This window comes from Lygodium microphyllum, chromosome 14 (genome assembly GCF_053477565.2).
Source record: "Lygodium microphyllum isolate KBCC chromosome 14, Lygodium_microphyllum_v1.1.10, whole genome shotgun sequence".
Lineage (NCBI taxonomy): Eukaryota > Viridiplantae > Streptophyta > Polypodiopsida > Schizaeales > Lygodiaceae > Lygodium > Lygodium microphyllum.
In genome coordinates, this window is record NC_141148.1 from 98,858,748 (window position 1) to 98,930,836 (window position 72,089).

The window sequence follows — 72,089 nt, forward strand, 5'->3', positions numbered from 1 at the left end:
AGATCCTCTCCACCTTCAGTATTAGTTTCACCATTTTTGTGCTCTTCATTGCTCTGATTCTTGTGCAAAATGATGTAGTAATCGACAAGATCCAATTTCAATCTTTCTCTCTCCTATTTCTCTCTCCTATTTGTTCCTTCTTCATATGACTATGTATGAGAGAGAGAGAGAGAGAGGAAGAGGGATGATTTGACAAATCAGTGATGGACAATGGCTTGGAAGTGTAACAGCAACTAGATCAAGTAATTTGGATGTGTTTCCCCTAGCGGATGCGAGACTTTGCTATTCTTTTCTAGAAACTTATAAGAAGCATTCAGCCATGGTTTATTCTCCAAGACATTGGCAACAGTAATGGGAGGCAATGACAGCAGGATTGGAGGCAGGGGTCATGCATCATCCGGGGAGTGGTAGCCGGAGGATTTATCTAGAGCACTTTGTAAGTTTTTCTTTTGTTCTTCTCACTTTCTTATTTGCAATATCACTTGTATTAACAATCTATTTCTAATAGTTGTATTGTGTTTTCTTTGCAACACTCCATTACAAGCTCCGATCCCACCAGCTTGGAGGCACAATATGCAGAGAGACATGGTCTCACTGCACTAATCGATAGACTATATGCATGCAACGGCCTCGTAAGTCAATCATCTTTCTTGTCCATAGTTCCTTTTTTTAAAAATTGCATTATGTATAGTGGATTGATGTGTAGTTGTTCATTTTGCAAAGTTCATTTGATGCTCCTTTGCATCAGGACAAGCTTTTTGAAGGCGAGGATCTGTAGCTCATGCTTGGATTCATGGAGCACACACCCTCTTCTTTTTTGGTCCTGTGATTTTTGTAGGCATCTTTCATGTACTATTATTTAGATGTACTTATCATCCTTTGTATCTCACCATAATTCCATGAGTTTCCATCAGCAATCTTGTACTTATTCTATGTATCAATCTTGTGGGTTCAAGTACATTTTGCACTCATCTTAACGACCATTGCGTACCTAACATGTAATTCATTTGTAGAATATTACACAGCACATGGTGCTATATGTGGCATGGTAGAATTTTTTTTCTCTATAACCATTGCTATTAGCATTGCAAATTTATTGCACGCGTCATTATTGGCATCGCATTCATTATATGTCACAAACTGTTGCTATATGTGTCAGTATTTGCATCACAAAAGCCACAAAAATAGAGGTAGAAATAGCAACACATATAGCGATGGTTTTGTAGAGATGTTGATATCGACACATATAGCAACGATGTGGGAAATTTTTTTTATAAACATTTGCATCGCTTTGAATGTCGGTATGAGGCATGTATCTTGTAGTGATAGTTGTATGACATGAATGCTGCCCCTAAGAGGCTCCTGATGCGCCCTCACTACCATCACCTCTCTTGCAACCTAATTTTGTCGCTTGATCTTACACGAGTTGGTTCCATGTCTGATACCTAAATCAAGTTAATTATTTCCATGAAATTGGCAAGATTACCAAAGTGTTCTAGCAACTCAAAACTAGAACATAAAATACAAGAACCAATAGATTTGATGAAAAACAAGAATTCATAATTAGCAACTTTAATAATTAGGAAAACAAAATACACAGTAAATATCAACCATGAATGACTAGCAAAAACATGACATTTTTATCTTGTATTTTTAGTTTCGATCATCTAATATCAAAAGATACAATTGCCTGAATTCAAGACAAATGCTTGTATTTCAAGTAAAGACATCATATGGCATATAAGGTCATTATTATATAGGTTGATGTCACATGACTACATACATACAAAGACTAAGGTATGAAATATCATTAAATATATGATGGAATTCAAGTCCTAACAACAATTGTTGGGAATCGTTAATAAGTGGTAATTTTCAAATCTTATTTAATAGGGACTAGTTGTTCAATGTCTGCCAAAGAGCATTGAAATAGATCCATTATTTTTTTATAGACATCGTCAATCTGGGACTCACTGGCAAGAAAGAGTGGAAAGGGCTAGATGGCCAATTAAGATCATTAGGAGGTATTCTCCTAAGTGTAATAGTCTAATATCTTTGAGAAAGAGAGATCTTGTTGAGTCAATAATATCCTAGTCAATTTGTTAAGGGGAGAAGGAAGCTCTAGCATTCCCCTTTCCTTGAAAATTCAATATACTTTGAGTGGGAGTGTAACCCCACTGATACAAATCCCTTAGGAAAAATCGATCATCATGATGATGGAACCCATTAGAATACTTGCAAGAATGCCAAATTTGCCAACCCTAGGTTTCCCTCTACCCATTTTTAATGGATTAGCAGAGGAAAATGTTGAACTCCACATTAGTGAGTTCCAAAACTTAATGTTCAATTGCCGAATTCAAGACAAATTCAAGACAAAGGACATCTCATGATGTTTTTCAATATGACTTTGAAAGGAAGAGATGCAATGTGGTATCATGGTTTGGAATCCAAGACCATAACCACGATTGATTTATTCTTTGCAGCCTTCCAAAGAGAGTTTGCCTTTGAGAGAGGTGGTCAGTATATTGGTTGCATGTTTTGAATGTGACACATCAAGATTCTCATGAGAATGGTCAAGTATATACCAAGAAATTGAAAGAGGTGTTTTACAAAATGCAAATACATTCCACCTATAGCCCAATTGTAGTACTTTTTACATACATTAGATTTCAATATCCAAGTGCAATTGAGTAGCATTTCTCTTGCTAATACAGACACTGCTATTACATGAGAAGAGGAGGTAGATTCTCGCTTACAAGTAGCCCATGCATCTAGAAAAAACCTACATTTGAGTTTAGGTCATGGAAATAATTTGGCACTGATCAATGGAAGTCAAAGTATGACTAGTACGCCTATGACCAATTTGAATGGAAGGGGAAGCATAATGTAGAATGTTCCCATATTGTTGTATCCTCTTAATGTTCTTATCCCAATGGCTAGCCAAATGGTTCCTGCTAAATAGTGAAAGCTAAATGATGAACTTTAATATCATGTAAATTAATTTGCGGTTGATTCCTAATCAGCACGGTGGTTAGGCCAACTAAATAGCAAGTGGATGATCATGGTTATGAGTCTAGTGTGTCAAATATTCTTAGTGAACTTAAGGACATGGTGAAGCATTATATTGATATGATAATGGAACAATATAAAAAAATATCCGTAGATATTAATTTCCTAAAGGAGTAGCAAAACTTGATAGGAATTCGACATCCTCAAGAGGATGGTCCATTAAGATTTAGCTGTAAGTGGTGTGGTGGTCAGCATTTTCCAAGAAACTACCCTAATGTCAAATGTGACATATGTGGGAAGTCTAGTCATCTATCTAGTGCTTGCTAGAGTAAGATTAGCTCTCCTTAGCAAGGGATTAAGCAACCAGGTCCAATTAATAATTGAGCACAAGGGAATTCTCGTCAGCCAAATGAGGGACCAAAACAAATATTGCAAAGAGGAAAAGCTATTGTAGAAGAGCTATCTAGTGGTAGTGGTATCAACCTTGTCAAAGCTGTGTTTGTCAACACCATTGAGGCATCCAATCTACTAGAAATTACAAGAGGGAAAAAGGTTAAAGAAGACATTAGAGATAATGTAAAACCTATTGAGCCAAGCACTAAATAGGAAGAATACTACATATCTCAAGAAGCTACTTGAGGATCCGATTTTAAATAGCAAAGCAGAGTTCACTCTTATGAGATCTTGGGAATCACTAAGATGAAATTTCATGAAGAGATCATTAACATCATAAAGTAGAGGAGATAGATTGTGCTGACTATTGAAGGACAAGGAATTTAGATAGAGGAGTTGTTTGATGAGAGTGGGAATGAATCACATGAGGAGAGTATTCTTATATGCTTAGATGTTATAAACGAAACATAGCCATTCCATTATAAGGAGAGTGTCACATCTATCTTGGTATCTCGTAGTCACTTTTCTAGGCCTCATTGAGCTCAAGCTACTATGGAGACTATGGTCAAATTTAGCAAGAAAACTACTCCATGCATTGCTTTGTTGGACCATGGATCTTGGATTAACGTGATTGTATGCAAGGTTTATGAGAGTGAGAGATGGCTAATGGATGTGGATCATAGTTGGTGCATCAAAGCATCCAATAACATAGTAGGAGATTTGTATGCTTCATGCCCAAATATTAGAGTAGCCATAGGAGATATGCAAGAGGATTTTCATTTCTTTATATAGGACACTTGTTCTTATGAAGTCATACTAGGACAACCCTTCATCATTATAGAGACGTGCATGGAGACTAAGGTGATGGATGATGGCTCTACCTATGCACAAGTCCTTAGTAGAGATGGGATGAGAGTAGTTCAATTTATGATAGTATGTGTCAATCATTCGAGAAATAGGGCCTCTTTGTGGGATGCTCCTTTACCAATGGTAGATATTGATTTTTGTTAGGTACACTATCCTATAGGATGACAAGGGTATGGTGTGGACTCAATTCTCACCTCCTAGTAGTGGTGTATTTGATTCTAATTTTGGTGGTTTTTATGCAGATTATTCAATCCCTTATCAAAGGGTTTGAGACATATCAAAGAATGTCGTGCAATACATGCAAAAGAGAAGAAAACTATTTAGAAAGATAGGTATTTTGGACAATGATGAGGATATAGATGGCTTGTTTGATGTCAAACATAGTTATAAAACTTGAGACCATGCTGAAAACTAAAGACTTGTATTATATTGGTGATGCCTTAGTGCATTCCTTGGAGATGTACTGTGTGATTGCTACATTTATGTAGTTAGAGGCTGAGGTAGCTCAGGTGAATGAGTATAGGGCTGCCTATGTTTAGTTCGTAGATTTGTGTGGGATGCATATGCAATTGGATGTGAGAGTAGGAGAACACACAGAGGCCATGATGTTCACTAAGTACAAGACTATGGAGAAGAAAGTTAAGATAGTTGCAGGTCCACCACCCTCAAATAGTGAGGATCAAATGACGAGGATTGCAGGGCTGCCAAGTTTGCAAGAGCCTAGATAGATCAGTCTCACAAGTTCTCATGAGAGACTTTAGCATAATTAAAAATTAGAAATTATGAGTTTTTTCTTCTTGCAAAGAGGCAATACTTTGTGGATATGTTGATAAATCATCGTAGGGCATTTGCTAATGCACATGAGGAGATTTGGTGTGTTGATCCAGAGGTAGTAACTCCAATGGTTATATTTATTATTCTCCATATTCCGTAGAATATTTGGCCCATTCCAATGCCAAAGGTACACCTATCAAAGTTCATAGAGTTATTTAATGAGAAGATTCAATATTGAGCCTCTATCTCTCAACACCTTCCCTCAATATAAGAATGGCATTGGACTATAAGATATGTTAATGCCCGCCCTCAAACAGGCTACAAGAGTGCTTATAGGTAGAGGATTTGTAGATTTAGAAAAGTCAATCATTAGGTGGGCTACGGCCTCCAATTCATTTTGCACTTTATTTTGTTAGGATATTTTTCCCAACAGTTGCTGGCAAGATATCCCTTTTTGTTGTAGAATGAGCATTTAGTGGATACAATATGAACCAAGAGTTTATCACGGGTTGTTGAAGTGAATGCTTGACTAGTGTTTCCTTCTTTTTTATTTATTTTCTCCTCATCTAAACAAGATTGGATGGTGTGTTCTAAGGATGGATTAGGGATATTTGTAAGAGTAGTTACAATGGTTGGAAATACCTTCTCTACAGCTCTTAAGAGAATTGCAATGGCATCTTCATCATGAATTGGAGCTTGAACCGAGCATAGTTGTGCCATGAGCCCCTTCATGTGAGAAATGAACTTAGCTAGGTCTTATCCTTGCTTATACTCTAGGCTAAAAAATTCAATCTAAAGGAAAATTTTAAAGTTTTTTCATGTAGCACCATAAAGCTTTTCAAGATTATCCAATTTCTCCTTAGCAGTGGAGAATTGGTCAATGTGATGGATTAGGGATTCATTTGGATGAAGCATGATTATGGTTTGGGCTCTTTCATCATCTTCTACATCAAGTGGGTTTGATGGATCAATAACCTTGGTCCCTTTGATGAAGGGCCAATAGACTTGTTCCATCATTTCTTCTATCACCTATATGGACTGACATATGCATGCTGAATGTATGGAGGATTGTGGAAAGCATTGGATGTTGCTGAATACTCAGATCTGGACCTGAAATAATTGCTTTGACAGTGCTTGGGCTGGTTATGAACAGTCATGTATTCCTTGACAGTGATTAATGAAGACAAGTTGTCTATGCCTACCCAAATGCTCATGTATTGAACCCATCACTTCAAAGTGAATGTATGACATGATTTGAAGACTTTTTGGAGTTGCTTAAAGCTTGTTATGTTGATTTTTGGCTGACTACAACCTGCAACCAAACTAGTTGACATTTGTACTTGCTAGTTATGCACTGCTTTGTGCTTCTATGCCTATGTATGGCTTGACACATGTACTAGCAGCCATCTGGGAAGTTTTGGGACATGTATGACATGTATGCATGTTGTTTTTGGACTTGAAATTGTTGCTGGTTATACACAATCTACAGTTTTCAAACTGCATCTTTGGTCCTTGGCAGTGAGGTTGCAGGAGTTTAAACTGAAGCAAATACATAGCATATATATTGACCGTTCTGTCAAGATTGTAGGAGAGAAGGAAGGAGTCTCGCTTGAAGCTTTCTTGCTTGCACAATGGGGGAAGACACACAAGGGTGGAGGCTGAAAATAGTTTTCCTCTTCTTAGTTGTGTAAGCCAAAAGAACTCTCATACAAAGAAATAGAAGAACCCTATATATGGGTCTCAAACCAAACTCAACTAACTAAGGTGGCATACTAACTGAGCCACGAACTAGAGTAGATAAGGATAGCTATCATGTAGCTATTATTCATGGGCGGTGTACCAACCGCGTCTGCAACTGACACGTCGGTGACATAAATACACAACGGTCACCCTGGTGTATCACGAGTGGAGCTCGATATCTCAACACTCCCCCTCGAGCTCAATCCCAATTCCTGCACACCAAGCAGGTCTCTGAACTTGCGCAGCTTCTCTGCGCCCAATGCCTTCGTGAATATGTCAGCTACCTGATCCTCTGTGCTGACATAAACTAGATCAATAAGACCTAGTAAAACCCTCTCTCGCACATAGTGATAATGCACCTCAATGTGCTTTGTTCTAGCATGATAGACTGGGTTATTTGCCAAGTGTATACTACTCATGTTGTCACAATAAATGACAACTGGCCCATCTGTAGACTGATGCATATCATAAAGTAGCTTATGCAACCAAGCTACCTCACATGCAGCCATTGCTGCACCCCTGTACTCAGCCTCTGTGCTCGACAAGGCAACTGTAGGCTGTTTCTTGCTGCTCCAAGTGACTGCAGCACTCCCAAAAGAGAACACATATCCACTGGTAGATCGTCTATCAGAAATACTACCAGCCCAATCAACATCAGTGTATCCATGCAACTGTATCTGAACCCCAGTCTCATAAAATAGTCCATACTGCAATGTGGACTTCACATACCTGAGTATGCGTCTAGCCGCATCCAAATGTGGTTTCCTTGGAGCCTGCATAAACTGACTTACCAATCCAACAGCATAGCTCAAATCTGGCCTGGTAATAGTCATATAAATCAAACTTCCTACTATGCGTCTGTACATAGTAGGGTCTTCTAGAAGCTCACCTGCATCTGTGCTCAGCTTCACATTCTGCTCCAAAGGAACTGAAATAGGCTTACAGCCTGTCATCCCATATTTGGACAGCATGTCCAATCCATACTGCCTCTGCAAGAGCTGTATCCCACTTGGTGATCTAATCACCTCAATGCCCAAGAAATATCGCAGCTCTCCCAAATCCTTCATCTCAAACTTCTGCTTCAATAGCATTTTCACATGAAGGATATCTTCATCACTGTCACCTGTCATAATCAAATCATCAACATAAATGACAAGTAGCATAATACCTTTCTCTGTTTTTCTCACATAAAGTGAGAAATCTGCCTTGGAAATCTAAAAGCCAATAGTGACAAGATACTGTCCTATCTTGTCAGACCATGCTCTAGGTCCTTGCTTCAAGCCATACAAGGCTTTCTTCAACCTGCAAACAAACTCAGGATGAACATCATGCACATAACCTGGTGGCTGCTCCATATAGACCTCTTCTTGCAAATCACCATGCAAGAAGGCATTCTTTACATCCATCTGATGTAAAGACCATCCCTTTGACGCAGCCATAGCAATGACTGCTCTTACGGTTGCCATCCTTGCAACCGGACTGAATGTTTCTTCATAGTCAATGCCATATGTTTGTGCATACCCCTTGACTACTAATCTTGCCTTGTATCTGTTCACAGAACCATCAGCATTGTGCTTCACCTTATAAACCCACTTACAGCCAATTGCATTCTTACCTTTAGGCAAAGGTACCAATTCCCATGTAGCATTTGCTTCCAAGGCATCCATTTCTTCATCCATGGCTTTCTCCCATTTTTCTTTTCCCATGGCTTGCTCAAAAGAAGTGGGTTCTGGTTCCTGTATCACATTGACCATATATGCATAGTGAATGGCTGTAAATCCATCATATTTCAGCCTATCCACAGGATACCTAACTCTGGTAGACCTGCGCAAAGTGGGTTCACTCCCAGGTGCTCTCAAAACATCTCTGGTCTTCCTTACTCCAGGTGTAACAATAGAAGGAATACCCAACTCATCATCAAAGCTCTGTTCTGAGCCACTGGATTCACCATCCACATAAGAGTGACCTGCATTCACATCTAACATGGGCTGATCAACCTTCTCTTTTCCTTTTCGTGATACCTGCATACCACTATCTGCATTACTTTGAGAAGATTCTCCTGATCTCAATCTGCCTGTCCATGGCGAAGAATGTGAACCACTACTAGAGAACGCTCCAGGTCCACTAATATTTTGTGACTGCTACTGTGAATTTTGTGCAGCATTACCATTTTGTGCATCTACATCATCAATCACATTTACTGGTTTATACCAGCTACTCATCTCATCAAAAACAACATCTCTGCTCACTGTAAACTTACGAGTAGAAGGGTTATAGCATCTATACCCTTTTTGCTGCAGAGAGTAACCAATAAAGATGCACTTCTCAGCTTTTGGATCCAACTTGGATCTCAACTCATCTGGCACATGTACATAGGCAATGCAACCAAAAATTTTCAAATGAGAAATATCTGGTTTCCTACCAGTATACCTCTCCTCTGGAGTCATTCCATGTATTGCTGCAGTGGGAGTCCTGTTCATTATGTAGACTGCTGTAGCAACTGCTTCAGCCCAATAAAAATCTGGCAGGTCTTTTTCATTGAGCATGGCACGAGACACCTCTCCAATATGTCTGTTTTTCCTTTCTGCAATTCCATTTTGCTGTGGTGTATGACTGCATGAATATTGCTGCTTTATGCCATGCTCCTGCAGGAACCTTGCAAACTCATTTGAGAGGTACTCTCCCCCTCCATCTGACCTTAGGCATTTTACTTGCAGACCTGTTTCTTTTTCAACCATAGCTTTAAGAGTTTTGAAATGCCCAAAAACTTCACTTTTCTTTTTCATAAAATACACCCAAACTTTTCTGCTATAGTCATCAATAAAACTGACAAAATAATGACAGCCTCCAAGAGATGCAGCTTTAGTAGTCCACACATCAGAGTGGATTAATTCCAATGGCTTCTTACTCTCTTGAACATGTCTAGGAAATGGTTTCCTTGCCTGTTTTCCAAACTGACAGGCTTCACATACCTTATGCATTTCTGCAACCTTGAATTTTGGCAATCCTGCAACAATATTTTGGGCCTGCATTGATTTAAGTCGTTGTACATTAACATGACCAATGCGTTTATGCCAGATATCAATATCTGCAACTACACCGGTCCCATGTGCAAACATTGCTGCACTCAATTCAGACATGTCTGCATCCAATGTAAACATTCTGCCCTTCTTCTTTCCTTTTGCTATCAAGCGACCTTTATTTTTCATATACTCAACAAAGCATCCATGAGGATTAAATCTGACCTGCAAGCCCTGTTCAACCATTTGACCAACAGAAACCAGATTCTTGGTGATATTCGGGACATGAAATACATCGGACAGGTATTTCTTTTTCCCATCCTGCATAGACAAGGGAATTTTTCCAATCTGCACAATAGGATGTGCAGTATCATCACCAGTCTCCACAAATCCTGGTTTTTCCATTTTCCTTGCATCCTCCATCCATTCTGCATGACCTGTCATGTGGTTTGATGCACCTGAGTCAACATACCATACATCATTGCTTTCTTCTGCACTTGTCACAGAATTGTTCATGTGCTGCACCATAAACAAGTGCTCATTTCTGTCATCACCCTGTCTACTAGAAGATGCATAATTCCCTTGTTGCAGTTTTCCATTCATGATGTCATTCTGCTTTTTATAGCAGTCTTTAGCCATATGACCCATTTTACCACAGTAGTAGCATTCAACATTACTGTTTGCATTTTGGCCTCTTTGCCATCCACCACGACCTCTTTGGCTCCCCCTACCTCTAGAGTTACCACGTCCTCCTCCATAGGACTGGTTTTCTTGAGTTTGCTGCATATTCTGATTTCTACCACGGCCTCCAAATCGGCCTCCTCTACCTCTGCCTCTACCTCTTCCAGCATTTGAGTAGAAGACAGCTTCTTTTGAAGTTCCTCCTGAAGAAGATGCACCACCATTTCTCTGCTCCTCAGAAATTAGAAGAGCAATCAACTCCTCAAAATCAGGAAATCTTTCACGAACTGAAATGGATGTCCGAAACTGCGCATAATCCTTTCCTAGACCATTCAAGGTCACAGAAACTAAATCATCATCTTCCACTGGCGACCCAATGGAAGCAAGTGCATCTGCAATCTTCTTCACCTTCATGTGGTAGTCATTGATGCTCATACTTTCTCTTTGCACATTATGCAACTCTTGCTTGAGCTGCATTTTCCTAGCTTGCGTATTTGTGCTATACATTTTTGACAAAGTATCCCATGCCTCCTTTGGCGTACTTGCATCCTGAATATGCACAATCATAGAGTCTAAAATACTGATAGACAGCCAGTACATAACTTTCCTGGCTCTCTCATGCCATGCTTTGAATGCCTGCATTTGTTGTTGATTGGGAACATCAGGAAGAACTGGTTCTTCTTCATTTCCTGCAACAAATTCCCAATATCCTTTTCCCATAAGGAAATTCGTCATTCTAAACTTCCATGCTTGGAAGTTGTTCTTGTCAAGCTTTTCAGTGACAATCTGTGAGAGAGAATCAGACGCCATTACGGAATACTGCAAAAAGTTTTGTCACTGCAAAGAACACAGCTTCAGCCTCACAAGGGCAAATCTGCAAAACTGGCAAAAGTGGTATTTGACCACACAGTCACTTCCTAGTGACGATTTTGCATAAACAGAAACCAAGGATGATTCTGTAACTCCCAATGTCTCTGCGCACAAGCATACGATGCAATTTCTGTGGTAACTTTTCACCGACCTGTAGAACAGTGGTCGCACAGCATAAAACAGGGCTTTTTCCTGAGTGCGTGCAGAAAACTTCCGCCTCCAAAACAGGCCCCGAAATGGCCTCAAATCAAAAAAACAGGGTCGCCCAGAGCTAAAGCTCTGTCCCGCAGCATATACTTCCCTCTTGCTTCAGCGCGAAGGGCGTCTCAACCTGAGACAATGCACTCCTGCAATTTCCGGCTGTGCTACCTGCAGAGATCTGCTCCCAAAACAGAAAATGAAAGCAACACTGCTCCTCTTACCAGAACACCGCGAGCTTGGCTTGCTTTCTTGAGCTCCTTACCACGAACAAGGCTCTGATACCATGTCAAGATTGTAGGAGAGAAGGAAGGAGTCTCGCTTGAAGCTTTCTTGCTTGCACAATGGGGGAAGACACACAAGGGTGGAGGCTGAAAACAGTTTTCCTCTTCTTAGTTGTGTAAGCCAAAAGAACTCTCATACAAAGAAATAGAAGAACCCTATATATGGGTCTCAAACCAAACTCAACTAACTAAGGTGGCATACTAACTGAGCCACGAACTAGAGTAGATAAGGATAGCTATCATGTAGCTATTATTCATGGGCGGTGTACCAACCGCGTCTGCAACTGACACGTCGGTGACATAAATACACAACGGTCACCCTGGTGTATCACGAGTGGAGCTCGATATCTCAACACGTTCTACCTACGGGTTAGACCATTTGTTTTGGGACATTTTTGAGTTATTAATGGGCTGAAATACCCTGGTTTTTTATTGCAATTAGTTGCAGAAAATTGTCATAAACTATTGTGGACTGAGTCATACTTATTGGTTTGCAGGTAGTTAAAAACAGTCTATTGCATCATGGCTAATGCACATGGGACTGATAATATCACTCAGATAGTTGGAGAGAAGTTAGACAACAAGAACTTTGCATTATGGAAATTCAGAATGAAGAAATTTTTAGTTGGCAGGGGTTATTGGGATCTATGTACAGGAGATGAGGCTGCTCCTGAATTGCCTGCAATGAATCCAACTAATGAACAGAAAAGAGCTCATAGGCTATGGAATGGGAGAGCATGCAAGGTGCTGCATTGGTTTTCTCTATGTATATCTGATGCTATGGTAATTCAAATCACTGGATGTGAGACTCCAAAGAAATGAAACAGCAATTCAACAACATGTCTAGGAATGGCAGGAGCATCCAGGTGTATACCACCGAGATTAAGACCATAGAGCTGATCAACTTGCTACCATTGGCTCAAGTGTATCAGAAGATGATATGATTGCTGTTGCCTTGAATGGATTAGGGAAAGAGTACAAAGCTTTTGACACATCCATTTCTATTAGAGAAGAGCCCCCTACCTGGGAGGAGCTAGTTGCCTTGTTGCTGCATGAGGAGGTCAAGCTTGGTTTGAATACAGGTTCTAGTGTATCTCAGAGTAGAGACACAGTGTTATACTCTAGCCAGCGTGGTAGAGGATTTAGAGGTCGTGTTTCATTTCGAGATCATGGTGACACTCGTAATGCTTATGGACAGCAGCAGCAGTAGGGTAATTGGGATGGTGTAAATACACAAGGCCAGCATGGATCTGGAGGGTTTAGAGGCAGGGGGAGATCACCCCGAGGTAGAGGTGGTGGATCTGGTTCATGGCAATCATCTGATCAGTCCAATAGGGACAAGCATTGCCATTATTGTGGCAAGTATGGGCACATTGCAAAGCAAGGAGATATGAAGGCAAAGGGTAGACAGCATGGGCACTATGCATCGTCGAGTGGTGCTCATGATGAGCAAGTTGATAGACTATTTGCCATACAGCATGTATCCAAAAATGCATTGAGACATAATAGAGATGATAGATGGTACATTGACTCTGGAGCGTCAAACCACATGACACTGCATGGAGAGTGGTTTGATGAGATGGTTGCAGGTACACATGGTCATGTATGTATGTACTGGGGATGACACCCAACATGACATAAAGCATAAAGGGATTGTTCCTCTCATGATGCCTGATGGCAAAAAGAAGGAGTATGGAAATGGCTACAAGCTAATTGCCAAGGGCAAAAGGGATGGCAGGATGTTTACTTTGGATGCAACCATTCTAGGACTTAAGGTAGCCATGTTTGCTCATGATGAGAGTGCCATTCGGGATGTAGAGATTTGGCACAAGCGGATTGGACATGTCAATGTACAAAAGCTGAAATCTATGCAGTAGAAGGAAGTAGTACTTGGATTACCTAAATTCAAGTATAATGACTTTGGTCATGTATGCCTTGCATGTCAGTTTGGGAAGCAGGCACGGTTTCCATTCATGAGACATGTAAAAAAATAGCACTAGGCCTTTACAGTTGGTGCACTCTGATGTCTGGGGTCCTTCACATAATGCTTCATTTGGAGGTGTACGGTATTATGTCTCATTTATCAATGATTTCAGCAGGTACACTTGGCTTTATATTTTGAAGCATAAAGATGACGTGTTTGATGCATTCAAAGATTTCAAGAAGCATGCAGAGAATGAGTTGGGCTGCTACATATCATGTTTGAGATCAGATAGAGGAGGTGAATATGTCTCTAATTACTTTGACAGGTATCTTGCTAAATATGGGATTAGAAGACAACTTACTTGCAGCTATACACCGCAGCAAAACGGTGTTGCAGAGAGAAAAAATAGGGTCCTGATGGAATCAACTAGAGCTATGCTGAATGAGAAATGTCTGCCAAATGGTTATTGTGCTGAAGTAGTGATGGCTGTTGTCTATGTACTGAATCGAACCCCTACAGCAGGGATTCATGATGTCACTCCATATGAGAGGCTGTATGGTCATAAACCTGATATTTCGCACTTGAAGGTATTTGGTAGCATTGCATATGTGCATATACCAGATGAAAAGCAGAAGAAATTGGATCCTAAGGCAGTGAAGAGTGTGTTCTGGGATATGCACAGGAACGGAAAGCTTATAAGTGTTATGTACCTTCTACGCATGAGACACTCATAAGCAGAGATGTAGTATTTGATGAGTTAGCATCCTGGTATGGGAATCCTGTTGTAGTGCCTACTAATGGCTCACCCAGTATGAGTCGTGCTGAAAATACTCCTACAGAGAGTACTTCCATGAGTAGTCAAACAGGTGATGTATCATCTACAGTGAGTCCTTGGATAAGATGGTTGTGTAGTCACACTACTGCATCCACTGACACGGATATGTCAACGAGGGGGAGAACAGATAAGGGAAAAGAAAAGGTTTTTGAAGATATAACAGGTCCACTCACTACAGGTTATGAGTCATCTAGCAGTGACAACTTAGACAGTGAATTGGGGATTCCGTCTATTATGACGCCAGGTGCTAATACACTTACACTGGATATTATGACGCCAGGTGCTAGGCAGAGTCATTATGTGCCGCCTCATGAGAGGCAAGCTCACAGTGAGCCACAACTCAAGAGATTAGAGAGGGTCAGACGACCTGTTGATAGATACACTTACACTGGATATTCAGCCCATCATTATGCTTATATGATGAAAGTAACAGGTTTTAGAGAACCAAGTAAGTTTGATGAGGTAGTTGGTTTGCAGATGAGGATTGGTGTGCTGCTATGGATGAGGAATATTCAGCTTTGGCTAAAAATGGCACATGGGATTTAGTACAGTTGCCTGAGGGCAAAACACCTATTGGCTGCAAGTGGGTGTATAACGTAAAATATAAATCAGATGGATCATTGGAAAGATACAAGGCCAGGCTGGTTGCAAAAGGGTATGCGCAACAGTATGGTCTTGATTATGAGGAGACTTTCAGCCTTGTAGCAAAGATGGCTACAGTTAGAACTGTGATTGCTTTGGCAGCAGCTAGAGGCTGGAAACTATGGCAGATGGACATAAAGAATGCCTTTCTGAATGGAGAGTTACAGGAAGAAGTTTATATGGAACAGCCTGAAGGCTATGTGCATCCAGAATTTCCAACACATGTATGCCAATTGAAAAAGGCATTATATGGGCTGAAATAGGCACCTAGAGCATGGAATGCTCGCATCAGCAGTTATTTGCAGCAACATGGTTTCCGATTGGGTGATGCTGATCATAGTTTGTTTGTGAAGAAGACAGATCGTGGCTATGTATTCCTAGTTGTCTATGTTGATGACTTGATCATTACAGGAGATGATGAAAGCAGGATTGTTGAGGTAAAGACATGTTTACACGCTGAGTTTAAGGTCAAGGACCTAGGAGAGCTGAAATATTTTTTGGGGATTGAGGTTGTCTCTACACCTCAAGGCATATGGCTGCTACAGAAGCAGTATGCTCAGGACATGTTATAGAAATATGGTATGGCTGATTGCAAGCCTATGGATACGCCTTTAGAGCAGAATGTCAAGCTGCATATTGATGTTGGGGCAGAGATTGAGAATGTTACCATGTACAGACAGATGGTAGGCAGCTTGATCTATCTCACAATCACTAGACCTGACTTGAGTTATGCTGTGGGGTTGATCAATCAGTTCATAAAGAAGCCTCGCAAACCACACTTGGATGCAGTCAGGAGAATTCTGAGATATGTAAAGAGTACCACAGATCATGGAATGTTTTATGCATATGGGAAACCCCTTGACTTGATGGGGTATACTGATGCTAACTGGGCTGGTTGCACTTATGACAGGAGGTCAACCAGTGGCTATGCATTTGGATTGGGTAGTAGCATGATCAGTTGGCAGAGTAAGAAACAACCTACAGTTGCACTGTCCAGTATGGAAGTAGAGTATCGTGGTGCAGCCTTAGTGGCCTGTGAAGCTATGTGGTTACAGAAGTTGCTGAATGACTTGGGAATACACTTGGATAGCAAAGTAAGGCTATACTGTGACAATTTAAGTAGTGTCATGTTAGCAAGCAATCCTGTTTATCATGCAAGATCAAAACACATTGAGGTCCACTACCATTTCATTAGGGAAATGGTTTTAGCATATCAAATTGACTTGGAGCATGTGAAGACTGAAGACCAGGTAGTAGATATCTTTGCCAAATCACTTGGTAAAGATAAGTTCATTCACTTTAGACAGCTACTTGGAGTGATGCAGATGATTTGAGTTTTTGGTTTGAGCTTGAGGGGGAGTGTTAGAAATCAAGCTCCACCCGTCAGTTTGTCTTGGTATGTAACCAACATCTGTGACAGTTAGCTGTCTCCATGTGACTACATTAAAAAAGTCGGGTTAGTAGTTAGTAAGTGACTTGACTAGAGTTAATCAGTCTAGTTTTACATTACATTGTATTGTGTGGTTGAGGGTTATGTTGCATAATGAAGAAAAGACATTGAGATCCTAGAGACTCACAGATATGGTGTTTCCTTGTCTCTCTCTCTCTCATCTTTGAACATTTTCTCTCTTCTAGCCGTCTTTGTCCGAGCCTACTTTCAATGCCAATCACCTCCTCCACCACCTTGATAGGTAACACTCCACGTAGGGTGGTGGGGAATTGGAAGTTGAGGTCGAAGGGGCTCCTGGCCATTTCTTGCCTCTCCCAGATTATGAGGTGAGAGTGGAAACTTGTTGGGGTGTCATGTGCACATGGTGGGATAGGTTCTTGGGGTGCCCTCACTCCCTTGGCATTCCATTTTCTCCTTGTCTCCTCCACCATTTGCTTCCTTCTTTCTCTTAGAGCTACCTTTCTTTCTGCGGAGGTGTCTACGTGTTGTTTCTCTTTAGGCCCCGGGGAAGGAGGCCGTGGGACAAGCTTGTCTTCATGTGGTCCCATTTCAAACTTCATGTCCACCTCCCTTTCTTGGCTTGGCTCTTGCTGCCCCTTTTCTAGGAACCCGAGTGTCTCTACTTCCTGTGATGTTAGGCACGCCAATAGGAGATAATGGCATTGTTCTTCCAAGCTTGGGCCAACTCCACTAGGTTGTGGCGGCATCTGTAGTCCACCAGCCTTCAGTGCCCTATGAGCCATTCCCAGTTTCTTTTTCATTGCCTCCATGGACTCTCCCTCCTCTGCCTGGGTGACGTCCAATAGGGTTTCTAGGAAGGCGCATTGCTGGGTATGGAAGCTCACTTGGGCAGCCTCCACTCTACTTTCGGCAAGTATCTTTTCTTTTTCGGCTTGATTGAGGCGATGTGCCAAGGCTTTGACCCTTTTTTCATTCTAATTGGCCCATTAGTCTGCCCTCTTGTTCATGTCTTTGAGCCTTTTCCCTTGCCTCTGGGCTAGCACTGTCAGCCTTTGTTCTTGGTTTTCCATTTCTGCCCTTAGCTTTTGTTTCTCTTCCTATGCCGAGATAGCCTCTTGGGTGAGTCTCTCCACCTCTGTTTCATACCTGTGAGCTCTTTCCTCCCTCAGCTCCTCCAGCTCTTTTGTGGCTTTAGTGAGTTTCTCCATTTGAGCTTGCAGGCTTTCATAGAGTGCCACAATCTCTTCATTGTGCTGCCATAGGCATTGTATGGCCTCATTTTCTCCGTTCAAGAGCACCTGCCATTCACCTTCTGTCTCTTCCTTAGCTTGTAGCTACTCTTTCAACTCATTGACTTCCCTTTGGGGCCATGGCCATTTGGTGTATTCTCTCAAGCAAGAATTCCACCATGGCCTCCTTTTCTACTTCAAACTCTGCCACTGCGGTTCTCTTCTCCTCGGCTCTCTCTAGTTGAGAGAGGCACTCTTTGACGTACTCATTGTATTCTTTGGGCAATCTCTCTGTTGTGGGGACGCAGGTTGAAGAGCGTGTCACCTTTTGCTTCTTAGGGTCTCGCCTCAACTCGATATTTGCCACAACCAGTCTTTTGGTCCCTACCAGGGGCATTCCTTCTCGTGTTCCTTGACCCATTTCCTTATTTACAAAGTATTAGATCCAATCCATCAGGTTGCTAGTGTCAACATGGGTGGTAGAACTAGGAGTGGAGATGGCGGTAGTGGTGGAAGTGGGTGTTAGGAGGGTAGGGATGGGGGTGATTGGAGCCTTGCCCTTGCCTTCTTGCAATGTAGGTGGCATGAACTCAGGCACATAGGCACTTGAGCTTGGCCCTTTGTTTCTGATGGGACTTGCGGGTTTTGGCTCATCATACCTAGACTGCTGCTCAATGGACCTACGCGTGGCAAGGGCCATGTCTTCCTCCTCTTTTTTCCTCAACTCCTCCTCCTCCTCTTTCTGATTTTTATTTCTCTCCTCCTCCGCCCATTTGGACTCCCTATGGGCCCTTTGCAAGTTCACCCTTTCTTGTTTCCTCCTCTTGCTGTTCTTTTGTAGTTTTCTTCTTTGTCTTCCTAGCCTCTCCTTAGCTAGTTTGCTCTTCTTGTTCCTTGCCCTCTTCTTCTTCACTCAACGTCCTTTTCCTGTACTATGCCCCACCTGTTCCTAGAGGGGTGGTGACCTGCTTGTTGTTTCGTCCACTCCTCGTTCTTCCTGAACTTGTCCTTGGGCTTCCTTGATGATCCTGGTGAGGACCCCATTGAATCCAATGGTTGCAGCCTTTGAAGATGAAGCTTTCCTTGTAGATTTGGTGGTGGGAGATTCTCCTCCAACGGGTTGCCCTCTCATTGCCAAGGCTTTTGCTAAGGTCTCAATGGTCTTTCTCACAAACCCATTGAGGTTGACCTCATCTAGTGACCTTGTTGCAACTCTCTCTACTAGTAGGGGGACGTTGATGCAGCTCATTATGGAGTTGCATATTTGGCTAGAAAATAGTACATGCACCATCTTGGCTTGGAGTTGGATTTCGGGATTAGGAATATCCGCCAAGCTTATGCCGTCATTGGTGTGGAATTTTACCTTGTCCATCCCTAGTAAGACATATATGTCTCTTTTTGGCTTCCTTTCTACTTTGTTCGCCAAGCCCAATGCCTTTTCCACCAGCTTGAGGGTCAATTCAATATGCACTTGGTGATTTTCCTCTCCCTCTTGCACAGTTATGGTGCCGCGGTTTCTGTGGAAAGTCCTCAGGAACTCTACAGAGTGGAAGTAGTCCACCCCCTGGCTCACCGCTTCCATGTATTTCTACAGATTGCATTGCTCGATGATCTATCTTATCGCCCATTTTTCAATGGCCACATCATCTAGGTTGAAGATATGCCGGAATTTGAATTGATTAAAGGCTCGTGTTTCCATCGAAAGTCCATATTTTGCTTGTTCTTCCTTTGAAAAAGACAGTTTTCTAGCCTTTTCTTGGCCTGCCATGATGGATGCATGTCATAAAGCCATATTCACCATTAGTGTTTTTTAGAACAGTTACAAGCAACGAGAAACGACTACATACTTTCTGAACTAAAATGTTTGAGTGTAGCAGTGGACTTTTTCCTCCCAATGGTCTATTTTTTTCACTTTTATTGATATTTTCCTCAACCACAAGTTGTTTCATCCTACTCTTGCAATGTGTGCTTTTCCTTTATTGTTCTCCTCATGTGTTTAGTTTGATTCACCTTACTCTTTCCCCCTTGAATTGAGAAGAATCCTTCCTAGGATTAAAGGGTTAGAGGATGAAGGGTTGTTCAGCACATAATGTGAGTGCTTTACCTTCGCATGAGCCAGGCATAGAAATTCAAATTATACTCGAGGTTAGCATAGCTATCCATGTTGAAAGGGCAGATGCCTACATGTGTGATATAAGTGAGAATGTCAAGCAAGAGAGTCCATTTGACTAGCGACATGCAACTCTTCCTCAGTGATGATATGATCTAAATATAGATGTCCCTCAATGTGTTCTTCTAGGGGTCAATTATGAATAGAAGTTAACAGCCTATAGGAAGTTGGAGCGACATAGGTTGGGTCGTATTCAAATGCCTTGATTGCGTGCCATTGTTCAACATTGGTCATTATTTGGTATCCCGCTTGCTCCCATTGCGATTGTAGAGCATACCATTTCCACAAGAAGGAGTCATGGTCAGTAAGTTATTTCAAGTCTGTGATTTCTTGATTTGTGGCCGGGGTTGTATTCTTGTTATATGACATAATGAGACGTTGCTTGATAGCTTGCTCTTGGGATATTTCAATTGCAATTAATTCATGAGCTGCTTCGAAAGCTTTGACGAATACAAATTTCGATCTTCCTAAGAGCAAGGGAGTGTCTGTACTTCTGTTTCTATAAGCTCTTCCAAGAGGCCTAAGTCCATTCGTTCATAGCTTTTAGCCAAGGTCATGAAAGTAGCGTCCAAGCGTCAGAGGCAAGCAACCAAGTCGTCCCCCATATTTTTAGCTAAGTTTGCAGCCAAAGTAAGAATTGATCGTCGCTCTCATAAGAGGGTCGAAGGCCAAGGGGTGGTTGAGGCTTGGCAAGGCTAGATAATTTAGTTGGTAATGGTCGATGTGTGGTTGGCTTTTTGGGTTGGAGCTGGGTTTCCCGTTTGATGGTTTTGGCTGTGGTTGCAGTTGTCGTGCCACTAGATGCATCATGTGCGCTAGAACTGGGAATTTTGTTAGTAGTAGTTGGAAATTGTGGGTGATGGATTGGTCCAGGCCTTGCGGAGCTAGGCTTGGGAGGTTCTATGGGCTTAGCGACCTGATTCACTGGCGGTTTGAATGTTCTTGGCATGATGTAGAGCTTGAGGGTGGCGCTTGCATAGGGCCTTTGGTCACTTTGGCTTTAGGGAACAAAATCTAGGTGTTACCCTCATAGTAGCCTTGCGCCCACAATAAGGTCTTAGGGACCCATCATCACGGCTAATCATGCATCGATGTTTATGGTTCTGTCTTGGCCTCCTAGGTTTTGAGTGCAAATTTTTAGTCTTGTGAGGCCGTGGATTTCTATTCCCAGTGGCACTCCCTATTTTGGTACCCATTGGAATCGGGGTTCATGGGTTTCAATGGCAGTTCTAGTGGGTTTTTGGCCTCAAGGCTAGATAGGTTGTGACAAGTCACAACCCCTCTCTTGAAACTTGGTGCTGGTTTTCTCTATCAATGGCTTTGTGGACTTGGAAAGAGTCACTCCACCCTTGCTGAATGCTGTGACTATGCGAAAGTTACCTACAGCAAGGTGGGTGCATTGCGACTTGTAGTGGACATTGCAATGAGCTTGCTTCTTGAAAGTTCATCCTAACAGAGATTCTCTGCCTGCAGCCTTAATGTTGGGAAACACATAGAAAATTATCGGCATGCTGTTAGACTCGATAGAAACTGCAAACTTACACTTTCGCAGAAGTTTATAGGGTTAGCCTCCATAAGGGGTGAGACTAGCATTAGTAGGCTGCAATGACGGTTTGCTAATTTGGGTCGAATGGTCATGGATTAAGATATTAAAGTCAACTCCCTCATCAATCAATGCGTTGATGGTGTACGTGTGCTTAGTAGTGACCAACATTTTGAGGTAGGCTAGTGGTACTGCTTCTTCATCCTCACCATCTATTTCAGTGATAGTGGCTACTTATATGTGGACAAGAGGTGCTAGCATTGGGGGCTCATGCAAGGGGTGTGCAAGAGGAAAGTACTTCTTTATGCGACTGCCATTGAAGAAGCCTATGCCTTCACCCTCTAGGGTTTCAAGTTCTATCTTGCCAATTTGATTGATGGTCTAAACCTTAAAAGGTCCTAGCCCTCGAAACTTCAGCTTTTGCTTATGTCCTTTGACTGTAGCAGTACTAAGTCACCTTGTTTGAAGCTCTGCTATCTGACATGCTTGTCAAACCAGATTTTGTGTCTTGCCTTCTCACATATGAGCGCATGGGTAGCTAGAAGCCGGATTTCTGTTAAGCATTGGAGTTCAATCAAGCGTTCTTTCCATGCCCCCTTTCCATCCCATCTTTCTTGAAGGGCGATCTTGAGGCTTGGTACAAAGAATTCCAAGGGGAGGATTGCCTCTGTGCCATATGTCAAACTAAAGGGGGTCTGTCCTACCATTGTCTTGTAAGCCGTGTGATAGGCCCATAAGGCCGCCATCAACTTGTTAATTCAATCACTGCGTGAAGCAGAGATGACCTTAGTCAAGATGTTGATTAGGTTTTTCCTTATTGATTCTAGTTGACCATTTGCCTATGGGTAATAAGGCAAGGATTTTCGATGGATGATTAGGAAGGATGAGAGGAGGTGAGCTATCACTTTGTTGATGAAGTGGGTTCCTTGGTCACTAACTAGTTTGATGGGGCAGCCGAATCATGAGATCACTTGTTCCCATAGAAAATTAGCGGTGGTCCGAGTGTCATTCTTTCTTGTAGCTTGCGCTTGTGCCCATTTGTCAGATAATCCATAGCCACAATAATGTATTTGGCTTGTGAATACTATGATGCAGGACTAATGGGTCCGATGAAGTCAATTCCCCATTTCTCAAAGGGTTGTCGTGTGATAATTGGGGTGAACTCCATGTGATCCTTACGAATTGGGACTTTGGTCCTTTGGCACTTGTCACAGTGTTTCAGGAAGCGTGTAGCATCTCAGAAAAGGGTAGGCCACCACAGCTAAGACTGCAGTACTTTGCGAGCTGTCGCTTTTTTGCAAAAATGTCATTTGGCAATTCCGTCGTGTTCCTCTATTAGCACGTCGTGCATTTCATGTTCACACACGCATCTGCGTAGTAACTCGTGTTTTCCCAGCCTTGTAAAGTTGGCTTGCTATTAACTAGTATGATTGGATCTTTAGGATGAGTTGTCTAAGTCGGGCTTTAACTATTGGTCACTCTGGTAGCGCGTGCTCAAGCACTTGAACTATGTCATGTGCCCAATATGGCATGACGTCAGCTCTCAACAAATCTTATTCACTAGATAAGCATAAAATGTGTGCATTTGGTAGTTCATCTATAATTCCTTGTCCAATCGCTTCTCTCATGGGGATATGAGATAGATGGTCAACCATGTAGTGCTGCTTTTTCCTTTACACACCACCACAAAGAAGTCAAATTCCAAAAGCAGAAAAATCCATCTAGCAATGCATCATGTAGTGCATGGTTTATTAACCAGATATAGCAAGGATTGATGGTCAACAAAGAAAGTAAAAGGTATAGCCAAAAGATAGTGTCCAAATTTCTTTACAGTACTACATGGCTAAGCCCTCTAGGAAATTTATGCACTTGCACCTGATTGTATCCAGAAAACCCGTCTAGAAAACTGTAGGCCTCTTTGCCAGCTACTCTCTCGAGCATGTGTTCCGTGTACAAAAGTGGGTAATTATCTCTCTTTGTAGTTGCATTTACTCTCTTGTAATTGACACACACTCAAATCTTCCCATTTTTCTTTAGGACGATGACTATGGGCGAGACCCAGTCCATGTGTTCAATTTCATAGATGAATTCCGCTCTCATCAGTTTGTCAATTTCTTCCTTAACATCTTGAGCATGCTTTGTATTCACGGGATACGGTCACTGCTTAGTAGGCATTGTGTCATGTGTCATGGGTATATTGTGAGTCACCACACTAGGGTCCACCCCTTTAAATTCTTCTAGGGACCAAGCAAACACGTCCATATACTCTCATAGGAGAGTAATGAGACTTGCTTCATCTTGCTCAACCAAGTCATCAAATTTAAAGGTAGGTTGTGGGGTCTCCCCATCCTTAGCTCCATTGACCTCCTTGACTTTCGTGTGTCCCTCAATTGGTTTGCTTGGTTGTCCCTGTTGTTTGGCTCCCAGCAAGACCACCACCCTATCTCCCTTTTTGAACTTCATGATTTATTTTAGTAGGTCTTGTAGTTTTCATTGTTCTTTTGTCTGCGTTTCTTTGCTCAACATTTTTCCTTCCTCCCTCAATCGTCGATGTTGTAGGTGAACGGGTAGGTCCCCCTTAGTGCATCTAGTCTTGGGAGGCCGAGGTATTTCAAGGTCACTATCTAAGCTAACTTCTGATTCTGAATCAAACTCTCCATCTTCACTAGAAGAGAGGCTCTCTCCTGGTGGTCGCAACTCAAAAAGTGAGTCCGTTCACAACAATGGTGCATCACTTGGTTGGGCTAGGCATGTCTGCTCGTAATCTATTGCACCTGTGTTCTCCAACCAAGTTTGATTGCAATACTTATGTCTGACTCCACCTCTAAGTTTACTTTGCTTGCGTGGTCTAGGGTCTACTTGTATTTGTTCAATTATATGCCCCTTAGTGTCATACTCTAGGGTATTGTTTTCCTTTTTCCTCTCATCATTGAAGGAACATTAGTCCTCGTATTCATCGTCACAACTGTTTTTGTCCGGTTGCTCTTAGTTCTTTTGGTTCTGACTATTCTCATCATGTTGGTCAAGAACTAAGGCCCAATTTTACTTCAAGTTCAAATCATGCACCTTGGACCATCGCCATTTAGGCTTATCCAAGAGATCTTGGAGTGGCTTAAGGTTCATCATTGGATTTCTAGCCAATTTGTTGGTTAAATATCCTAGGATCTCTTGGAGCTCACGTTTATTTCTTGGGACTTGGAATGCAACATGAGTTGGTCTTTCACATAGACTTCCGATCATCATGCAAACTAGTACTAAAGGTGTGTCCTTGAGCTTATAAGTTGCCTTGACAACTTGTTCATACTCCTCAATATTATCTGAGAACGGTAGGTCAATGGTAGCAAGAACGTGCTTCTAACAAAACTACGTATTTCTTTGCGTTCTAGTGTTGGCCAGTCCAGAACGTCTTTGACCTTGGCCGGATCTATTGAAATTCCTACTGCTGATACAATGAATCCCAGATATTCAATCTGTCACTTGAAAAATGCACACTTCTTCTTCTTGGTGTAAAGTTTGTGTGCCCTCATAGTTTCAAGAACAATGCAAAGCTGGGCTTCATGATGTTCTTTCTATTTGGACTAGACTAGGGTATCGTTAAAGAAGACAAGCACGAAGTCATAAAGATATGGCCTAAATATATCCTGCATCAGCTTGTTGTAGGTAGCAGGAGCATTTGTCAGCCCGAATGACATGACTAGAAATTCAAAGTGTCCATATCTTGTGCTGAATGCCGTCTTTGGGATATCTTTTTCCTTGATCCTTATCTGATAATATCCAGACCTGAGATCAATCTTGGAGAAGATCTTCGCACCTTGAAGACGGTCAAGAAGTTCATCTATTCTTCGAATAGGATATTTGTTCTTAATGGTTGATTGATTCAACCCTCTGTAGTCAATACATAGCCGAAGCATTCCATCTTTCTTCTTCTGGAATAGCATTGGAGCTCCCCATGGCAAACTACTAGGACGGATGTAGCCTTGATCTAACAGTTGCTTGAGTTGATCATTTTGCTCAAACGCTTCCGGGATGGACATTCTATATGGTCTCTTTGCAATTGGAGCAGTTCCTGGCACTAGCTTGATTTAGTGATCGACTTCCCTTTGAGGAGGAATTTCTGTCAGTTCCTTAGGAAATAAGTCTGCGTACTCCTTTAGCCATGAAGGTTCTTCCCTAGACTCTTGATTCTGATCTAGCTTATTAAGCTTTATCAAATAGACATGTAGTCCTTTTTTGACTCCTTTTATTATCTGAGATGCTTTGGCCAGTTGCATTTTTGGCATACCAACTTCTCCTTGAGTTGTGACCAATTCCCCTTCGAAATTTTGAAAGGATACTTGGTCCATTCCACAGTGAATGTGGGCATCATTAGGTTTAAGCCAATCCATTCCGAGCAAACACTCATGGACACCTAGGTTCATAACCATGAATCTGACCGAAGTCAACTTTCCACCCAGTAGGAATTCCACCTTAGCAATTTTCCTGGTACAAGTGACCTCACGACCATTTGCTAATTCCACAAGTAAGGTAGGTGCATCTATTGTGGCTATTCCTAGTCTTCTTACACAAGTTGGTGAAATAAAGGAATGTGTACTACCACAATCAATCAAGGTTTTGAAGCTTTTACTTTGATAATCTGATGGTGTTTGAATCACCAAGAATTGGCGATTCGGGTCTTTCTTGTGAAGAGTGGCATGAACCGTTGCCCTCTCAATGTCTGCTTCCATGGATGGGTCTTCTTCATCACATAGCTCCTTGTTGGCAACACTAGAGGTTCTGCCTCTGGCCATGACAGCGGCTCCTTGGCCACAGATGGTTCCTTGGAATGGTCCTTGACGTTGTCCTCCGTTAAGCTTGGGACACTGCTTTTTAAAATGACCGGGCTCGTTGCAATGGAAGCAATGGAGATTGCGGCCATTACCTTGGGTAGGAACAAAATTATTGACAGTGTTGGTCCTAGCTTTCTTCCTTTGTCATGGATTGTGGCCCTGCGCTCTCTTCGCCTAGGACCTATACACTCCTTTGTCCTGGATTTTGGCCCTGCATTCTCTTTGCCTAGGACCTATACACTCCTTTGTTCTGATCCTTGTAAGACCAAGTCTTGTTATTTCTTGGCCTGGTCTGCACCTCCTGTATTATGGGCACACCTTGAATGAGCGCATCCTATAGATTTGTTGGGCCATCGATTCAAGGCGGTGTTTATGGGTGGGTTTAATCCAGCACAAAACTTTGACACTTGTTGTGTCATATCCATTTGTGGTGCATACTTGAAAAGAGAGACGAACTTTGAATAGTAAGCATCAAGCGATAGACCAAGCTGCTTCAGTTCATAGAATTCGTTCATCTTCTGCGTGCGATTGGCAGGTGGCAAATATCTCCCTCACACAGCTCTTTTAAGCTTCTCCCAGGTAACTGACCCTTCCAAGATCCCTTGGTCTCTACACCATTGTTTCCACCAAAACCTTGCTTCACCAGTAAGCTTCAATTTGGCGAGCATATCTTGGTTAGCGGGTGTAGTACTTGTTGCTTTGAAATAATCCTCCATGGATTCGGCATCAGTTTTGACAGTCCTTACCTTGCCATCAAATTGTGGTGGCTTGATTTGCTTGAGAAGAAACTTCTTCTCCTGAATCACGGCCGTACTTGGTGTAGGGGTCGGACTAGGAATCTGCACTTGATGTTGTGCTTGGGCATTGAGATTTTTTGCGTTAAAAACTTGCAAAATGTCTCTCATATTACATTAACATGCCTAGTTCAGCTTTTAGCCAAGTGACCAAATCACTTAACTCCTTTATCAACACTTATAGCCAAGATAGTCATTGTTAAAAAAAGTCTATTTCATTCATATGGGCATAGACCTTTCGAGTAGAATTATTTTTGGGAAGATGGAACAAGCTGATACATTAATTTGGGGAGAATAAGATTGTGTTACATTCAGCTTACAGGAACTGAGTAATAATATGGATTGGGGTCATGGATTTTTAGGAATGGATAGGTCATAGGAAGATTAGGGTAGCCTTTCCTTTGATATCCGTTCTTCTCATAATGTCCCAACACCTTGATTCTGTTGACAGGGATTACTTGAGCCACTTCCTCGTACACATACTTGTTCTACTTAACCTTTTGACCGCGGACATGTAGGGTTGTGTTTGCGTGAGCTTCAACAAAGATGAACAGCTTCATGATCTTTAAGTCCTCCACCCACTTGATTCTCTTCAGGTTGGTTCAAAGGTACGCAAGTTGGTGGGCAACTATGTAATAAATTCCTGAATCACCTGTCCATCTCCATTCCACGTACAGGGGTGAAGGATTGTAGATGCGGTCTAGGATATTCATCATTTCTATTCTCCGTCGGTAATCTGAAGCACGCATCGCGGTCCTAAACATAACCTGGAACACCAAGAATTTGTTCCATGCTTCGTGACTTTGCAGGCCAGCATCGATAAGTAAGCAAGGAAATGTTCTTAACCGAAACATTTACTCTACTTCCCCTCATTAAGTTCCCTTGAAAATATTAGATCCTCGTTGGTTTGCTCTGATACCAACTGTAACGTGTCCACCTGTTCACTTGTAGGACACGTATAGTAGCCCATCGGGAAGAGAGTCTAGAAAGCACCGCCTGGCACTCCCACGGAATGTCATGGGGTTTGCAATCTAGGTCTTCTCGAGTCTGCCATGAAGCGGAAGCATTCCGGCCATTCCCATTTAGGATCGACCTGAATCAGGGTTTCCATAATGGCGAACTACTTTACGCAGAAACATTAGGGCCGAAGTGGATTCATGCTGTACTTGGTTCAAGGAGAATGGGAAATGAGAGGGATGCGAAGTTTGACCTCTCTGCCCACCATAAGGCATAGTCCCATTCCGTTCCCTTAAAATACCATAAATCGGGACTCTAACTTTCGAGATTCTAGGTCATTGTTACATTGCTGTCAATTCCTTTGAGAAAAGTTGCCGGCCAACCGGGACCACCCTTCTATAGGACGGACCCATGGTCACATCCACTACACTTTCCTCAGGGTGCTTTAGTTGTCTAATTACCTATCACATTTAGTTCGACAAGCAAAAACAGCTTCCTTAATTAGCCAATTATTCATTGGTTCCTTCACGTAACATAAACACTAACATATAAAAACAATGTCAAGTAAGTTCCTTTTCAACAATTGATCTTATTTATCTGTCTTTGGAATACATCATATAATCCAGCCCGAAGGCTATTCCATAATCTGCTCGAAGGCTAATCCATAATCCGCTCGAAGGCAATTCCAACAATCCTCAGGGATTGCTATTGCAAGTTTTCGCCTGTAAACTAGTATCCGGACCTCGAGATCCAATCCCGAGTCACGTCGACCTCTTGTGCAGGACCCGTAGGCAATGGATTTACGGCCAAAGCCCCCCCTAGCACCCAAGCGTCCTCTTTCTCCAAGTAGCACCCACAGAGAGAGCTCTCGCGGCGGGTTCGTTCCACGTACCCGCCGCAGCTAACAACCCCCTTGGATAGGGTCAGGCAGACAACCTGAGGTAACTGATGCTGCCTCTCCCTCCAGGCTTTCAACCTGAAGCATTAATTATTTTCCACGTTACCGGCGCAGCTAACAACCCCCTTGGATAGGGTCAGGCAAACAGTCGGCCGTAACTGATGTTGCCTCTCCCTCCAGGCTTTCAACCTAAACCATTGATTATTTTCCATCTTTAGTTCATTGAGCAAAGAAGTACAAATAGTGCTCCTAACTATACAAACACAATCAATCCAATGGTCCTTTGTTTGGCCAACTGCTAAGGTGTGAATCCTTCTCTCCAAATGCATCTAGCATTCGATCCGGGATCGATTGCAACTTGGCAAGATCTCCGAGGTTTTCGTAAGTTGTGTTGCTAGTTTACTCTCTTTCCTTGGGTCAGGGTTTATACCCTATTAACCCAAATTAGCAAATACCTTAGGTTTCTTATATTAAGGTCAATAAATCCTGGACAAACCTCGTTGTCCTCACTTGATTGGTCAATTGCTTGCTAGGCAATTCATAACTTCCCTAACTTGGCAAATCAGCCTCAAGTAAGAGTGATGTAGCAAGATGACTACTCATCCTCTTGCAAATTAGATTTGTACTTAGAACTTGCCAGCCTTGTTCCAAGGAGTGGCAAATCTATCTTGTGATTTAAACACAAAGCTGTGCGACGTTGCAACTTGTTGTACGAGACAAGTGTCGCACCTAACTTGGGGGATTATTTCTCCCATCACATGGTATTCCTTGGTCAAGAATACCTTTGGTCAAGAAGTAGGGTTTGGGAGTCCTCTTGACCCAACCCAACCCTAACTCTACTAGGCCAATAACGCTTTGGCCCTTAGGGTTCCTAAATCCATACGGATGTCTAGTATTTGGCTAATTGATCCTTAGGGTAAAACCCTAGATCATTCTTGCATGGGTGTTTTAACTAAGCCTAACATTCTGTGAATGTGGGTAGGATCTTTGGGATTGGAAGTCTTGACTTGGCATCCCAAGTGTGATACTAGGTAGAATTTTTAATGTAACTAAACCCTACCTAGCACTTTGAGGTGTTTGTCGTACTAACTATTTATGCTTTTAAGAATCCCATGTGGGTTATGTTATTACAAGTGATTTACCTAAATGGATCTAATTGTCTTGCGACAAGAGATGATCTTTTCTTAGAGATGCTAATATTTTTTCTAAAAGATGTAAATAAATTCAAGATACAGCATTCCATGCAAATATACGATTCATGGACTTTTTCCTTCTATGCAACTATATGATTTACAATGACCATTTCTTTTTCCTTTCCTAAGCTATAATGATTGATAGTTTATGGATACTCATATAAACCCTATGTTGATTTATATCAAGAACTATGCCCATAAACCCTCATTTTAATGCAATTGAATTCAGGCTTTAATATGAAATGCATCCTCTTCTAAAACAACTTCGATAAAAGAAGTCCATGCATGAATACGATGGGACCATTATTGTTTCAATTCATCCTTCAGCACTTAGCCCGACCTCGGATGTAATTTTCACAGCATGCAATTTACAAGGTATATAAATCCTTTTCATGCAATGCAACTACTTGGACAACATCTAATGACGTCAATGATTATCTCATACAAATCACAACTCAGAGATTATTATCTAAATGCATTATGCGCTGTTCTTTTTCGCGAGGAGATCAAGAATGCATTTAGACAAATCCACCTTTTAACCTATGCAATAGGATTGCAACGTGCAAGTGCAAGCAATTTCAAATGCACATCATGCAATTAAATCTTTGAGAATCGGACGATCAATTAAAATTTCCAAGTGTAACTAAACTTTCTTACAAGTATTGGACATGCCTAGTGCATTCTTTTCATGCGGAATCAATTTTTTAGAACATCGGCATTGAGGTTCGGGGTATTGTCCACATGCAAACTCGGAGTAGAAGCTCCCACGTGTGCACCTCATGTCTTTTGTTTGGGGGCCATTTGACGTAGTAATTTCGCTCCACCAATTATCCTTTGGGTTACTTCGCGTGTCAAATCTACTTATGTCCGATATCTCCTCCTTCCGCGCCAGGACACAGGCCTTAGGGACTGGGTTTTAAAATTTCCAGGGAAACACGAGGGAACCAGGCTTATGGAAGCCTTTAGTGAAAGCTTCCAAAGAAGCTTCTAAGCTTCTGAACAGTCTGTCAAAAGTCGTGGGAAGAAAAAAAATGTGATGATGGAGAGGGTGAAAAGGATGACGATGAAGGGGATGTAGATGATGATTATGATAATGATGGTGACGGTGATGACACAGGCGGCAGCCTGGCGGACAACACGGCGGCGATGGCGACAGCACGGTAGCTCCATGACCTGCTCTCTCTTCTCTCCCCTCCCTCAAGCTTGGGGAGGGGGTGGTCTTATAAGGCTGGGGGGGGGGGGGGGGGGGGGGGGGGGGGAGATAGCCATACACATGGCTAATTGCATGCTTCATCCTCCCCCCGTGCTCTCCATATCCACACCACTCCTCTCACACTCCCTCTCCCTGCCATGCATCGACTAAGGGGAGGGGGTTAATAATAAAGAAATTTGCACAAAATTTATCCATTATCCATTTGCCTTTTCCTGTGAAGGGTATTCCCGCATGGAACTACGGGTTTCAAGCCTCGGCTCTTGTGCTCCATGAGGCTAGAGTTTATTGACGTGCGCGTGGGGTAAGCACTTAACCACCAACATTTTACATGTGAGAGATTACTTTGGGTTGCATTTTTGCGTGGGGTACGGGATCTAAAATCATTAATATTTTGTTCGAAAATATTACATTCTCTCCCCCTTAGAGGAATCGAGATCTCCTCATCACGAGAAGAGCTGGGGGTATTGTTGGTTGAGAGTACTTTCATCCATCCAAGTGGCATCCTCTTCGAGATAATCTTTCCACTGTACGAGGTACTCTCTCAAGGTTTTGGATCTAGAATGCCTCTCCCTAACATCTAAGATATTGTCAGGCCGTAGCTCAAGGACTCCTTGGCTAGGCATTACAACTTGTTGATCATCAAGCACGTGACTAGGGTTAGGTACATACTTCTTCAGTAGAATGATATGGAATACGTTATGAACTTTTAGGTTTTCGAGGAGTTGCAATTTGTAAGCATTAGGCCCTAGGCACTTAAGAATCTTGTAGGTCTACAATACCTTGGACTTAGCTTTTTGCATTCACCCAAGGATAGGGAACTCTTCTTTGGACATACGCGAATGAAGACCATATCACCTTCGTCGAAGGCTCTATCTTGCTGTTTCAAGTCCGCATAAGCCTTTTTTCTGTCCTTGGTAGCTTGGATGTCCTATCTTATTGACTTGATTTGGTCGTCCATGTCTTCGAGCATCTGCTTTGAAGCTTCAACTCTCAAGGTTGGATCTGAAAAGTTTAAAGGACTACGACAATTGTGCCCATACAATGCTTAAAAAGGGGTCATCTGAATGCTTTGTTGGTAGGAAGCATTGTAGGAAAATTCAACCAATGTCAAATATTGAATCCACTTCTTGGGTTCACGGCAACAATGTGCCCTTAGCATATCCTCAATAACTTGGTTGACTCACTCCGTTTGACCATCGGTTTGGGGATGGTAAGTTGTACTGAAATAGAGTTCAGTCCCAATGGCCTCAAAGATAGCCCTCCAAAAATGTGATGTGAAGAGAGAGTCACGATCACTAATGATTCTTCTGGGTAACCCATGTAGTTTGAATATTTCCTTGATGAATAACCTTGCGATATCTGAGGCCTTATAGTTTGTCTTAACAGGGATAAAATGTGCAACCTTGGTGAGCATATCAACCACAACCATAATGGAGTTGTATCCTCCCTAAACTTGGGGCAGGCCAACAACAAAATCCATACTAATAAATTCCCATTTCATTTGGGGAATGTCAAGCGGTTGCAACTCCCCTGGCATTTTGACATGTTCGGCCTTAATGCAAGACAAACATTCAGTGACATATTTGAGAATGTCACCTTTGAGCCTCTCCCAATAATAGCTCTTTCTGACTGCATTGAGGGTCTTGGCATAGCCAGGATGTCGTAAGAAAGGGGAGTCATGAGCTTCCCAAAGCATCTTCTATTTGAGTGACTGGCTTACCAGTATACATAATCTCGTTCTATAGTAGACAAGTCCACTATTGATAGAGAATTCTTGATACTTTGCCTGTAGCTTTGGGTCTTGATCCTTGATGGGGATCTCCCTTAGCAATTTCTGATAGGTTGGATCATGGCATGCCTCTTCTCCAGCTAGTTCAAGAATTGGGTTGTTTGGCATGGATACCTTTGTGGCTAAAGATCTTGTTGTTGATGGATCTTGCAAAATCAAAGAATTCAGAAATGCCTTGTGACTGAGTGCATCGGCAACTACATTCTCCTTTTCAGGCCAGTATTTGATTTCAAAATCATATTCCTCCAGCACTTTAATCCATTGACATTGCCTCATATTGAGCTCATTTTGGGTAAAAATCCACTTAAGACTTTTATGATCCGTCACTAGGGTAAACTTATTACCCAGCAAGTAGTGTCTTCAAAGCTTGAGAGCATGGATGATAGCCAATAGCATTAGATCGTGGATAGCATAATTTCTTTCGTGGCTCTTCAGTTTCCTTGAAGAGTATGCTACAAGATGACCTTCTTGCATAAGCGCACATCCTAAGGCAAGTGTGCTAGCATCAGTTATCACTTCAAACTCCTTACTAAGATTTGGAAGTTTCAAGATAGGTGCTAATACCAAGCTTTCCTTTAGTTTGTCAAAGCTATACTTTTCAGTAGGTGACCATACATTTGATACTTGCTTCTTCAGTAGATCGGTCAGTGGTGCTGCAATCAAAGCATAGTTTTTTATAAAGACCCTATACCATCTTGTCAATCTAACAAAACTACGTATTTCTTTGATAGTTGTTGGTGTTGGCCACTCCAGAACGTCTCTGACCTTGGCCGAATCTACTGAAATTCCTTCTGCTGCTACAATGAGTCCCAGATATTCAATCTGTCACTTGAAAAATGCACACTTCTTCTTCTTGGTGTAAAGCTTGTGTGCCCTCATTGTTTCAAGAACAATGCAAAGCTGGGGTTCATGATCTTCTTCCTGTTTGGAGTAGACTAGGGTATCGTCAAAGAAGACGAGCATGAAGTCATCAAGATATGGCCTAAAGATATACTGCATTAGCCCTTTGAAGATAGCAGGAGCATTTGTCAGCCTGAATGACATGACTAGAAATTCAAAGTGTCCATATCTTGTGCTAAATGCTGTCTTTGGGATATCTTCTTCCTTGATCCTTATCTGATAATATCCAGACCTGAGATCAATCTTGGAGAAGATCTTCGCACCTTGAAGACGGTCAAGAAGTTCATCTATTCTTGGAATAGGATATTTTTTCTTAATGGTTGATTGATTCAACCCTCTGTAGTCAATACATAGCCGAAGCGTTCCATCTTTCTTCTTCTAGAACAGCACTGGAACTCCCCATGGCGAACTACTAGGATGGATGTAGCCTTGATCTAACAGTTGCTTGAGTTGGTCCTTCAGCTCAATTGCTTCCGGGATGGACATTCTATATGGTCTCCTTGCAATTGGAGCAGCTCCTGGCACTAGCTTGATTTCATGATCGACTTCCCTTTGAGGAGGAATTTCTGTCAGTTCCTCAAGAAATACGTCTGCGTACTCCTTTAGCCATGAAGGTTCTTCCCTAGACTCTTGATTCTGATCTATCTTATTAAGCTTTATCAAATAGACATGTAGCCCTTTTTTGGTTGCTTTTATTATCTGAGATGCTTTGGCCAGTTGCATTTTTGGCATACCAGTCTCTCCTTGAGTTGTGACCAATTCCCCTTCAAAATTTCGAAAGGAGACTTGGCCCATTCCACAGTGAATGTGGGCATCATTAGGTTTAAGCCAATCCATTCTGAGCAAACACTCGTGGACACCTAGGTTCATAACCATGAATCTAACCGAAGTCAACTTTCCACCTAGTAGGAATTCTGCCTTAGCAGTTTGCCTAGTACAAGTGACCTCATAGCCATTTTCTAATTCCACAAGTAAGGTAGGTGCATCTATTGTGGCTATTCCTAGTCTTCTTACACAAGTTGGTGAAATAAAGGAATGTGTACTGCCACAATCAATCAAGGTTTTGAAGATTTTACTTTGATAATCCGATGGTGTTTGAATCACCGAGAATTGGCGATTCGGGCCTTTCTTGTGAACAGTAGCATGAATCGTTGCCCTCTCAATGTTTGCTTCCATGGATAGGTCTTCTTCATCACACAGCTCCTTGTTGGCAACACTAAAGGTTCTCCCTCTAGACATGACGGCGGCTGCTTGGCCACCACGGACGGTTCCTTGGAATGGTCCTTGACATTGTTCTCCGTTAAGCTTGGCACACTACCTTTTAAAATGATCGAGCTCATTGCAATGGAAGCAATGGAGATTGCGGCCATTACCTTGGGTAGGAACCAAATTTTTGACAATGTTGGTCCTAGCTTTCTTCCTCTGTCCCGGATTTTGGCCCTGCGCTCTCTTCTCCTAGGACCTATACACTCCTTTGTTCTGATCCTTGTAAGACCAAGTCTTGTTATTTCTTGGCCTGGTCTGCACCTCCTATATTATGGGCACAGCTCGAATGAGCGCATCCTATAGATCTGTTGGGCCATCGATTCGAGGCGGTGTTTATGGGTGGGTTTAATCCAGCACAAAACTCTAACACATGTTGTGTCATATCCATTTGTGGTGCATACTTCAAAAGACAGACGAACTTTGAATAGTAAGCATCAAGTGATAGACCAAGCAGCTTCAGTTCATAGAATTCGTTCATCTTCTGTATGAAGGCAGGTGGCAAATATCTCCCTCGCACAGCTCTTTTAAGCTTCTCCCAAGTAACTGGCCCTTCCGAGATCCCTTGGTCTCTGCACCATTGTTTCCACCAAAGCCTTGCTTCACCGGTAAGATTCAATTTGGTCAAGCATAGCTGGGTTAGCAGGTGTAGTACCTATTTCTTCGAAATAATCCTCCATGGATTCGGCATCAGTTTGGTGGACGGTCCTTCCCTTGCCATCAAATTGTGGTGGCTTGATTTGCTTGAGAATAAACCTTCTCTTGAATCACAGCCGTACTTGGTGTAGGGGTTGAACTACGAATCTGTACTTGACGTTGTGCCTGGGCATTGAGATTCTTTGTGTTAAAAACTTGCAAAATGTCTCTCATATTACATTAACATGCCTAGTTCAGCTTTTAGCCAAGTGACCAAATCACTTAACTCCTTTATCAACACTTACAGCCAAGACAGTCATTGTTAAAAAAAGTCTATTTCATTCATATGGGCATAGCCCTTTTGAGTACAATTATTTTGGAAAGATGGAACAAGCTGATACATTAATTTGGGGAGAATAAGATTGTGTTACATTCAGCTACGAGAACTGAGTAATAATATGGATTGGGGTCATGGATTTTCACGAATCGATAGGTCATAGGAAGATTAGGATATCCTTTCCTTTGATACCCGTTCTTCTTATAACATCCCAACACCTTGATTCTGTTGGCATGGATTACTCGAGTCACTTCCTTGTACACATACTTATTCTACTTAACCTTTAAACTACCGACATGTAGGGTTGCGTTTGCGTGAGCTTCAACAAAGATGAATAGCTTCACGATCTTTAAGTCCTCCATCCACTTGATTCTCTTCAAATTGGTTCGAAGGTACGCAAGTCAATGGTGGGCAGCTATGTAATAAATTCCTGAATCACCCGTCCATCTCTGTTCCATGTACAGGGGCAAAGGATTGTAGATGTGGTCTAGGATATTCATCATTCCTAGCCTCGGTCGGTAATCCAAAGCACACATCGCGGTCCTAAACATAACCTGGAACACCAAGAATTTGTTCCATGCTTCGTGACTCTGCAGGCCAGCATCGATAAGTAAGTAAGGAAATGTTCTTAACGGCAACACTTACTCTACTTCCCCTCATTAAGTTCCCTTGAAAATATTAGATCCTCATTGGTTTGCTTTGATACCAATTGTAATGTGTCCACCTGTCCACTTGTAGGACATGTCTTAGCAGCCCATCGGGAAGAGAGTCAAGGAAGCGCCGCCTGGCACTTCCACGAAATGTCACGGGGTTTGCGATCTAGGTTTTCTCGAGTATGCCATGAAGTGGAAGCATTCCGGCCGTTCCCACTTATGATTGACTTGAATCAGGGTTTCCCTAATGGTCAAGTTCCTAGAGAGTAACTAGCGTTGAACCCCAAACGAACTACTTTACGCAGAAACATCAGGGCCGAAGAGAATTCATACTGCACTTGGTTCAAGGAGAATGGGAAACGAGAGGGATGCAAAGCTCGACCTCTCTGCCCATAAGGCATAGTCCCATTCCGTTCCCCTAAAATTGCATAAATCGGGACTCTAACTTTCGAGATTCTAGGTCATCGTTACCTTGCTATCAATTCCTTTGAGAAAAGTTCCCAGCCAATCAGGACCACCCTTCCGTAGGATGGATCCATAGTCACATCCACCACACTTTCCTCAGGGTACTTTAGTTGTCTAATTACCTACCACATTTAGTTTGACAAGCAAAAACAGCTTCCTTAATTAGCCAATTATCCACTGGTTCCTTCACGTAACTTAAACACTGACATAGAAAAAAATTGTCAAGCAAGTTTCTTTTCAACAATTGATCATATTTATCAGTCTTTGGAATACATCATATAATCCAGCCCGAAGGCTATTCCATAATCCACCCAAAGACTAATCCATAATCCGCCCAAAGGCAATTCTAGCAATCCTTAGGGATCACTATTCCAAGTTTTCGCATGTAGACTAGTATGCGGGCCTTGAGATCCAATCCTGAGTCATGTCAACCTCTTGTGCAGGACCCGAAGGCAAGGGATTTATGGCCAGAGCCCCCATGGCACCCAAGCGTCCTCCTACTCCAAGTATCACCCACGAAGAGACCTCTCGCAGTGGGTTTGGTCCACGTACCCAGTGCGGCTAACAACCCCCTTGGATAGGGTTAGGCGGGGCAGACAGTTAGGGGTAATTGATGCTGCCTCTCCCTCTAGGCTTTCAACCTGAAGCATTAATTGTTTTCCATCTTTATTTCATTGAGCAAAGATATACAAATCAATCTAGTGGTCATTTATTTGGCCAACTTCTAAGGTGTGAATCCTTCTCTCTGAATGCATCCAGCATTCGATCCAGGATTGAAAAGCGACTTGGCAAGACTCCCGAGGGTTTCGTAAGCTATGTTCCTAGTTTACTCTCTTTCCTTGGGTCAAGGTTTATACCCTGTTAACCCAAATTAACAAATACCTTAGGTTTCTTATATTAAGGTCAATAAATCCTGGACAAACCTCGTTGTCCTCACTTGATTGGTCAATTGCTTGCTAGGCAATTCATAACTTCCCTAATTTGGCAAATCAGCCTCAAGGAAGGGTGATGTAGCAGGATGACTACTCATCCTCTTGCAAATTAGATTTGTAATTAGAACTTGCCAGCCTTGTTCCAAGGAGTGGCAAATCTATCCTATGATTTAAACACAAAGCTGTGCGACGTTGCAACTTGTTGTACGAGACAAGTGTCGCACCTAACTTGGGGGATTATTTCTCCCATCACATGGTATTCCTTGGTCAAGAATACCTTTGGTCCAAGAAGTAGGGTTTGGGAGTCCTCTTGACCCAACCCAACCCTAACTCTACTAGGCCGATAAGGCTTTGTCCCTTAGGGTTCCTAAATCCATACAGAGGTCTAGTATTTGGCTAATTGATCCTTAGGGTAAAACCCTAGATCGTTCTTGCATGGACGTTTTAACTAACCCTAACATTCTGTGAACGTGGGTAGGATCTTTGGGATTGGAAGTCTTGACTTGGCATCCCAAGTGCGATACTAGGCAGAATTTTTAACATAACTAAACCCTACCTAGCACTTTGAGGTGTTCGTCATACTAACTATTTATGCTTTTAAGAATCCCATGTGGGTTATGTCATTACAAGTGATTTATCTAAATCGATCTAATTGTCTTGCGACAAGAGATGATATTTTCTTAGAAATGCTAATATTTTTTCTAAAAGATGTAAATAAATTCACTATACAACATTCCATGCAAATATGCAATTCATGGACTTTTTCCTTCTATGCAACTATAAGATTTATAATGACCATTTCTTTTTCCTTACCTAAGCTATAATGATTGATAGTTTAGGGCTACTCGTATAAACCCTACGTTGATTTATATCAAGAACTATGCCCATAAACCCTTCGTTTAATGCAATTGAATTTAGGCTTTAATATGAAATGCATCCTCTTCTAAAACAACTTCAATAAAAGAAGTCCATGCATGAATACGATGGGACCATTATTGATTCAACTCATCCTTCAGCACTTAGCCCAACCTCGGATGTAATTTTCACAGCATGCAATTTACAAGGTACATAAATCCTTTTCATGCAATGCAACTACTTGGAAAACATCTAATGGACGTCAATGATTATCTCATACAAATCACAACTCGGAGATTATTATCTAAATGCATTATGTGCTGCTCTTTTTCGCGAGGAGATCAAGAATGCATTTAGACAAATCCACCTTTTAACCTATGCAATAGGATTGCAACGTGGAAGTGCAAGCAATTTCAAATGCACATCATGCAATTAAATCTTTGAGAATCGGACAATCAATTAAAATTTCCAAGTGTAATTAAACTTTCTTACGAGTATTGGACATGCCTAGTGTATTCTTTTCATGCGGAATCAATTTTTTAGAACCTCGGCATTGAGGTTCGGGGTGTTGTCCACACACGAACTTGGAGTAGAAGCTCCCACGTGTGCACCTCATGTCTTTTGTTTAGGGGCCATTTGATGTAGTAATTTCGCTCCAGAAATTCTCCTTTGGATTACTTCGCATGTCAAATCTACTTCTGTCCGATATCTCCTCCTTCCGCGCAGGACACAGGCCTTAGGGACTGGGTTTTAAAATTTCTAGGGAAACATGGGGGAACGAGGCTTATGGAAGCCTTTAGTGGAAGCTTCCAAAGAGGCTTCTAAGCTTCTGAACAGTCTGTCAGTCTCACTAGTTGTGGGAAATAAAAAAAACGTGATGATGGAGAGGTGAAAAGGATGACGACGAAGGGGATGCAGATGATGATTATGATAATGATGGTGACGGTGATGACGCAGGCGGCAGCCTGGCGGACAGCACGGCGGCGATGGTGGCAGCATGGTAGCTCCACGACCTACTCTCTCTTCTCTCCCCTCCGTCAAGCTTGGGGAGGGGGTGGTCTTATAGGGCTAAAGGGGGGGGGAAGATAGCCATACACATGGCTAATTGCATGCTTCATCCTCCCCCCGTGCTCTCCATCTCCACACCACTCCTTTCACGCTCCCTCTCCCTGCCATGTATCGACTGAGGGGAGGGGGTGATGGGACCTGAAATGAGCCGGCATTGGCTATAGCACTAGCCAAACCTCATGCTCATGACACACAAACACCCTCACGGCCTCGCTGACCAGGAGCATCAACCTAATGCTAAAGGACAACGTGCCCTAAATCTTAATTCATGCGTTTATAGTTTATAGTCCAACGTTTCCCTTAGACTCCTCAGAGGGAGATCACAAAGTACATAGGCATAATGCCTCGTCACACACACATAGGAGGCACAAACGTCGCAGGGATTGGCCCTTTGATGCACTGCTAAACGTATAACACAAACGTGCACAAACTCCTCTCAAGGTACCAATATTTTACGTTCCAGGATGTACCATTCCTCACTACACTTTCCCCTTAGGACCCAATGACTAACCTACAGCTTAACACATCCTCTCACGCTCATCATTGGTCACAAACTAAGGAAAACATGTGCCATGCATCCAGGAGGTTTTTCTGATACCTTTTAATTATTATGCTTAATGCAAATTGTGTATGGCTATGTGCTCAGACAAAAGAAAGATCAGCATCATGCATCGTGCATAAAGCATTCTTTCCATGAATTTTACTAGCGCGTATTGCGTTGAAAGGAGACACCGAGCCATACGCTCATGCTACCATCCTCTTTATTCAAACAGTTTCCTATATGCCAAGTGCAATGCATGAATCAAATATTTTCTTTATCTTTCAGTGTTTCAGCCCCTCTTCATACATCTCTTGTTGAGATGACAAGCTCAACACATGTGGACATTGATGATGGACCGCCAAGTTAGATGGGTCCACACGTCTACACTTAGCACGTCGGTGGTCATTATGAATCTCACATGGCCACTGACTCACTACTTATTATATTCAGCTTGTTACACCTATTTACAGCTGGCATAGTTATAGCGCCAGTCGACTAATGTAGTCGGTTATGCATTGTTTGACTTAGTAGGCCACTTTCCTTTTATCTTGTATCTTATCTATACTTTGTGTACATTGTGAAGTGTGTGGAAGAAGAAGAAGAAATCAGCAAGAAAACGTTTTGGCCTCCATCTCTCTTCTTGTCTCTTGAGTGAGCTTCTCCTTGTGCATTCTGTGTGTGTTCGGCGCAGCATCTTGAGCAATCCCCTCCACCACGCGATTCTTGACATCTCTTAGCATCTTGTATCGTTAATCGGTTAGATAGGATTTCTATGCATTTCTCCATTTTAAAAGAACGATCAATACACACAAAACATAGAAACGGGGACAAATCAAGGCCAACCTCGTGCTTTGCCATCGTTATACATTGCACAAACATAGATATAATTTTCCCTAATTTTCCTCAGCCCGTTTTCTATTTTTTCCTATTTTTAAACCCATTTTTTTCATTTTGGGCATTTTTCCCTATTTTTCTTTAATAAATAATGACTGAAAATGAAAGTTGATTGTGGGCTGTGGCCGTTAGGTTCATTGACAACAAAAACTTAGATTTAGTTGGTGTGACATATCATATTTCTCATTTATGTAGCAAAACCCCTAATTTTACCCTTAAAACATGTGTTTCTATGTATTTTAACACTAATTCCAGCCATGTAGCCTTATATTTTCTGATTTTCAGGTTGAAAACAATTGAAACTCATGGAAAACAATATTATAATGAACTTTCATCCCATATGAACAAGGTTTCATAAAGCAAATAGTATAAAAAGATCATTTTCCTTTATAAAAATAGCATTACCGCTTATTTTCAGGTCTCGGTTTCTTGGTCTTGATTACGGGACTGATTTCTAGCATGCATTTAATGCTCAGCATGACCCCGCATTTCCGTCTCCAGCTCCTCTTCATTCATGGAGTAATCCGATCTTCGTCGAACGAGCATCCGCCATTCCTTCTTCTTCTTCCTTCTTCCCGCGTGCACCACCCCTTAAAGGAGAGAGAGGGAGGAGAGAGAAAGAGTGATTTTCTCTCTCTCCAACCAGGCCATCATTGTCAGTGCTAGAGGCGGCGATATGATGCCGAGAAAACATGGATTTCAGCCCTTGCTTCAGATGGTATGGGTATATTCTAGTGACATTCATGGCTTAAGGCCCTCCACCCCTCCATCTCGACCTGCGACATCCCCCTCCCCTCCATTTTTTTTTCAGCCAAACCCCCCCCCCCCCCCCCCCATTCGCGTTGAATTTGGGGGCCAAAGGGCCCCCCAAAGGGTTGCACCCTTTCATCCCTCCCTTGACTGGCCGGTTTTTGGCCTAACTCTAGTGTCCAGCGTCCGTTTCGCAGTTCGAAAATTTCTGTGAGCCCGTCTTGAGGTCCCGCACTGGCTGTCAATTCCTTTGACTCATACTGGCACACATTAAAATTACTAAAAATTTGGAAGTGTTGCACGGGCGCCTTTAAAGCACTTGACGCTTAAAATCGTCCTAGGTCGAGGCGCCGCCTTCGTACGATCGACTTCGATTTCTTTGGGCAAGGACAAGTGCCTCATCCAGACCAACTACTACACCACCAGCACTGACAACCACAAGGTCATCCATGACCTTGGGTTTGATTCCTCCAAGGATTTCCATGAGTACATCCACTGGAGCCCACCGTCCCACATCGAATGGCTCATCAACAGTGCCTGCGTCCATGTCGTAGAGAAGTGGATGGTGACAGCCTCCCTTCCATGCCAATATTCTTGTATGCCTCCATCTGGAATGATGGTTACATTGATGAGGGTAGATGGGCTGGCAAGTACCATGGTTGCAATGCCCTTTATGTCTACACATACAAGCGTGTGTGTTGTGTGTGTCTCTCTCTCCCTCCCTTTCCTTCCTTTAAAATCCAAAGAGAGAATGACAAAAACAACTAAATGAGGAGTTTGTGGGTAATCAATGTCGATCTGGTAAGGGTGAGTAGAGAAGGATGGGCTTAAGGTATGGATATGGCAGAGGGCCTTAAGGTGGGCTCAACTCCTACTATCCATTGATCCTAGAGTACGACTCACTAGTGATGTTAAAACTAGCTTGCCATGGCTCTAATACCATGTCAAGAAACACAGATCTAGAGCTAGATCAATTATGGTGGATGCAAGTCATACACATGATACATTATCAAAATAAAGAATTGTAACTCAAGTGAATTAGATTTCAAGATATATTTGCTTAGAATTATAAACACAATCTTGAGTGACTCAAATTGATTATACATTTACATTGAAATGAGTGTGAAGTACATCCCTTTATAGCTTTATGGATAGTATCATTTTTCTTCTATGTGCTTATGGGATTTTGTACATCTCTTTCTAGAGCTTCTAGAGCATACATCTTTGTCATATCTCTCATACAAATCCACTTATGGGCAAGCATCATTTGCTATTCTCAACACTAGAAGCATACAAACATGACCTCGCAAGCCTAAGAACTCATACTCGAAACCTAGGAAACAAAGAAGAAACTATAGTCACTGACATATAGTCAAGTCGCGATGGGTCCCCAAGACCTTATTGCAAGCACAAGGCTATTACACAGGCAATGCCTGGATATGGGTGCCTAAAGCCAAGATGGCTGATGGAATTATTCAAATGCAACCCTCAAACTTGACCACACAAATCCCCATGATAGATCAGGCATTAAAGCCGAGACTCAAGCTATGAAGCCCATAGAGCCCAACATTTTTAAGCTTGCAAAACCTCAATGGGTCTATCGACCAAAACTATAGCTTGCTAACTCCAAAATAACTCAACCTAGCATTGCTAGTGCCCCTAAAGCCTCAAAAACATGGGGTAGCACAACATCAGAATCACAAACCATGCTTAGCGCACAAGAGGCTAAACCGCACACTCAGGTTTAGTCGCAAATACAAACATTAGCCACTAAAGCGTTAAGTCCACTCAAATCCCAGCCTTCGGCAGGCCTTGAACCCTCTTACGAATGATGATCAATTCTTACCTTGGCCTCAAACTTAGCTAAAAATATAGGGGATGACTTGGTTGTTTGCCTTGAGTGCTTGGATGCCACATTTACCACACTTGCTAAAAGTTATGACCGATTAGACCTAGATATTTTAAATGAGCCTTTAGCAACGAAGGTAGGCACATTGCCTTGCTCATGGGATGAATTGGATTTTGTATTTGTTAAGGCTCCCCATGCAGCTGAGTAACTAATTTGTCATCGAAATTTCTTGTGAACAAGTACACAAGCAATGACTCATTACATCTAACAACAAGGATACGGTCCTTGCAACCAACTAGGAAATTGAGGAGTTGAAATAGCTTGCTAACAACATCTCCTCTTTCTTGTGAAAATGGTATGATCTCCGACTTCAATGGGAGCAAGAGGGCTACCAAATCATGATCATCCCTAAGCAGAGACATACAGTCAAGACCTTAGAATACAACCCAACTTACATAGCTCCAACCTCCTATAGGGTGCTCACCACATTTGCAATCGACCCCTAGAAGAGCACATCATGACTCACCCCTACTTAGATCACTTTTTCACAGAGGAGAAGTTAACATTGCCAACCGAATAGACTCAAGTGATTTCCTAATGGATGTTCTCACCTACATCACTCATGTAGGCATCCAACCTTTTGGCATGGACCATTATGCTAATATGGAGTACAACCCGAACTTCTATGCTTGACTCATGTGAAAGTGAAGCATCGTGAACGTGCGTTGAATGCCCTCAACCCTTCAAATCCTAGGAAAGATTCTTCTCATCTCCCAAGGGGGAGGGGAGAAATGTGGAACATAAAAACAAACTGGCAGAAAAGCTCTTTCACACACTCCTGTATATGCGAGGGCTCCACATTATCCACGTCCTCCTCGCATTCAACTTCTTCGACATCCTGCATAGCCTTTGTGGAGCTTCGCTAGCGGCCTCCCTATTTTATCCTCTCTATCGGCCTCCAGAGTAGCCTTTTTAAACTAAAAAAACTCATTAATGGCGCTTGCTTTAACAAAATAAAGCTCTTGATTTAAAAAAGCTTATATTTTTGTTGATATGCCACTTTTTCTGTCAACCTACGTTGTCTCTTTTGTCATCAATCTCATCGTGTAATCAATTCAAGTTTCATCATACCCTAAATTTGGAGGATATAGCCATGGAGGATCAAGCCGTGAAGCAAATTGTGGAACAATGCAACTTGTAGAAATATGCCGTGAAGTTGGCTAGGCAATGGACTATAGTTAGTGCGTAGCTCCGGACCTTCAACAGGAATTGTGACACCATAACGGTGCATCAAGGAGAAGACATCCGCTACGTGGAAGTTGATCTAACCCTAGAATTGGTGGAGAGGGTGTTGGGCCTAGCCAACAAGGTGGAAAGTTGGCTAAAAAGGGATGTATATAGAATACTTGAAATGGACAAAGTTCTAGTCTACACTAATGATGGCATCAGCTTGGTAGGTATCCCTAATCCAAAAGTTTAGTTGCAAGCCAAAATGGTGCATACTCTATTTTCCAACCAAAGGTACAATGCATTGATGAGCAAGATCAATGTGCCGATGTGGGAAAACATTGTGGCTAAATCTCTAGATGAAGTAAACCTGAAGCGCTTCATGCGGAAGACCGTTGGGACTTTAGCAAAGGCATTGACCATAGGAGGAAGGCCTACATGTGGAGAGTCCCGAGCCTCCAAGGCAATAAAGACGTCATCCTCCAAGGCCTTGACCATAGCATTCGGTGGGGTCTTGATGGCCATCATTAGGGAGGCATTGGGGGAAGCCCAAGGCGGAGAAGAAATCGATGAAACACCGGACAGGTTACCACCTCACCATGAGCAAGAGCAATCTAGTGAGAGAACGATGAATGAAAAAGAAAAAAAGCATGAAGCACAATCTAGGCATGGAGAGGCCAAGAAGTCAAAGAAAAAAACTCTACAAGAGAAGGCCGCAAAAGAGAGCAAGAAGAAAGAGAAAGTGGAACTAAAAGAGCCCAAAGAGAGTCCAAAAAGATGAAGAAAAAAAAAGAGAAAAGAAAGAGAAAAGAAAAAGAGGATTCAGATAGGATAAAAGAGGAATCCAAGAGGGCTAAAGAGGAGAGAAAGAGGAAAGCAGATGAAGAAGCCAAATAGCTAAGGAGGAAGGAATAAGAGGACATGGCTATAGCAACACACATGTCAATAGAGCAGTAGTCTAGGTAGGATGAGATTCCCCACCACATTGAGCGTAGAGTGTTGTTATTGATCAAGGTGGTGGAAGAGGTGATTAATGTCGAAAGGAGGTTGGGAGACAGATGGACCTCTGAAAGAGAAAAGAATCCTACCCTATGGAGAGTAGAGGCTCCCGAATACTAGGAGAACAAGGTCATGGAAGTGCCTAGAATAGTAAAAGGCTATAAGTGCTAGCCAAGATGGAGGAGGAGAATGTAGGATGGCAACATGGACGCCTAGATGTCATTTTGCAACACCCTGCTGAGAAATAACCCTACCTACATGCCATATCCTAGAAGGGTCAGGGTGGACTACAATCCAAACATCCACAAGATATATCATTTCCTGAAAATATACAACGTGAATGCCACAAAGCCGAAGGACGCCTTGACCTTCAATGAGAATGACTTATATGCTTTTATTGACCATTTTCTTAGAGATTTTTCCTCTTCCCCAGACCTTGCCTTCCTCACTACTTGTAATTATCTTAGACTCCTTAGAGTACTACTAAAGCAAGATCCTACCTCGCAAGAGTACTGCCTCCCACTGCACCTTTTTTATCTTCTCACTCAATGTAAAAAGGATACAATTTCTTAGCAAATCCATTAAGCCCCCAGCTTCTCCCTTGCATGACCATGATAGAAAAGATTAGTTCTTTGTTATAATCCAAAAAAAAAAGATAAAGAAAAAATAAATGAGAAAAAGAAAAGAAAAGAATAAGAGAAGAAGAGAAGAAAATAACAAGAGAAAGTAAATGAATCACCTCACTACATGTAGGCCATAGTCACTACACCTAGGGGTCCTCAAGTTAGGTGCATCCAGTGGCCTTGGTCTGTTGGCTTTGCCTTTAACCCCCTAGCCCTTTTTTGATTCCCCACTTCATGCTTAGGGCATATCAAGTGCAGGACACACCTCAGGAGGTCACCCTCGCCTATGGTTAGACCTATCTCTGTAAGCAGTGTGGGACAACAACCAAGCTTGCAGTTTGACCTAGCTCCCAATTCCACTAGCACAAGCACAATGAACCACATGGTAATGTAGGCACACCCCCTAGGTATAGTGCACCTTCTTTTCTTTTTAGGTAAATATAAATGCTATAAATCACCAACTTTAGAGGCCCCATCATCTACTCAATTCACTCTCGGTCTCCACCACCTCAATCATTTGATCACCTTCTCCCCAGGACCAATCCCCACATGTCCCCATCATTATCAACTCTCGCACGACCACCCTTCTCATATTGTATTTTATTACTTTAATGAGAAGGGAGAGTTATATATTTAATATGATCACACTTTTTAATTTAAGTGACTAAATCTAGGCAATCAAAAAGTCTAGTTTTCAATCTTTTTACAAATTTTCCATGCTCCACTTAGTTAGAATTACATGCTTTTACCAGCTTGCACATTTTATTATGTATGAACAATCCTGAATTTTCAATAGTTCTACCTAGTATGTTGGTTGGATAGTATTTGCAAGCTCCTTAGGCCTTAAGAGCAAGATTTAAATTAGTTGGGCATGGCCCTGAGCCTTCGGGAGGGCCCAAAAAGGGCCAATTAAAAAAATTTCATCAATGGGGGGGAGGGGGTTTCAAAAACAGCGTGATCAAGATGGCGATGTCCTCTTGCATCATACTGATTTGTGGAGAAGAGGGTCTCAAAAGAAGCCAGCAATCAAATTGCATAGCATGATTCCTCTATTTTTTCGCTTTATATCACCGCTTTATGTGTGTAAAATGGCTACGTGGATGGAGATCTCAAAATTCACTCTTTCTCTCTCCTTTGTCCTCTTGATGCATGTTTCTATGGTTCAATCTATGAGAGAAGGGGGTGGGTTGATTTGAGAGATTTCGATTGGGAGATGATACTAAGACATGATGGTATGTAGATAAATGTTTGGAGGAGAGTTAATGACTATTAGTGAGCATCAATGGCCTTCCAAATACGAGATCGTGCGAGATAAATAGTGGTTTAATAAGTGATAAATTTCATCGTTTTAAAATAGATCTTGATTGCAAATGGTTGAAAATGATTGCTCTTCATTGTCAATGATTTGTTTTATGAGAAACATTAAGAAAATTAGCAAGGATCAGTCATCTATTGATTTTTTCATAAACAAGTAAAACCCACAAAATTGCAGTTTTAGGGTAAATCATGGATTTTGGGACTTTTTATCTATCAATGGTGTTCTCATGGAATGAAATGAGGGATGAAAATATTTCTCATCAAGTTTAATCAAGTCAAATCAAAAAATTAGAAAATATCAGTATTTATTGATAAATAAATAGAAAAAATATAGAAAAATATAAAAAATAGTGTATTCACACTTAAAAGTTAGAAAAAATAATATATGTGTCTTTGGATATATGGTAGGCCTGCAACATGAGGTTTAGCCTCATTTTAGCCCTATCTTTATGTTAAAGTGAGTATTTATTGCTCTTTATGAAGAAAAATGCATCAAAACACTCTCTAAACAATGCATGTTGAATTTGATTTTTTGTGATGCATTTTATATATAGGATATGTGTTTTTTGAGAATTAAAGGATTCAATAGCATGAGCATGCTCAGTGACAATATTCAATGCAGCAATTACACTTAATAAAATTGGTTGAGAACTATAAATCATTCACAATTGCATTGCATTCAACACATGGTATCATCCTAGGTGCATGGCAATTGTTTTCATAAACATTGATCCATGCTGAAAATGAGATATCCCAAGCCGTAGGGCTAGCAATTGATTTCTTTAGGGAGTGTGTAGTGAGGATCATATTCTATCTCATGGAATGATTGATTGTAAGACATGACTATGTATCGTATGTGCTATATGTGTTCATGGCACATCTTGGGGCCAATTCTCAAGGTGTAAGAGAGTGGAAGTGAGCCGCGACTACCGAGGGGTGCACCTTAAATATGTGATACCATTATGTTTGGGTACTTCCTATGAGGAGTTTTGAAAGGAATATCTTTTGGACTACGAGTCATATAAACTCAAATATCTAAATTAGAAGTTAGGTTAGTATATCCCTTAGACGCTCCTAACCGCGAGGCCATGGGGTATTTTGGTTGAGTATAGAGGTCAACTAAAGCCTTAGAGCTAGTGTCAAACTAGTTTTAGGTCCCACAGGTGGTGCATGTGTCAAGAACCACTAATAAGTAGCAATGTCCAAATCTTGGTCGATAGGGACTAGTTTATTAGTGTATGCCAAAAGGCAATGAAATAGACCCAAAAGACCATCAAGCCAAGCTTTAGAAACAAGAAAGAGCTAAACAGGCTAGACAACGAACCGAGATTATTAGGAGATATTGTCCTCAACAGAGTGGTCCGATATACCTACAAGAGAGAGGTCTTAACATCCCTAGTTCCAGGAATAGTTCATTAGGAGAAGAATTTTTAGTACTTCCCCTCTGATGGGACCTAAAATGGGCTGGCACTGGCTATGGCACTAGCCGGACCTCATGCACACAACAGACAACTCCACCACACGGCCTCGCGGACCAGGAGCGTCTGAGACTCACTCTACACTACACTAAATGCTAATGTCGATTCTGTGTTTATATTAAATCATAGTCCAATGTTTACCATCCCTTCTCCTCAGAGGGAGATCCCATCACATATAGGCATAATACCTTGTAACACAACCATAAGGAAGCACCTCTCAACGGATTGCCACGGCTCCACTACGACTCTCCTACACCTCGAGGATTGGCCCCAAGATGCGTCGCTCCAACAAAAAATACACACGATAAAAACTCCACTCTTTCATTTTGAACATATTCTAGGAGATACCATTTTTCCTTACGAAACAATTCCCAAAAATAATCGGCTAGCCTACAAATTAGATTGTCTCACACACTCAAGCATAGATCATCATAACAGAAAACAGGTGCTATGCATCCAGTTCTTTGTATTCTGATACCATGGTTGATCATATGCACATGCAAAAGTGGATGATCCTAATGTGCTCGAACATAATTTTCAATTACAAACGTGTCGTCCACAACCAAGCTTTCCAATGCTCATTAACTAAGTCATCGCGGCGATGTAAGGATAGCATCGAGACAACACTCGTGCAACTATCCTCTTAATTAAAATACAACGAACCCTATATCATGATATGCATCAATAAAATCAGCAATAAACAGCACCCAAATCGCATCAGTCAAACACCCCACCCCGTACTTTTAGGTAGTGCTTCCATTGCATAGCTGTAGGGGTTCATTTTGTCATGTTTGAATGTATGAAAAGCAATAAATCACGAAATTTGACAAAGAGATAGGGCAAACTGAGGCTAAACCTCATGCTCCGCCACTACCATACATTCACAAATACTCATTGTATTTTTTTTATTTTTATGAAGTATATTTGTATTTTTTCCTTATTTTTTATTTTTTAGCATTTATTTAATAATAATCACTAGTATTTTTTAATTTTTCCATACCAATCATATCAGCATTCTAAAATTCAATTTTATTTTTCATTTTCCTACATATGAACACATTTCACCCACCCGAAACGATAAAACCATCATTTTACCCTTAAAAACCGTATTTTGGGTTTTTCGAAATTTAAATAGCGCATGTAAATCATCATGAACTCAGAATTTTTTGATAGATAGCAATTAAACATGATGCAATCAGCACTCAAACAATTTTTCATCACATAAGAACATCATTTCCATCATAAAATATAAAAAACCTTCATGTCCTTCATAAAAAATAGTCATATCGTGTTTCTACGAAACCCGAGATGCATTAAATGACCATGTGACCAAGGGACAGAGCCTCCATTTCTCTCAATTCCATGCTGCACATCAATCTTCAGCATATTTTCATCATCATTTGCTTCAATCTCCTTCCCGATTCTTCCTTCAAGGTAGTGCACATGAATAGCCCATAGAGGGGAGAGAGAGGGAGAAGAGAGAAAGACTAGTTTCTGATCTTCATATCTAGGCAGCCATTGGAGAAGCGAAGAGTGGCGATGGAGGGCAAACGAAGAGTGCATCAGGCTGATAGGATCAGTTTATGTGGTTGTATTTAGGTGCCATGACCCCCTTCTCTCACAAAAATCGTCACCTGCTGCAGGTTGCCTCCATCTTTCTTTTTCTTCACGTGAAAAATAGTCCCCCCCAATCATTTTGGGCCCCCAAGGGTCGCACCCTCTTGCTTCTCATTTTGGGCCCCCTTCGCACTGAATTTGGCCATTTGCCCGCTGCCTTTGGCTGTCGGGCATCCAATTCGTGCTCCGAAAAGTATTGTGTGTCTGTCTCAAAGTCCCCCACTGCCTACATGTCCTAGGATCCAATTTAACATCATGGAAAATTATGAAAATTTCCCAACCGTCGCTCGGTGGGTCTTTAAAGCACTTTTAGAACCCGTCGGTTGCTTGCAACTTAAAATTGACTTGAGTGTCTATGCCGCCTTCGATGAAGTCTATTTTTTCCTTGAAATTCAAATTTTTGGAAAATTTTGAGCATGTTTCCCGGGAAAAATCCACCGCTTATTGGCAACCAAGGGATAGGGCAACTCAGCCCGTCGAATCCCACGAATAGATTTGCACATAAACACAACCACAAAGAGCATCAAGCTGATATAGAAAATACTCAACAAAACACATCACAACTCTCACCCTACCCCTTATCAAAACCAAGGGATGAAATCCACGAGGAGTAGACCTAGCATAATCTAACAGAAAGCCTAAAGCTAGTCACTAACCAACTGCTCCAACAGGGCCAATCTAAAAAGAACTATCAAAGAGGTCATCCTAAGTGGTGGTCTGAGCTACCATCCTAACTAAGGACAACTCAATCAAGAGCCCCTATGAGGCGAGAACTCCTATAGCCTGATCAAAAAATATTGTCATTTAGCACATTCTTTTCTTTTAGGCCTTTATGTTTCCATACTCGGGCCTGTAAAAAGGAGGGAGTTGAGCGTAGTGACCCAAGGAGAACAAGGCATCGGTCTTAGGTCCTGTCTTGGTACCCAAGAACCTACCAAGCCCTCGCAAGGCGACACTTAATCCTTTTTTAATGCTCACTTTTATTTTTGATCCAATCTTCTCGTATTCTTATTTTTCTAGCTAGATGCCACCCCTAGGAAGACAAGGCATCGGCCCCGGGTCTCTACCTTGTCCCCAATAACCTATCAAGCCTTCGCAAGGCGATGAACCACTACTCAAGGATTTTTCTTTCTTTCCTTTTCTATTTTTAGAGGGGTTAGAACCCCTTTCTACACACCTCCATATATTCATATATTTTCTTTCAGATAATTAGGGGTTTTCTTCATTGTACCATCATGTTGTCTGGTAGGCTTTTCTAACTACCTCACAACTAACAGGAACTCCTAGCAGGGCTACCTAGTAGGTCAATAGAACATGGTCACTGGAACTCCCATCTAAAATAGGCCTTTTGGTGCCTGACAATGCCTTTGTAGGAGATAATGACTAATCAGACCTCCCTAGACATACCAAACCTAAACCTGGGACTTCATACCTTGATCGCCGGTCCCCAACAAACAAAAATAAAGTACCCTTACGTATACATGTAGGCATTAATTGCTTAAGGAAAAAGACTCAAAAAGAGGATGAAACCACCTAGAATGGCCAAAAGAAGCTCCTCCACAGCAAAGGCTCCCTCCAGCATCTTCGTCCACCTATATGATACAATCACTAAAATAAAAAACCATTAAACGTACATCCACCAAACAGACATAAGGTCCTCTTGGCCTAAAGAAATAGCACATTTAACTACAAATGAACTGGCCCTCTTAGCCTAATGAAATAGATCAAGTCACTACAAAACTGACTGGCCCTCTTGGCCTAACGAAATCAAACATTAAAACTCTTAAGCAATTGGCCCTCTTGGCCTAAAGAAATCAAGCAAACCAATGCATATATATCCCTCTTTGGAATAAGGCGGATATGCAAAAATACACTCCATTCCAAGGGGAAAAATAGGGCTCTCAGCCCTAAACTAAATGCATCAAGTTGTGACCCATACCTCCTACATATATAGCAAGAGGCGTGCACATAACATGTCGTCAAACCAACCTATGGGTCCAAGATAATAGTGGTAGATGATCCTGGCCACTCTTCACATTACCCATATCAACTATCGCCTGCCATATAATGCATGATCTGATAAAATTTCCCACAAGCGACCAAGTCCTGTCTCATTGTCAATAGCAACATCCGGACTAGGACCACAGTTGAAGAAGAGGTCCTCTTCATAAGTAAAATTGGCTAATGAATCCACAAATTGATTCCAAGAATGTGGAATTAGCTGAAGAGAGACGCTCTCAAACTCATCAAGGAGTGTTATAGCAGTTCGATGATACATACAAAGGATGGGATTCCAGACTATGTATGTCCCATTTAGTTGATTTAAGATCAGCTAGGAATCCCCTTTTACTAACAACCACCGAATACCACCTTTCTTGGCAATGTTCAGTCCTATAATCAAGGCTTTATACTCTACCATGTTGTTAGTGAATCCTACCCCGAGATAAACAGCTAATTTCATTGTAACTCTACATCGGGGATCTCAGATAACTACTACAACATTCCCTTTTTTATTAGGGCTCCTGGATGCTCCATCAAAGTATAATGTATACGCCCACAATAGGTTTACATAGCCAACCATCAAGAACTCCCCTATTCGTAATTATGATAGTCAAAATTCAACATATTTAGAGGATGAATTGACACCTCCATCCCACTTTCTTCATTAAACTCAATAGGGATGCTTGTTAAAATTTGTAAACAATGATGGCAGAAAACTTTGATTTTCCACACAAAGGTTTCATCTTCTTTCTCAGTCACTTTATATCCTTTGCTCCACCAAATAAGCTTCCCTTGATGATATCTTTTCTCTAGATGTGGATGCTTCAAATAAGGGATTAGCCGCCCCATCAACCAGTTTAAGCTCTCCTGTAGTTCTTAGATCAAGCATGGACCTACAATGCATTTAGCACGTTAGCATACTAAAAAATAATAAGGTTTAATCTTATTAAGATTAACCTTATTTTTAAATTCCACTCCCTATAGATTAGCTAGTAAAGCCATGGACTTATTTTTACCTAGCCTAACTACCTTGTAAGTGCCATCCCATCTAGGCTCTAGCTTCCCGGGAAATAGCTCCCTACATGCATCATAATATAGAACTAACTGTCCTTTCTTAAAGGTATATTTCTTCACTTTAAATTCATGCAACCACTTCATCCGATGTTTAGCTACCTCCTGGTGTAAAAAACTCTGCAATTTGAGCCCATCCAAGTGGGCTAGAGTCGTAAACCGCTCGAATAGGGCATTTTCCTCACCCAAAGAATGATTGATTGCAAATCTTATGGTTGGCAACTCAATTTCTAAGGGCAAGACACACTCCTCCCCATAAACTAATTTGAATGGGGTGTGGCAAGTGGCTCGTTTAAACATCGTGTTATATGCCCACACTGCCACATACATTTTTGTATCCCAGTCCCGTTTCTTTTTGGAGACTATCTTGGATAGGATACCTGCAAGCTACTTATTGGTACTTTCAACTTGCTCATTTGCTTGCGGATTATAGGGGGTCATCTTGTTATGCTTAATTTTCCATGTTTCAATGCTTTTAATCACCTTATTCAAAAAATGGGTTCCACGATCGAATATTATTTCCTTTGGTGGACCGAAACGGCAAATGATCTTCTCAAGTAGGAAACTGGCAGTCTCTTTTGCATTGTCCTGCCTCGTCGCCCATGCTTCTGACCACTTTGTAAAATAATCAATTGCTACTATAATGTATCTCTTCTGAGTAGTAAACGACGGGGTAATAGGACCCACAAAGTTGATGCCCCACTTCTCAAATGGAAGGGTATCCATAATCAGAGTAAGTGGTCGCTTCCTATTCTCTGTATTGTCATGTCTTTGACATGTATCGCATCTCTTAACATACTCAAATGAATCTTGGAAGATGGATAGCCACCAATATCCAACTCTTAAAGCCTTCTATGTCATCAACCTTCCAGTAAAGTGCCCCCCACAAGCAGAGCCATGGCACTCCTCTAGGATAAATGCAACCTCGTCAGGCATCACACATCAGTGATAGATATCATCAACACCCTACCGATATAGTGTTCTTGCGATCAAGGAAAACTTCAATGACTGTTGTTTAATTTTTCTCTTCTCGGATTTTTATAAAGTAGCTCCAGTCTCTTCTGTAGATAGATAATGTGTTATAGTAGTATACCAGGAGGGAATAGATGTCATATCAATCTTAAACTATGTTTCCATGTCACTTCCTTCAGCCAAGACCTCTTTTGGCTCTTTGAAATCCACAAGAAATTCTACAATTCCCTATAGCTTTGGTGGCTCGCTCTTCATCTTGTAATCAAACTCTTGCAAAGTGATTAACCACTTGCTAAACTATCAGGAGGCTGTAACTTGTTCAGCAACAATCAAAACCCTTCCACCTTCGTATAAAAAACCACCTTCTCATAGAGAATGTAATGCCTGAACTTTTTGGTTGCAAATACCATCGCAAGGCACAACTTCTCCATATAGGTGTAGTTAATTTCTGATATGCCCAACTTCCACTAGCAAAAGCAATCGAATTGTACCATTTTTTCTCTCAAATTTGGGCCAAATAGTAGCTAATACTATACATTGTTCCTGCTAAAAATATATAGAACATTTCGTCCCTTTTAGGTGCTTTTAAAATAGGTGCTTCTTTGGCAAGCTCCTGCTTCACATCATCAAAAGATACTTTGCGAGCATCACTCCATGCAAACTGACAGTTAAAGGACAATAGCTTCGTCAGTGGAAATGTTCTTTCTGCCAAGGCATTGATAAACCTCCGATAATACCCTACCGATGGCAAAAAGTTGTGCAGTTTCTTTGGAGTACGTAATGGACTCATGGCAACTATGACCTTGATCTTTTCAAGGTTAGTCGCAATCCCTACTAAACTAACCACATGGCCTAGCAATAGCCTATAAGGCACTCCAAAGACACACTTCTGAGGGTTAAGAGCTATGCAAAATTGTCTGCAATGCTCAAAACACTTCCACAAAATAATCAACTACCTTTCTCATATGGTGGTGGTTCCCCAGGTCATCAATGAATACTTAACTCCTCTAGGGAGATGTCACCAAAGGTCTGGTCAATTGTTCTTTGCCACAAACCAAGTGCATTACATAAACCAAATGCCATCACATGGTACGCAAAGGTACTAAAGACAGTAATAAATGTCATTTTTAGCTTGTTTTGCACGGCAATCACCATTTGGTTATACCCCTCAAAGCAATCCATGAAGAAATATATTTCCCTACTTGCTAATTGGTCCAAATTTTGTTCAATAAATGGCAATGGGTAGTAGTCTTTGACTGTTTACTTATTTAGCTCTCTAAAGTCTATGCAAAGCTGGATTTGATTATCCTTCTTCTTTCTGATCACAACTGGTGAGCACCATTTAGTATGCTGAGCAAGGAAGATCAAACCCACTTTCCACAACTTTTGAAGCTCCTCAAACAACCCATCCCTTAGTTCAAAAGGCATATGCCTTACTTTCTGATGTACAGGACGGGTACCTTCCTTTACAGTATGCACAGCTAGACTAGAAGGAATACCTCTAAGTTCATCATAGCTCCAAAGCGAAGATGTCATGGAACTCCTGAATCAGGGACACATAGTCCTCTCTCTCTTCCAAACTGAGCATAGAACCTAATTTGATTGGTCATGAATCATTAGGCATACCAAGCTCCAACTCAATAACGTCCACGTCTCTTATTCGATCTTGAAGCTCTATCGAGCTCATTTAAAGTTATCTGATAAATATCCTCTGTAGAGTGGATCCTTCTTTAGATCCATTGCTCGATGACGTCTCACTACTAGATGGATCATCTACTGTTTCTAGATCAGTAGAGGATAAAGGATCTCTCTCAGACTCAGGATAAGCATCCACTATTACACGATTGGCACCTCTACCTAGAATCACTTGACCGGTGGGTATATCGACTTAACAATCCATTCGTAAAATACATGGCTTGCCTAGCAAAACTCGATAGCTAGGTCGTATTGCAAACCTTATCACCCTAAAGTCCAGATAGCATTCCATGCTTGCAACGGTAATGTGGACTTTAGCAATGCAACCTTCTAGTTGTCTTAAACTATCATCAACCATCCTAAGAAGTGTGAAGCCATCTTTTTGGATTTCTAGACCTAGCCTCTCCATCAAGTCGTCTGAACTCATGAACAGAGGATCCAATGTCCATGATAGTGTGCTCCACTAATATTCCATCCACGTATGTTGGAACCCTAGGACAATGCTTTTCGGCATGATCGAACCAATTTTCTCGATATGCCGAAAGATTCTACAATATACCCAATACATGGGATTTTCTTGAATTCCTTGTGTACTCCTGGAGATAATTTAATCGATTGCAGGAGATTCACGTCTGGTTTAACTTCGCAGAGAGAACTTGCTAAATCAAAGTTGTGGTGGTAGTTAGCCAAAGTTCTCTTCTCTCGCCAAACCATTCTCTCCTTTGGTCTTTGGTCCGGCTTTGGTGCCTCTTTTTTAAGTTTTGCCTTCTTTCTTGGAAACTCTTTATCCTTCAAGGGATCAACTTTACTATCAACAAGCCTTAGAGGTTCACCTTCCATATCAGGATTCAGAACTTTCTTTCCCCTAGCATCTTGCTTAGGATTTCCCTCGACAGGTTTTATGTTGAGATATCGAGCTCCAGTCGTGATATGCCAGGGTGACCGTTGTGTATTTATGTCACCGACTTGTCAGTTGCAGACGCAGTTGGTACACCACCCATGAATAATAGCTACATGATAGCTATCCTTATCTACTCTAGTTCGTGGCTCAGTTAGTATGCCACCTTAGTTAGTCGAGTTTGGTTTGAGACCCATATATAGGGTTCTTCTATTTCTTTGTACTTGAGTTCTTTTTGGCTTACACAACTAAGAAGAGGAAAACTGTTTTCAGCCTCCACCCTTGTGTGTCTTCCCCCATTGTGCAAGCAAGAAAGCTTCAAGCGAGACTCCTTCCTTCTCTCCCACAATCTTGACATGGTATCAGAGCATTATTCGTGGTAAGGAGCTCAAGAAAGCAAGCCAAGCTCGCGGTGTTCTGGTAAGAGGAGCAGTGTTGCTTTCATTTTCTATTTTGGGAGCAGATCTCTGCAGGTAGCACAGCCGGAAAGTGCAGGAGTGCATTGTCTCAGGTTGAGACGCCCTTCGCGGTGAAGCAAGAGGGCAGTATATGCTGCGGGTGAGGGCTTTAGCCCCTGGCGACCTTGTTTTTTTTATTTGAGGCCATTTCGGGGCCTGTTTTGGAGGCGGAAGTTTTCTGCACGCACTCAGAAAAGGCCCAGTTTTATACTGTGCAGCCACTGTTCTACAGGTCGGTGAATAGTTACTGTAAAAATTGCATTGTATGCTTGTGTGCAGAGACATTGGGAGTTACAGAATCATCCCTGTTGCCTGTTGATGCAAAATCGTCACTAGGAAGTGACTGTGTGGTCAAATACCACTTTCGCCAGTTTTGTAGATTTTCCCTTGTGAGGGTGAAGCTGTGGTTTTTGCAGTGACAGAATTTTTTGCAGTCTTCTGTAATGGTATCTGATTCTCTTTCACAGATTGTCACTGAAAAGCTTGACAAGAACAACTTCCAAGCATGGAAGTTTAGAATGACGAATTTCCTTATGGGAAAAGGATATTGGGAATTTGTTGCAGGAAATGAAGAAGAACCAGTTCTTCCTGATGTTCCCAATCAACAGCAAATGCAGGCATTTAAAGCATGGCATGAGAGAGCCAGGAAAGTTATGTATTGGCTGTCTATCAGCATTTCAGACTCTATGATTTTGCATATTCAGGATGCAAGTACGCCAAAGGAGGCATGGGATACTTTGTCAAAAATGTATAGCACAAATACGCAAGCCAAGAAAATGCAGCTCAAGCAAGAGTTGCACAATGTGCAAAGAGAAAATATGAGCATCAACGACTACCACATGAAGGTGAAGAAGATTACAGATGCACTTGCTTCCATTGGGTCACCAGTGGAAGATGATGATTTAGTTTCTGTGACCTTGAATGGTCTAGGAAAGGATTATGCACTCTTTCGGACATCCATTTCAGTTCGTGAAAGATTTCGTGATTTTGAGGAGCTGATTGCTCTTCTAATTTCTGAGGAGCAAAGAAATGGTGGTGCATCTTCTTCAGGAGGAACTTCAAAAGAAGCTGTCTTCTACTCAAATGCTGAAAGAGGTAGAGGTAGAGGTAGAGGAGGCTGATATGGAGGCCGTGGTAGAAATCAGAATATGCAGCAAACTCAAGAAAACCAATCCTATAGAGGAGGACGCGGTAACTCTAGAGGCAGGGGGAGCCAAAGAGGTCGTGGTGGATGGCAAAGAGGCCAAAATGCAAACAGTAATGTTGAATGCTATTATTGTGGTAAAATGGGTCATATGGCTAAAGACTGCTATAAAAAGCAGAATGACATCATGAATGGAAAACTGCAACAAGAAAATCATGCATCCTCTAGTAGACAGGGTGATGACAGAAATGAGCATATGTTTATGGTGCAGCACATGAACAATTCTGTGACAAGTGCAGAAGAAAGCAACGATGTATGGTATGTTGACTCAGGTGCATCAAACCATATGACAGGTCATGCAGAATGGATGGAGGATGCAAGGAAAATGGAAAAACCAAGATTTGTGGAGACTAGTGATGATACTGCACATCCTATTGTGCAGATTGGAAAAATTCTTTTGTCTATGCAGGATGGGAAAAAGAAATACCAGTCCGATGTATTTCATGTCCCGAATATCACCAAGAATCTGATTTCTGTTGGTCAAATGGTTGAGCAGGGCTTGCAGGTCAGATTTAATCCTCATGGATGCTTTGTTGAGGATATGAAAAATAAAGGTCGCTTGATAGCAAAAGTAAAGAAGAAGGGCAGAATGTTTACATTGGATGCAGACATGTCTGAATTGAGTGCAGCAATGTTTGCACATGGGACCGGTGTAGTTGCAGATATTGATATCTGGCATAAACGCATTGGTCATGTTAATGTACAGTGACTTAAATCAATGCAGGCCCAAAATATTGTTGTAGGTTTGCCGAAATTCAAGGTTGTAGAAATGCATAAGGTATGTGAAGCGTGTCAGTTTGGAAAATAGGCAAGGAAACCATTTCCTAGACATGTTCAAGAGAGTAAGAAGCCATTGGAATTAATCCACTCTGATGTGTGGACAACTAAAGCTGCATCTCTTGGAGGATGTCATTATTTTGTCAGTTTTATTGATGACTATAGCAGAAAAGTTTGGGCGTATTTTATGAAAAAGAAAAGTGAAGTTTTTGGGCATTTCAAAACTCTTAAAGCTATGGTTGAAAAAGAAACAGGCTTGCAGATAAAATGTCTAAGGTCAGATGGAGGGGGAGAGTACCTCTCAAATGAGTTTGCAAGGTTCCTGCAGGAGCATGGCATAAAGCAGCAATATTCATGCAGTCATATCCCACAACAAAATGGAATTGCAGAAAGAAAAAACAGGCTTATTGGAGAGGTATCTCGTGCCATGCTCAATGAAAAAGACTTGCCAGATTTTTATTGGGTTGAAGAAGTTGCTACAGCAGTCTACATAATGAACAGGACTTCCACTGTAGCAATACATGGAATGACTCCAGAGGAGAGGTATACTGGTAGGAAACCAGATATTTCTCATTTGAAAATTTTTGGTTGCATTGCCTATGTACATGTGCCAGATGAGTTGAGATCCAAGTTGGATCCAAAAGCTGAGAAGTGCATCTTTATTGGTTACTCTCTGCAGCAAAAAGGGTATAGATGCTATAACCCTTCTACTCGTAAGTTTACAGTGAGCAGAGATGTTGTTTTTTATGAGATGAGTAGCTGGTATAAACCAGTAAATGTGATTGATGATGTAGATGCACAAAATGGTAATGCTGCATAAAATTCACAGCAGCAGTCACAAAATATTAGTGGACCTGGAGCGTCCTCTAGTAGTGGTTCACATTCTTCGCCATGGACAGGCAGATTGAGATCAGGAGAATCTTCTCAAAGTAATGCAGATAGTGGTATGCAGGTATCACGAAAAGGAAAAGAGAAGGTTGATCAGCCCATGTTTGATGTGAATGTAGGTCACTCTTATGTGGATGGTGAATCCAGTGGCTCAGAACAGAGCATTGATGATGAGTTGGGTATTCCTTCTATTGTTACACTTGGAGTAAGGAAGACCAGGAATGTTTTGAGAGCACCTGGAAGTGAACCTACTTTGCGCAGGTCTACGAGAGCTAGGTATCCTGTGGATAGGCTGAAATATGATGGATTTACAGCCATTCACTATGCATATATGGTTAAAGTGATACAGGAACCAGAACCCACTTCTTTTGAGGAAGCCATGGGAAAAGAAAAATGGGAGAAAGCCATGGATGAAGAAATGGATGCCTTGGAAGCAAATGCTACATGGGAATTGGTACCTTTGCCTAAAGGTAAAAATACAATTGGCTGTAAGTGGGTTTATAAGGTGAAGCACAATGCAGATGGTTCTGTGAATAGATACAAGGCAAGATTAGTAGTCAAGGGGTATGCACAAACATATGGCATTGACTATGAAGAAACATTCAGTCCGGTTGCAAGGATGGCAACCGTAAGAGCAGTCATTGCTATGGCTGCATCAAAGGGATGGTCTTTACATCAGATGGATGTAAAGAATGCCTTCTTGCATGGTGATTTGCAAGAAGAGGTCTATATGGAGCAGCCACCAGGTTATGTGCATGCTGTTCATCCTGAGTTTGTTTGCAGGTTGAAGAAAGCCTTGTATGGCTTGAAGCAAGCACCTAGAGCATGGTCTGACAAGATAGGATAGTATCTTATCACTATTGGCTTTCAGATTTCCAAGGCAGATTTCTCACTTTATGTGAGAAAAATAGAGAAAGGTATTATGCTACTTGTCATTTATGTTGATGATTTGATTATGACAGGTGACAGTGATGAAGATATCCTTCATGTGAAAATGCTATTGAAGCAGAAGTTTGAGATGAAGGATTTGGGAGAGCTCCGTTATTTCTTGGGCATTGAGGTGATTAGATCACCAAGTGGGATTCAGCTCTTACAGAGGCAGTATGGATTGGACATGCTGTCCAAATATGGGATGATAGGCTGTAAGCCTATTTCAATTCCTTTGGAGCAGAATGTGAAGCTGAGCACAGATGCAGGTGAGCTTCTAGAAGACCCTACTATGTACAGACGCATAGTAGGAAGTTTGATTTATATGACTATTACCAGGCCAGATTTGAGCTATGCTATTGGATTGGTAAGTCAGTTTATGCACGCTCCAAGGAAACCACATTTGGATGCGGCTAGACGCATACTCAGGTATGTGAAGTCCACATTGCAGTATGGACTATTTTATGAGATTGGGGTTCAGATACAGTTGCATGGATACACTGATGTAGATTGGGCTGGTAGTATTTCTGATAGACGATCTACCATTGGATATGTGTTCTCTTTTGGGAGTGCTGCAATCACTTGGAGCAGCAAGAAACAACCTACAGTTGCCTTGTCGAGCACAGAGGCTGAGTACAGGGGTGCAGCAATGGCTGCATGTGAGGTAGCTTGGTTGCATAAGCTACTTTATGATATGCATCAGTCTACAGATGGACCAGTTGTCATTTATTGTGACAACATGAGTAGTATACACTTGGCAAATAACCCAGTCTATCATGCTAGAACAAAGCACATTGAGGTGCATTATCACTATGTGCGAGAGAGGGTTTTACTAGGTCTTATTGATCTAGTTTATGTCAGTACAGAGGATCAGGTAGCTGACATATTCACGAAGGCATTGGGCGCAGAGAAGCTACGCAAGTTCAGAGACCTACTTGGTGTGCAGGAATTGGGATTGAGCTTGAGGGGGAGTGTTGAGATATCGAGCTCCACTCGTGATACGCGAGGGTGACCGTTGTGTATTTATGTCACCGACTTGTCAGTTGCAGACGCGGTTGGTACACCGCCCATGAATAATAGCTACATGATAGCTATCCTTATCTACTCTAGTTCGTGGCTCAGTTAGTATGCCACCTTAGTTAGTCGAGTTTGGTTTGAGACCCATATATAGGGTTCTTCTATTTCTTTGTACTTGAGTTCTTTTTGGCTTACACAACTAAGAAGAGGAAAACTGTTTTCAGCCTCCACCCTTGTGTGTCTTCCCCCATTGTGCAAGCAAGAAAGCTTCAAGCGAGACTCCTTCCTTCTCTCCCACAATCTTGACATTTTATAGTTCCTTTGTCATCCTCTCTAGTCTTTTGACCTCTTTTTACGGATCGTAGATTAGAAGTTTCAGCATCATTGACACGTTCAGCCTCAATAAGGCTGACTCCACTGCCATGAGGCAACTCCTCTACAATAGCCTTTTCTTGTTATAGTATTTGTCTTGGTCCCTCATCTTGCTAGAGATTATTCCCTTGTGCACGATGATTAATTGGACCTGGTTTTTTACTTCCTTGTTGGAGGGAACTGATCTTACTCCAATAGGTAGTAGCTAAGTGGCCAAACTTTCTGCAAATATCGCATTTGACATTTAGACAATTTCTAGGGAAATGTTGGCCACCACACTACTTACAACTGAATCTTGAGGGGACACCCTCTTCAGGGCATCGACTCCCTATCAAATTCTGGTGCTACTTAAGGAAATTGACATCCACAACTATTTGTCTATACTATTCGCTAATCGTATCAATGTAGTGCTTCATCATATCCTTGACTTCACCAAGGACATTTGAGGCACTGGACTCATAGCCACGATCATCAAACTGTCATCCCATCGGCCTAATCACTTGATTAAAAATCGGTCAATGACCTACTGGGACAGCATTCGAGTTCATTGTTTGGCCTCCACCATTCAGTGGGCCCATCTAACTAGCCATAGGCATAGTCAGACTAGGAGGAGCTGGTAACATAGGCAATTTTGGCATGATACTCCCTCTTCCATTTGCATTTGACATGGGGTCCCCTTGACTCCCATTGGTTAGTGCCAAATTATTACCATTTCAATTTATCATTGCTGCATAAGCTACTTGCAAGCGTGACTCTTCTCCTTCTGCTTGGGTAATAGCAATGCCAATGTCAGCCAAAGCGACGCTACTCAGCTGCACTTGGATGTTGAAATCTAATCCATGTAGGAAATATTGCAACTGTGCAGCTGGTGGAATGGGAATATAAGTATTAAGTTTGCAAAGAAATTGCTTTAGTTTCTTAGCATAGGCATGAACATTCTCATTTGGCTCTTGGCATGTTACATTCAAGACACACAACCAATACTATCCACCCCTCTCACGGGCAAACTCTCTACGAAAGGCCGTGAAGAATTGGTCAATGCTATAGTTATGGTTCCAGCTTCTAGACCGTGATACCATAATGTTGCCCTTCCTTTTAATATCGTGTTGAAGAACATCATTAAATATCCTTCGTCTTGGATTCGATAGTTGAACATGAGCATTTGAAACTCCTTAATATGGAGTTCTCCATCTTCTTCTGCTAACCCATGGAAGATGGACAAAGGTGCTGCTAATGCCGGTAAATATGGTGTCCCTACTGGAATTGCGATGGGTTGTGCCATGGCTACAACCAAATTGACAACAAGAGTTTGTATAGATAAAACTACACCCCCACTTGAATTGGGTTGATTGACTGGAAAAGGGAAGTATTAAGACTTCCTCCTACACTCAAAGGGCCGCTTATGACACTTAGGTTATCAGAACCACTGCCGCTTATGCATAGTGGCCTGCTCCTTTAAGGAGAATAATGCCTTAGAATTTCCAACTTCCGTCTAGCCCTCTCAACAAGTTCCTCTTTTTGTATTTCGGCTTGACGATTCTTGTTAGAGGACATAAATTGACTATTTAGTCCCTTGAAACCCTTGATTCGGAACCACCCCTTATTGGTGGCTCCTAGCAAACACACCACTGATGGGACCTAAAATGGGTCGGCATTGGCTATGGCACTAGTTGGACCTCATGCACACAACAGACAACCCCACCACACGGCCTCGTGGGCCATGAGCATCTAAGAATCACTCTACACTAAATGATAATGTAGATTCTCCGTTTATATTAGATCATAGTCCTCATGCACACAATAGACAACCCCACCACATGGCCTCGTGGGCCATGAGCGTCTAAGAATCACTCTACACTAAATGCTAATGTAGATTCTCCATTTATATTAGATCATAGTCCAAAGTTTACCATCCCTTCTCCTCAGAGGGAGATCCCATCACATATAGGCATAATACCTTGTAGCACAACCATAAGGAAGCACCTCTTCACTGACTGCCATGGCTCCACTGCGACTCTCCTACACCTCGGGGATTGACCCCAAGATGCGTCACTCCAATAAAAAATACACACGATACAAACTCCACTCTTTCATTTTGAATGTATTCTAGGAGATACCATGTGTCCTTACCAAACAATTTCCAAAAACGATCGACTAGCCTATAGATTAGGTTGTCTCACACACTGAAGCGTAGGTCATCATAACGGAAAACATGTGCTATGCATCAAGTTCTTTCTATTCTGATACCATGGTTGATAAGCACATGCAAAAGTGGATGGTCTTAATGTGTTCAAACATGATTTTCAATCACAAACGTGTCGTGTACAACCAAGATTTCCAATGCTCATTGACTACCTCATTGCGGCGATGTAAGGATAGCACCAAGGCAATGCTCATGCTACACATTTCACCCACCCGAAACAACAAAACCATCATTTTACCCTTAAAAACCGCATTTTGGGTTTTGCAAGATTTAAATGGTGCATGTAAATCATTATGAAATTAGAATTTTCTGATAAACAGCAAGTAAACATGATGCAACCAGCACTTAAAAAAATGTCATCGCATAAGAACATCATTTCTATCATAAAATATCAAAAAACCTTCATTTCCTTCATAAAAAATAGTCATATTGTGTTTCTACGAAACCTAAGACGCATTAAATGACTACATGACTAGCAAACGGAGCCTTCATTGCTCTCAATTCCATGCTGCACATCAATCTTCAACATCTCCATTAATCTCCATCATCATTTGCTTCAATCTCCTTCCCGATTCTTCCTTCAAGGTAGTGCGCATGAACAACCCATAGAGGGAAGAGAGAGGGAGGAGAGAGAAATACTAGTTTCCGATCTCCATGTCTAGGCATCCATTGGAGAAGCGGAGAGTGGTGATGGAGGGCAAAGAAAAGGTGCATCATGCTGATAGGATCAGTTTATGTGGTTGTATTTAGGTGCCATGACCCCCTTCTCTCTCACAAAAATCGTCACCTGTAGATTGCCTCCATCTTCTTTTTTCTTCACATGAAAAAATAGCCATCCCCCCCCCCCCCCCCCCAATTGTCAAATTTTGAGCCCCCAAGGGGAGCCCCCTAGGGTCCCACCCTCTTGCTTCTCATTTTGGGTCCCCCTTCACACCGAATTTGGCCATTTGCCCGGCCTTTGGCTGTTCGGCATCCAATTCGCACTCTGAAAAATCTTGTGCGTCTGTCTCGAACTTCCCCACTGCCTACATCTCTTGGGATCCAATCTGACATCATGGGAAATTATGAAAATTTCCCAACCATCACTCGGTGGGTCTTCAAAGCACTTTTAAAACCCGTCGGCTCCTTGCTGCTTAAAATCGACTCGAATGTCTATGCCGCCTTTGATGAGGTCTATTTTTCCCTTGAAATTCAGATTTTTTGGCAATTTTTGAGCTTGTTTCCCGGGTAAATTCCACCACTCACCCTCTTCCAATAGCTCAATCCACTTTGAGTGGGTAACAGTTCCCATAGTTCAATGACCTCTAGTGAATCCAATCGTCATGGTGCAACCCATTGTAATCCGAGCAAGAAAGCTAGACTTTCTAGCCTTAGGATTTTCCCTATTCATTTTTAATTAGTAGAGGAAGATGCAAAACTCCACATTAATAAGTTTCAAAAGTTAATGCTCAACTATCAAATCCAAGATGAAGGACACTTAATGATGTTCTTTAATATGACTTTGAAGGGATGAGTTGCAGTATGGTATCAGAGCCTAGAGGTTAGAACTATAACTATGATTGATCAATTTTTTGCTACCTTCTGAAGAGAGTATGCCCCTGAAAATATCAAGAATCACGTGGTGGGGGGACTTGCTCAAGATGCTGCGCTGAACACACACAGAATGCACAAGGAGAAGCTCACTCAAGAGACAAGAAGAGAGATGGAAGCCAAAACGTTTTCTTGTTGGTTTCTTCTTCTTCTTCCACACTCTTTATAATGTACACAAAGTATAGATAAGATACAACATAAAGGAAAGTGGCCTATTAAGTCAAACAATGCATAACCGACTACACTAGTCGACTGGCGATGTAACTATGCCAGTTGTAAATAGGTGTAATAACCTGAATATAATAAGTAATGAGTCAGTGGCCATGTGAGAGTCATAATGACCACCGACATGCTAAGTGTAGATGTGTGGACCCATCTAACAAGGTGGTCCATCATCAACGTTCGCGTGTGTTGAGCTTGTCATCTCAACACTCCCCCTCAAGCTCAATTGCATCTCTGCAACTCCAAGTAAGCTTCGAAACTTTTTAAGCTTCTCTATACCTAATGCCTTTGTAAAGATGTCAACTATCTAATCCTATGTGCTGATATACACCAAATCAACCTCACCTGCTAGTATCTTCTCTCTCACAAAGTGGTAGTGCACCTCAATATGTTTTGTCCTAGCATGGAACACAAGGTTCCTAGCCAATTGTATACTGCTCATGTTGTCACAATAAATGACAACTGGACCTTCCACCTACACATCTAAATCATCCAATAACTTTTACAGCCATACTACCTCACATGCTGCAACAGCAGCACCTCTATACTCAGCCTCTGTACTCGACAAAGCAACTGTGGATTGCTTTTTGCTGCTCCAAGTAACTGCTACACTACCAAGAGAGAACATGTTTTTGCTCGTAGATCTTCTATCAAACATACTACCAGCCCAATCTTCATCTGTGTATCCAAACACCTGTACATCTATACCTACCTCATAGAAAAGTCCATAATGTAATGTGGACTTCACATATCTCAATATGCATCTAACTGCATCCAAATGTGGCTTTCTAGGTACTTGCATAAACTGACTCACAAGACCAACAACGTAGCTCAAGTTTGGCCTTGTAATGGTCATGTAGATCAAACTCCCCACTATCCTCCTAAACATAGTAGGGTCTTCTATCTCATCCCCAACATCAGCACTCAACTTTACATTCTGCTCCAACAGGACTAAAAGTGGTTTGCATGCTGTCATACCATACTTGGACAACATATCCAAGCCATACTGTCTTTGGGACAGCCATATACCATCATCACATCTAATCACCTCAATGCCAAGGAAGTACTTTGGCTCACCTAAATCCTTCATCTCAAACTTCTTCTTCAAAAAATCCTTGACTTCAACAATCCCACTATCACTATCACCTGTAATAATTAAGTCATCCACATAGATGACTATGATGACCAAACCTGCATCTCCCTTTCTCACATAAAGTGAGTGATCAGCATCAGAAACATAAAAGCCAATATTGACAAGATACTCTCTGATCTTGTCAGACCATGCTCTAGGTGCTTGTTTGAGCCCATGGAGCGCCTTCTTCAACCTGCACACATACGTGGGATGCTCTAAATCTTCATAACCTACTGGTTGATCCATATACACTTCTTCTTGCAAATAACCATGCAAGAAGGCATTCTTCACATCCATTTGCTGCAACCTCCAACCTTTGGCTGCTGCCAAAGAAATCACACATCTAACAGTTTCCATCCTAGTAACTGGGCTGAAGGTTTCTTCATAATCTATGCCATATGTATGGGCATAGCCTTTTGCAACCAACCTAGCTTTGTACCTACTAATAGAACCATTTGCATTGTGCTTAATCTTATAAAACCACTTACATCCAATAGCCTTCTTGCCCTTCGGCAATGATACTAGATCCCAAGTCTTATTGGCCTCTAATGAAACCATCTCCTCATCCATTGCTGCATCCCAATGAGCATGACCAATAGCCTCCTCAAAACATGTGGGCTCAACATCCTCAACTAGTTTCACCATATAAGCATAATGGTGAGCTGCATAACCTTCAAAACCAAATCTTTTAACAGGGTATTTGACCCTGCTAGATCTGCGTACCACCAGATCACTCAATGGAGCCTTTACATTACTATGAGCTCTCTGTGCACCTGGTGTCCTGACAGAAGGAATACCAAGCTCATCATCCAAGCTCTCTGAGCCACTGGAGTCTCCATCAAGAATTGCATCAATGCCATCTGACACTTTATTCTTTCCTTTGTCTTTACCTGTAGTGCTGCTAGATGCACCTGAAGATGTAGAGGTACTCCTTAGTCTCCCAGACCAAGGACTACCAGATGATGTCTCTGGTCCACTAAGAGTCCGTGATTCTTGCTTTTTAGCCTGCACATGAGTGTCATGATCATCATCATCATCCAATGCATCAGCACTAGATGCATACTAAGTGCTCATTTCATCAAAGATGACATCCCTGCTCACTCTGAACTTACATGTGACAAGGTTATAATAGCGATACCCTTTCTGCTCTAAAGAGTATCCAATAAAAACACATTTTTTTGCCTTTGGATCAAGCTTCTTCCGTAGCTCATCTGGCAATTGAACGTATGCAACACAGCCAGATACCTTCAAGTATGATACATCAGGCTTCTTGCTAGTAAAGCATTCTTCAGGAGTCATCCCATGAACTGCAACTGTGGGAGTTCTGTTCATAATATAAACAGCAGTATGAACAGCCTCAAACTAAAAATGTTTAGGCATATTCTTTTCAGCCATCAAGGCACGTGCAACTTCTGCAATATGCATGTTTTTCCTTTCTGCAACCCCATTTTGCTGTGGGGTATATCTGCATGTGAATTGTCTCTTTATCCCATGAGACCTCAGAAAATCACTGAAATCATTCGAGAGGTACTCTCACCCTCCATCTGACCTCAAGCACTTTACTTTCAAGCATGTTACTCTTTCAACTGCAGCCTTGAAAGTTTTAAAGTGCTCAAATGATTCACTCTTTTCCTTCATAAAATATACCCACAGCTTTCTAGAACAATCATCAATGAATGTGACAAAGTATGAACTACCTCCAAGAGATACATTTTGTGTAGGCCCCCAAATGTCTGTATGCACAACATCAAGGATATTTATGCTTACATCTCTGCCATGTGAAAAGGGTTGTATTGCCTGCTTACCAAACTGACATGCTTCGCATACCTTATGAAATTCTGCAGCTCTAAATGTAGGCAAACCTGTAACCAACCCTTTGGACTGCATTAATTTCAGCCTTTGTACAATTGCATGTCCAATGCGTTTATGCAAAATTTCAATATTTGCAACAACACCTTTTCCTTTAGCATACATAGCAGCATTCATAGTAGGAATTCGAGCATCCATAGTAAACATATGTTCAACTCTACTTCCCTTTGCTACCAACCTGCACTTGTCATTGAAGTCTTCTACAAAGCAGCCCTTTGCATTAAATCTAACTTGCAGCCCTTGCTCTACCATTTGACCTACTGTCACCAAGTTCTTTGTAATAGATGGCACATGTAATACATCTGAAAGACTCTTTGTCTTACCCATTAAGGCCAAAAACGCTTCAAAAATGGTACTTGTAAGAAAGTGATTAAGTTGCTAATTAGTTGAGGTTTAGGAAGAATAAAACCTCTAAATTTGGTTGTCTAGATGTGATTAATGAGAGAATATTTGGTTCATTGAAGAGGTCGGCCATTAATTGCCCTCATCTTTTAATCCAGGTCAGGGGTCACCTTTTCGGCCGTTTATTGTCTTGGAACTCGAGAGATTTTGTATTTTCGAGATTTTCGTACGAACTTCGCATTTGTTTGCTCCGGCATTTTCTTTCTACACACTATTCTCTTTTACCATTCCTTTTGTTGCACTTGCTTCCTATCACTGTGAGATTCTTGCTCGGTTCATTTGCTAGAATATCTAGCAATACTACTTCAAATAACACAGGCGCAAGCACACATAAATACAAGCTATCTATTCAGCTAGATCCGACTTACACATCTTGGAGAAGTATACATCATCGAGTATTGATAGATGAGATTGAAGCCAACAGGTTGCGAACACAAGGAATGAAGCATATAGATTTGTGGGTGGATGGAAATATCTATCCCAGGGATCCTTCTACAGGTAAACCACCTCCTTTTTTGAATGTCCATGACTATATAAGATATGCTGGAGAAGGTTACAATGGAATGCTTGGCTACTGTATGAGGTTATACTCTACATCTTACACATATATAGCTCAAATGCACGAAATGAAAAAAGCACTAGAAACTACACAAACAAATATTTTAGAGTTGACAAGTCAGATTGATATTTTGAAAAATGTTAACAATTCATTGCAGGATAAGCTAAC